Source organism: Phyllobates terribilis, unplaced genomic scaffold, assembly GCF_046119375.1.
Source record: "Phyllobates terribilis strain yellow unplaced genomic scaffold, ASM4611937v1 Scaffold_7__3_contigs__length_470593459, whole genome shotgun sequence".
Lineage (NCBI taxonomy): Eukaryota > Metazoa > Chordata > Amphibia > Anura > Dendrobatidae > Phyllobates > Phyllobates terribilis.
The window spans coordinates 131,571,615-131,628,888 of NW_027362767.1; the positions used below are offsets into that span (position 1 = coordinate 131,571,615).

The following is a 57,274-nucleotide window of genomic DNA, read 5'->3' on the forward strand; positions in this document are numbered from 1 at the left end:
GGACTCACTGGAGGAAGCAGGCGAGGTATCGGGTACCGAGTATAGGAAAGTCTCTGTCCATTCACCACCAGGTGGCACCCCGAAGGGTTCTGAACACAACTGGAGGTCCTCCGCCTGGTCGGAGGGGTGTAGAGACTCGGGAGTAACCTCTGCTTCGGAGTACACTAGGTTGGACTCACTGGAGGAAGCAGGCGAGGTATCGGGTACCGAGTATAGGAAAGTCTCTGTCCATTCACCACCAGGTGGCACCCCGAAGGGTTCTGAACACAACTGGAGGTCCTCCGCCTGGTCGGAGGGGTGTAGAGACTCGGGAGTAACTTCTGCTTCGGAGTACACTAGGTTGGACTCACTGGACGAAGCGAGCGAGGTATCAGGTACAGAGTATAGGAGAGTCTCTGTCCTTTCGTTACCAGGTAGCACCCCGAAGGGTTCAGGAGACAACTGGAGATCCTCCGCCTGGTCGGAGGGGTGTAGAGACTCGGAGGTAACTACCACTTTGGGGTACCCATTGTCAGGCTCACAGGACGAAGCGGACAAAGTATTGAGTACCGGGTGTAGAGAAGTCTCTCTCCATTTGTCATCGAGTGGTATCCCGGAGGATTCAGGAGGCAACAGGGGATCCTCCGCCAGGTAGTAGAGGTGCACAGACTCAGAGGTAACCACAGCTTTGGAGCATTCTTGGACATGCACACCGGTTAAAGAGAGAGAAGCATCTGATGCCGGGTGCAGGAAGTTCTCCTGTGTGGAGTCTGGATGGGCAGAAGTCTCTTCGGGCAGGAGAACTGGTGCACTACCCACGCACATTACCCATTGGGGTTTCTCCGGGATACAGGGAGATGAAGCTTCAGTAGGGACTTCAAGGTTGGGGTCAGGAGGTCTCAGGGAGGACAGACCCTGGCGTGACGGCTTGCCTCTACGTCTAGCACGTCTGGACTGCCTCTTGAGGTTGAGAGAAGTATTCCGGAAAGCGTAGTCACCCTGTGAGGATTCTGGGTGGGCAGTAGTCTCATTGGGCTGGAGGACTATTGCGCTACCCACACACATTACCCATCGGGGCTGCTCCGGGATATTGGGAGGTGAAGCTTCAGCAGGAGCCTCCGGGTTAGGATCATCGAAGACCATTAGAAAGGCCACCAGGAAGGCCATTAGGTCCCGGAGGATCGGATCCTGTGTTTCATATAGGGGGTTGATCCATTCCAAGGCATCACCCGCCAGGTAAGACATCATAAAGGCCACTTTAGCCCAATCGGAAGGAAAGTAGAGAGGGTAGGCCTTAAAGTGTAGCATGCATTGCTCCACAAATGCACGACACTGTCTTGGATCCCCATAGTAACGTGGCGGATCCGCAGGAACGAGAGCTGATAGATCCATCTGGACGGTGCGTAATTTCGCCTGGAACTCAGCTAAGAGAAAAAAAATTTATTTATTTATTTTAATGCATATATTCGCTGGAAAACTTCTCAGAGGGCGAAGGCCGTGGGGCTCAACGGGAACCATGGCCTGAGCATGCTGTTATGCACACGCCCGGGCTAAGCGGCGTGTGCGTGTGATTGTAGTGATTCCACTGGACCGTGCCGGAGAGTGAATGCCTGGAGGGGCGTGACTAAGTATTCACCCGATCCGACCAGGGTCGCACGACGGCATACGACGCCAGTGCACCAAGGAGGAACCGAGCAGAGGGACCAGGTGCTACTCCAGGACAGACCCCGGACACGGCTGTTGACCCACACAGGGGAATACAGGAACAGGGTGGTAGGCTGGCACACAGACTGGTGGGTATAGGCAGGCACGACTGGAATGCAGGCAGGCGGGTATGCAGGCAGGGGGGTAAAGGCAAGCACAGCTAGAGTGCAGACAGGGAGGCACTAGCAGGTAGGAACACAGGCGGGATAGGACCCAGTACACACCGGGACTCAGGAACAATACAGGCAGAGGGTTACAGGCAAGCACAGCTAGAGTGCAGACAAGGCTGAGCAGGGCAGGACAGGACTGCCGGAGCAGCGGGCAGAAGCAGGGCAGGACAGGACTGCCAGAGCAGCGGGCAGAAGCAGGGCAGGACAGGACTCTGTTCACACGGAACAGACAGGAAGGGAAAGACAGAGCCAGACACCCACAGGGTACTTGCAGTGAAGTAGCGAGTGGACCACAAACTCACAAACGGGAGTACAGAGACAACAGGCAGGAGTTAGGTACGAGTTCAGACTCTGCAGAAAAAGGAAGGGAACGGACATAGAGGCAAAACAGGTAAAGGATAGGAGAGAGTTCAGACTGGAACTGAGTGTACGGAGGAGACCGACACTGCAGCGGGATACAGGAGCGGGTCTGGGAATACGGCCCCCAGAGAGGCGGAACGAACAGGCAAGGAGCGTGTTCAGACAGGACAGACCAGAAACAGGAGCGGGTCTAGGAAATCGGCCACTAGAAGGCGGAACGAACAGGCAAGGAGCGTGTTCAGACAGGACAGACAAGAGAACACAGAAAGGACTCAGTTCAGACACGGGAACTAATACCGCAAAGCAGGAGACATACAGGACTTAGTTCAGACACGGGAACTAATACCGCAAAGCAGGAGACATACAGGACACAGTTCAGACACGGGAGCTGATACCGCAAAGCAGGAGACATACAGGACTCAGTTCAGACACGGGAACTGATACAAAAAGCAGGAGACATACAGGACTCAGTTCAGACACGGGAACTGATACAAAAAGCAGGAGACATACAGGACTTAGTTCAGACACGGGAACTAAAACCGAAAAGCAGGAGACATACAGGACTTAGTTCAGACACGGGAACTAATACCGCAAAGCAGGAGACATACAGGACTAAGTTCAGACAGGCCTGGAAATACAGCCTCCAGGAAAGGCAGACAAGGAAACAAAGACGGGACCTGGCACCTTCAGAGTGCAAGCACACACTGAAGGAAAACACTATGCTCAGGCAGGGATAGAAGGGAGCTGCTGAGCTATATACCAAGTGTCAGACAGCAATAGGCTGAGGACGCACAAGGGGTGTGACCCACAGCAGGTACAAAAAGCAGGAAGTGATCGGGCGCCGCCCTTAAGCAGCAGAAACAGACACAAACAGACAGCATGGAGGGAAGCCAGAGAGACATTCTGGACAGGAGATCAAGTGCGCGCTCCTGCACAGTGGGAAATGGACCACTATGCAAGGACGCCGCCAGGTATGTTACAAATGCTTCCCATTCTTCCTACTTTTCGGGATTGTTAACGATTGTGCTTTGAGTATCTCATTTTTAAAAATTTCCCATCCTTCCTGGACATTTTTGTCCTTAAGGACATCCAGCTATTGAGTCACTATGGTGTTTACCATACACTACAGCCAATAGGTGGCTATGGCGTTTAACATACACTACAGCTGATGGGTCGCTATGACGTTTATCGTACACTACAGCCGATGGGTCGCTATGGCCTTTATCGTAAACTACAGCTGATGGGTGGCTATGGCATTTACCATACACTACAGCCAATGGGTCGCTATGGCGTTTACTATACACTACAGCCGATGGGTCTGACGCGCCCCTTGGGCCGTGGGGTACTCGGTAGCCGGGCCGGTCGTTGCTAGGGGAGACCATGACCCAGAGTGGTCAATAAAAGGGATTTTGTAGAAAATGATTATAGTTTTTATGTTTAATGTTCATGACGCCACCTGTGGTATGCGGCTAGATGGAGCAGCCGCTGCGCAGCAGATCCTCTGGAGCTGTTGTTAATGCAGCAGAGTTGGTACAGCTCTCCACAAGTAGAGCTAAGCCCCAGGGCTGTGCTGAGATGTTATAGATGTTGAGGTAACGGTTGTGGTGCAGTGTAGTGCAGGGGATGATGGCGCAGTAGTAATAATTCACAGAGACAGTGGGGTGCAGTCTTCCGGATTTACTCACAGTTCTCACTTTGCTCTTGGTTACAACTGCAGATCATAACTTCCCACGTCGCGCTGCGTTCACCAGGCAGGGGTTCAGCAATCCCTCAGGTATTTCAAGAGTGCCTGACAGGACCCCGTTCTATATGCCCTTCTCAGCTGTCTTCCTGTGCTGGCTCTCTCCCTTCTTGCCCTGCGCCTTGCAAACAGTGTCCCAAGCCGGTATCCTCGGATCTTTCTGGGCAACCTGGAGTTCCCTGGATCCTATGTGGTTACCTTTTTGGCGACTTGAGTGTGGATGTGGCAACTGCACCCTGAAAGTACAGAAGCCTCCGGTTTCTAGTTGAACTTTGTAATTCTCACTAGTTAGGGGCCGGTCCCCTCTGCGGCTCGATCCCTCCACCGCCTGGTAGATTTGGGCGTACGGGTGGCCTCCAGCACTGCCCATACCCCTGGGATCCTTTCATCACTCCTGGAGCCTTCCCTCTGCTCCCGTTCTTTCCTTCTCTCCTTCTCCTGGGCCTCTCTCACTCAGGCCCGCGCTTCCCTGAGCAGAGCTCTTGCAGAGCTCATGCTCCCAACTCTTCCTCTGACTCAATCTCCTCAGACTCAGACTCCCTCTAGAATGTTCCACCCTCTCTTTTATATCGCTTCTTACTGAGCTCCCCTGAACTGCTTCCTCCACCCACACCTCTGGGTGAGATGCAGTACCTCTGTGGCGACTGAACCTGCAGGGGCACCAAAGGTTGCTATTGTGTTAACCGTACACTACAACCGATGGGTCGCTATGGCGTTTATCGTACACTACAGCCGATGGGGCGTTATGGCGTATACCATACACTACAGCCGATGGGTCGCTATGGCGTTTATCATACACTATAGCCGATGGTTCACTATGGGGTTTACCATATACTACAGCTGATGGGTCGCTATGACGTTTACCGTACACTACAGCCGATGGGTCGCTATGGTGTTTACCGTACACTACAGCCGATGGGTCGCTATGGCGTTTATCATACACTACAACCGATGGGTCGCTATTGTGTTTACCGTACACTACAGCCGATGGGTCGCTATGGTGTTTACCGTACACTGCAGCCGATCTGATCTCAGCAGAGTCAGGGCTTGATATGTTACAAGTCACTCAAGCACTGAGAGAAGAGTGTAATACACAGCACTACCCAAGCAGTGCAGTTTACTACGATGAGAGACTAATAAATGTTTTAAAAAAAATGTAAGTGTTATAAACAAAACCAAAGACAACCATCCTCCCCACAAATCAGTTTTTTCAATAAAAAATAATGGTTTAGATATAAAAGTATCTTAAAAACATCACCTATAGGGTATTGCCACGTCCGTAATGACATGTAGTATAACACTATATCCTTTCTTATGTCGCACAGTGAACGCTGCAAAAAAAAAAAAAAAAACACAGTAGAAGAATTGGCATTTTTGTTCATTCCGTCACACAAAAATAGAAAGTGAGTAAAAAGTTCTACATATCTCATAATGGTATCCATAAATACTGCAGCTTGTTATGCACAAAAGCAAGACCCCATACAGCGCTATAAATTAAAGTTATGGCTGAGAACAGGATGCAAAGTAAAAACATATATTAAGTGATTTTTTTTTCTGCAAAAGTAGAAAAATTTAAGATAATTCTATAAATGAGATAGGACTGTAATCGTATTTACTGCACTACAAAACAATGTCATTATTAGTTGTTCTGTAAGGTGCACACCAGACGGAAAAAAATACCATAATTGGATTTTTCTCCTACAGCCTCGCATAGGAAAAAAAGAAGATGATTAAAAGTAGTATTTTTGCATCCAAAGCAGCTTGTTTTGCAAAAAATAAGCCCTCACATAACAGTGTATGAAAAAAAAAATCCCTGAATATAACCGACCACCCTCCACCCTAAAAAAAAAACATTTTTTTAAAAATATTTTAAATATGCATTTTTGTGAGTGTAGAAAAGCACCACAAAAATGACATAAGTTGGCTACTGTGATTATCGTATAGACTAATAGAACAAAATTAATATGTCAAACTGCATAATAAAGCATTTAAAAATTAAGAATAATTCCGGAGTTTCTGCTTCTTTTCCATATTCCACCTTTAAAATAAAAAGTGTAATAAAAAGTGTTAAAAAAGTTGTATATACCAAAAAAATCTAGCACTGAAAACTATATCTTGTCTCGCGAACAATAAGTAAATTGTGAATGGTTTTCAGATTACGGCGACACAAAAACAATTTTTCTTTTACAAACAGTATTTATTTCACACAAGTTATAAAACATAAATAAAACTGTTTAAAACTTGATATCACTATAATTATGCTGTGACCCATAGAATAAAATCAACACCTCATTTGTATAGCACATGAATAGTGGGGGAAAAAAAGAAAAGAATTGCTGGAGGGTGGGGGGGGGGAGGGGATTTATTTATTTAATAAGTTTGGTAACAAATTATTTGTACCCCAAAATGCTGCTACTGACAATTGCAACTAATCCCGCAAAATAACATAAAATAAAATTATATAATTTACAGTTAAATTACTAAATCAACGAAAGATAAAAATACTATGCTTCCAGGGATAATTAATTTATCTAATTGACCTAAAATAGGCACTTCCTTAAAGTGGTTTTCCCTCTAACAAAGTTAATTTTAATCAATACACCTTGGAATAATAATAAGTTCCACAATTGGATGTGTTTAAAAAAAATGTTCCTGTGCTGAGATAATCTTATAAATGTGCCCCTGCTGTGTACTGTGTAATGGCTGTGTATGATCATGCTGAAGCATGGTCTGATCATACCACAGCTCCTGGGCGGGGGGAGTAAAAAATGTCTCTGTACGGTGAGACACAGCCATTACACAGTACACAGCAGGGGCACATTTATAAGATTATCTCAGCACAGGAACATTTTATTTAAACACAATTGTGGAAGTTATTATTATTCCAGGATCTTTTGATAAAAATCAACTTTTTTGGTGGCAAAAAAAAACCTTTAAGGAGTTATTAAAAATATATTGCACGTTCCCTCTAAGTGATATTATGTACAAGTTTGGCACATCACATGGATGCTCCTTTTAAAGCACCACTCCAGTGTTTTTTTTTTTTATTTCAACACTGAAGTGGTGCCGCTAATGTAATTTCCCTGCCCCTAGCAATACACTTACGAGCTACCGTCTTCATCTGTTATCAGCGATACTCCGGTTCCGATCTGCTATCTTGTGATCGCCTGGAAGTCAGAGGTAATGCTCACCTTCTCTCTAAGAGGAGAGTCTCGCGGCCGTATAACTCGGACAAGGATCGCAACAAAATGCTCGGACTGGCCGTCGGCTTTTCAGTCAGGAGCATGACAGCATGGATTTCTATGTAGATGTAGGGAGAGCTGTCAGCCAGTCCATGCGTTGCATTGTGATCCTCATCTGAGTTATATGGCCGCGTGACTCTCCACTTATTGTAGGTCTAAAGAGCCTCGTTCTGGCTCTCATAGACTTACAATGAGTTGTGACCTCCGGCTCACCCGGCAAACACTAGAGCGATCCGGCAGGACACAACCTGCAGAAGACGACCGGAGCAGTGCAGAAAACTAATGAAGACGGAGGCAGTTAAATATGATACTAAGAGCAGGGAACTTACATTAGTAGCACCACTCCAATGCTGCAATAAAGAAATAAACAAAAAATGCTGGAGTGGTGCTTTGACTCCAGTTGGAAAAGCTCTTACATGAATGTGGGTCTCACATATGAGGTTCAACAGCCAAAGCTGATATTACAAGGGAGTCACTTATTTCTGAGGCTATATTATGGCTTATAATTTTGGAAAAATGAAGAGTGGACGAGATTTAGTTGAAGCTGCTCTACGTTTTTGCATACATGTTGTGATGGTATGTGCTACAACAACTGGGTCTAATCAACAGCAGCCACTTTCCTGGCTCTAAATCCTACACTACTGGCTGTAATCACTAATGGAAGCATGAATTCTGTGAAATTATGACAACGTTGAGAAAGACAAGAGGGTGGATAGATCATATAACACTTCAATAAACGGATGATGGCACAGTGGCTCAGTGGATGGCATCAAGGCTTCCACCACTATCCGTGCACAAAACATACAGTACTTTGATTCGATGGTTTCCTCTAAAACACTGTAGGTGGTATTATACTGGACAATGTTTAAAAATCATAAAGACGTAGCTTTGAGTTTAAAAAGTTCTTTTAGTTTGAAAAGTTTCTCAGATTGATGGCCAAAGCTGGTTCTTGGAAGCTCCAGTTTCAATAAAAATGTTAAGGCACTTGACTTCTATAAAATTATTTGAAATGTTGACCTCAACCATAACTTCCAGTAGAGTCAGAGGCCTTTTGATCCAACCAAGTACTTTCAAGATCTCAGTTATACAGATACATTCTTCATGGACTTGTGGAAAGTTTTAATGTTCATGTTCTCATTCACAAAAGTCAACTCCAAGAAATGATCTAGGAATCGAAAGAAGGAAGACGAGAGAAGATCCAGCTGTTCCAGCTCTTTAGAAGATTTCACTTCAACGCTGTAAAATAAAATGAGAGGGAAAAAAAAAAAGTTATAGTCAAAACACAAAAGATATCTACACAGTATACAAAAGGTATCATCACTGAAAAAAAAAATCTAAACGTTGCAGATTACTGGTGGCAACAGCTTGGTTCGTCTTTGAGCTTGGATACCTGTGATACCAATAAAAGTTGAGTGATGAACATTTATACATTGATTCATGAGTATTTTGATTGTATGTATTCAGGTGTGTCCGATCCTTGGATACTCTGTAGTCCAGTTCTCTCCATACTTAACTGTTTTCCATGGCTTCTTTCATTTGTTGATGTTCATTCCCCTGCATTTTTGATGGTATCCAGCCAATGGTCCTTTGATATCCCTTATTTTCTTTTACCACTGACCTTTCATAGTATAATTTCCCTTTCTAGAGAATTTGCCCTCATCACTTGTCCAACAGAGGTCTGTCTGGTGATCTTGCCTTCCAAGGACATCTCTGGGTTTAATGGATCATGAACATCTTTGTTGGCCATCCTAGTTATCTATGGGACTTCTCCAACACCACAACTCAAAGGTATCAATTTTTCTTCTATCTGCTTTCATGAGTGTCCACCTCACAGCCATAAGTCGCAATTCCAGTTATCAGTCTTTGACTGTTAATGAGACGTCCTTGCACTTCCATTTTTGTTCCACGCTCACCATGGATGCATGCCCCAGTGCTTTTCGATGTCGGATCTCTGTTGTCATACCACCAGTGTGATTAATGATGGACCCAAACAAGACTAAGCAGTAGACCATGTCACGCCAGGTGTGGGAAAGACTTAGTGCTACACAAAGGGAAGAGGGAAAGGGAGCCCAGACACTAGGGAAAGGGAGGAGTAGAGACCTCCTAGTACGGTCTAGTGTCACCCTGTCTCAACTATCGTCCCTATATTGGCTCTTCACCAATCGCCGCACGAGTGCCTCACCCTGACTTTCCCTGGCGTATGGCTAAGGCTAGGGATGGGAGGAGATAAGAACTAGTTGATCTCCACTAAACTCTATAGACAACAAGGGTAGACAAACGGGGGGGAATTGCTTAGCTTTAGCCGACTCCAGGCAAATGCGCACACAGCCTCAAGCTCCAGAGAGGACGAAGTACTGCTCTTGCTAAAGCCTCACAAGTAATAATGAATATCGCCGGCACCTCCCTCTCAGAAACACCATGTATTTATACACCCAGGCCAGGGAGCTAATTAGTCAGAGGGAGGTAGCCGCTGGGTCCTAGAGACAGCCAGCCTCTAAGAAGATGTCTGTAATGCCAAACGTAGAGATCTTCTGCAACCAACTGCAGGGCGACTGTCTGTCACATCTGACACACCTGTGACAGACCACTTGTATTTCTCCATTGTTGACCTTTATAGGGTCTATATAAGTTATATGAGTATAACAACATTATAAATCAGTAGTAAATAGATTTTTAAGGCCTCTAGAAAATAAAGTTGACAAATTACCTAAAGGAAATAGTATTTGTACAGACTAGGGTAGATCACTTTGGTAGAAGGTCAGGTTCATTCATAGCCTTCATCATTTAATGAATGGGGTCCCTACGTCATGCAATTTACATTTCTCGTCTTATAGAAAGGTTTTTCTAATTTGTTACAGAATTTAACTTTCCTCCACAAGGAAAAAAATCTCTCTCCCTAGAGTCCTGGAAGTAGCTACTGTATGAATCAATGTTCAACTCTTTAACGGGTCTTCTCGCCACAAAGATAAGGATATAAACAAGGTTAAACAAAAAATGCCACCTATCTACAAACAGCTGTTTTGGAGTTACATTAGAACAGAGCAGGGTACTGACTGCTTGGGTGAAAAGTCTTTCATGGAGAGCTTTCAATCGACCTTACTATGGGAGCAACATAGTCAAGATTGACAGCAAAAGTCAAGAAAGTTTGATTGAGTCAATGACTAACTTCAAAATGGCTTAATATCTTGGTTGTAACTTCCGATCAGATAGAATTAAAAGCCACAATGGACTTAATCGAGCTGACATTTTCCGTATTGGCTTTCGGCAACTTACCTCTTCATCTTCTTCTTTAGTCTTCATACTACATGAAAATAATATCAGAGACATCTTAGAGTGATCAAGTAGTTGTGTAAAACACATATAGATACAAAAAGGAAAATTATACCCATCTTACTAAGTTTTTCCATGTGAGACACTGTTGAATCTGCATTCAGAGTCTAAAATGAGAACCGAAGAACAACAGTTATATTGAATATATAACATGCACTGTAAGTGTCTTGGGCTTGTGTTCATTCAAAACCCAATGATCTGACCATCGATGAGAAATGACGAAGGATAATAACAACCTCCAGGGTTTAGAGACAATTATTATGTTGAAAGTTTATCCAACTCCTGACCATGCACAGTGTAGGATTCACCACTCGGGACTCAGACTGGAAAGTTAAGGTAAGTTAGGTCTCAAGGAAACCATATTGAGGGTATGTTCATGTGTCCTATAGACTCATGTGTTCAGTGTCAAATCTACATTAATACACATCCCATGCACTGATCAACTGGCAGATTGCCTAATGTTGATTACCCCCAATGAAGAAGGCCAGTTCTCTTCTGGACCTGCCCTAGCGCAACCTGGAATTTTGGGGCATATCCGAAACAGAAATCCAAGAGTAAGCCCTGGATTCCTACCATGTAACATATACGTTGTGAACATACCCAAGGGTTTTGTCCAAACCGGATGATCCCTTTATTGAGGAGCATCTTTCGCTTTCCTCACAGGTCATCGTCATTGATATAATAGTTGATCTATCTACATGCTTTCTCTAAACTTGGGGTCTTTTTAGCTTCCAAGTCTAATCTTCTCATGCATCTTGAGAAGATTAGACCAAAGGATTGTCATGCATCTTTAAAATATTATATCTCAAAACTAAAACACTGCTTCATTTAATTGCCACCCAGACCCATCTATGTACTGCATACTTCCAGGTCATCGTCATTGATCTAATATTTCATCTATTGATGTTCGGTCTCTAAATTATGGGTCATTTTAGCTTTTGTTTCTAATCTTCTCAACATGCATGATAAAAAAACGGTACTTCCCAGATGCAACCAATATTTCCACTGGCCAAAAAGGGGACCTTCCATGATGGAGGATCATCCAGTAATGTTTTAGGTCACTCAACCAATATGTGACTTAGATCTTCTGATCTTTACAGAAGAACAATATCCAGTTCTTCAAACATTTGGTTTCCCAGTTTTGGTCTCCATGGACAGTGTTATTGGTCTTCATGATTTTCCCTACTCCCTTCACCTCACTGACACTGTTGACTTACCTGAATCTTGAACAGGAGATGTCAAGGTTTCATTCTCAGCGACACCTGTGAATAACAAAGTATATTACCATAATGAGTATAAAATACTTAATTTATTCAAAAAGTCAGTTCCAGTAAAAAGAAAGACAGTGGGAGCATTCACTGATCTGTTAAGCCAATATCTAAAGCCTACAGGTTGCTGAACAGGTCATAGCTCAAAAACATTGACCCCAAATTATCTGATGCCAGCTATGTACTGCATTGTCTAGCAATGCAATGTTAAGGTGAAGTGGCGCCCCCAGCAGAGCCCCAAGCATAGTGGTATCGGAATATAAAGCCGTGCCACAGGCAGGGGGTACCACGAAACCTCAAGGGAATGGCAAAGGCTCTGAATATTGATCCTCAGGTACTGAAGGATGATGCCCACTGCAGACACAATGGACTACAGTATACGCTCTGGTGATTTTACACCACAAATTACATAGTAATATGGAAGGAGATAGGTGAACTGTCACATAATTCAGGGAACAGTACTCAGCAAAGCGAACGGTTTGCAATACCAACTGGCAGAATTGTGAATGCAGCTCTGGAGTACTAAACAGGCTAGAACTTAGAATCAATACAAGACAGTCGTACTATTAATAGTTGTTAAAAGCGGTTCTAAAAGATGGAGAATATATCTCTGCTCTGGGGTTGTAGGATGGAGCTGCTTAAAGGGACCCGTCTTTAGATCAAAATTGGCCAGCTTTTGCTCTAATTTTATTTTTGCTGTTCCATTGAATATTCTGGGTTTTTCTTTATTTTTCTTTAAATCCACCATTTGTTATCAGAGATATGGGCCATTTTATTTAGTGCGCCCAATATGATAATTTGTATAGTCTTTAACAAAGGGGCGTGGCTCAGGGGATCCTCTGGGGAGGGGCCTTTAGGCCACCCTGCATTATTACCCTGTGAGACATGCTCATTATGGGAAATTACATCGACAATAGCAGTAAATAAGAAGGCCCATTTCTTTGGAAACATATGGCGGATTTTAACAAGGAAAAAAAAAATGGAATAGTCAGAGGAAGAACAGGAACGAAATAACAAAAACCAGTCATTTTGACCCCATCACCTTTATTTCATCCAGACATCTAGAGAGAGACGTACCTTGTCCACTTCTCTTTGAATATATCCAAACCATCACGCTGAATGCTGCCATTATTGCGACACATATAGGCACATGGCTACGCGTCTTCACCTTTTCTATAATGAGAAAATCAGACATATAACAAAATTATAATCTACGGAGGAATAGACAGCTTCAGAAGTTCAATATCAGCGTTGTATTAGTGGCCACAAAGGCACCCACCAAGTCCCCTCCAGGTATATTAGTAAGGGGGGTAGAAGCGCCTCCCCATCGTTATATCCATAAGAAACCCTGCCATAGTTCAATGTTATTAAGCCATTACAAAGAGGCAAGACTTTGAAACGTTCAGCAAATCTTTCTACATAAACTCAAATATGAATAGTGGGGAACTGCTAAGCCGGCATGCTCCCTCCACACAGTCTATACACCGGCATGCTCCCTCCACACAGTCTATACACCGGCATGCTCCCTCCACACAGTCTATACACCGGCATGCTCCCTCCACACAGTCTATACACCGGCATGCTCCCTCCACACAGTCTGTACACCGGCATGCTCCCTCCACACAGTCTATACACCGGCATGCTCCCTCCACACAGTCTATACACCGGCATGCTCCCTCCACACAGTCTATACACCGGCATGCTCCCTCCACACAGTCTATACACCGGCATGCTCCCTCCACACAGTCTGTACACCGGCATGCTCCCTCCACACAGTCTATACACCGGCATGCTCCCTCCACACAGTCTATACACCGGCATGCTCCCTCCACACAGTCTATACACCGGCATGCTCCCCCCACACAGTCTATACACCGGCATGCTCCCTCCACACAGTCTGTACACCGGCATGCACCATCCACACAGTCTGTACACCGGCATGCACCATCCACACAGTCTATACACCGGCATGCTCCCTCCACACAGTCTATACACCGGCATGCTCCCTCCACACAGTCTATATACCGGCATGCTCCCTCCACACAGTCTATACACCGGCATGCTCCCTCCACACAGTCTATACACCGGCATGCTCCCTCCACACAGTCTATATACCGGCATGCTCCCTCCACACAGTCTATACACCGGCATGCTCCCTCCACACAGTCTATACACCGGCATCCTCTCTCCACACAGTCTATACACCAGCATGCAGTCTCCACACAGTCTATACACCGGGATGTGCTAGGTTGCTATAATTGCTGACAGATTCCTTTTAGAGGGGGAATATCTGTTACTCTCTGATATATTGGCAGCCCAGTGGCTGTAAACTATATGGGAGACACTAAAACATTTCCGGGTTTCTGTTGTAAGGACACTGACAATGACAGGGCACTGACTATGACCAATAAGTGAGTGTGTGAGCAGTCCCACTATGCTGGTTAAGGGATCAGACATTGACCTATGTTATAGACGGTTAGGCCTCCAAGCCCTGTCCTTTTGGATGGACACTGATAGGAGATTCATGCTGCCCCAATCATGTGCCACATGCATTATACACCGGCTGTGTTATTGCAGCCACGTATGTTTTACTCTGAAACGCTGCAACATTTTAGAGAAAAGCTACTTAAAAAATCCGGCCATTGACTGTGTGTCTCGAATAACAGGTGGATTACCAGTAACTTCACCTTGAGAATGACCGGTCTCTCCCCAAACACACACAGAGACCTATCGGTCATGAGGAGCGAGCTGGGAGACACCACCCGAACCTCCCTCTATGAAGATCACTTTCTTCTAGAAATGAGCAAATTGCTCAGAGATTAATTCAATTTGCCTTGAATTTCACAAATAAAAAAAATCTAATTCTAAGTCCAACAGGGAAGTTAACAGAACAGGTGCAGTGCCGGCCCGGCCGTATCACAGCTAGGAGACATGGCCCTGTGCGCGGCCGTGTCTGCTAGTGTGACGACACGCAGTGTGCGCCCTGCACTGCTACTTACCACCGGAGAGAAGCTGGACGACTGGAGCCAAGCCGGGGGATAGTGAGTGTGTATGTGTGTGTGAGTGAGTGAGTGTGCAGGCAGATATCATTGTGCAATGTCTGTTTATATGTATTTTTGTGTTTCAAATGTGTTTATGCGTGTATGTATATGTCTGTATATGTTTGTGTGTGTGCGTGACTGCGTGCGGCCTCCCACTGTCTCTGGGGGGTCGCCGTGCGGCCTCCCGCTGTGTATAGATGGCTGCGTGCGGCCTCCTGCGGTGTATATATGGCTACTTGCGGCCCCCTGCTGTGTATAGATGGCTACGTGTGGCCTCCTGCGGTGTATAGATGGCTACTTGCGGCCTCCTCCTGTGTGTAGATGGCTACATGCGGCCTCTCACTGTGTATAGATGGCTACATGCGGCCTCCTGCTGTATATAGATGGCTACGTGCGGCTCCCTGCTGTGTATAGATGGCACCGTGTGGCCTCCCAATGTATATAAATGGCTACGTGCGGCTCCCTGCTGTGTATAGATGGCTATGTGTGGCCTCCTGCAGTGTATAGATGGCTACGTGCGGCCTCCTGCTGTGTATGGATGGCTACGTGCGGCCTCCTGCTGTGTATAGGAGGATTGTGGCAGCTCATATTTTACGTAGGGTCTCATACTGTATATAGGGGGATGTCAGCATACTTAATTGTGCTCAATATTAAGTCATACAATTAATGTAAAAAAAATATAATTAATATATTAATATTGTGCCAAAATAATTTCGTGTGAACTATCACATGGTCTAGCACAGGGGATCATGTGACATGTCACATGATACATCAGGTGTGTGTGTGTGGGGGGGGGGGCACCTTCTAAACTGCCCGGGGCCCTTACTACTCTTAATCCACCCCTGGGGATATATATATATCAGGAAGGGGCCCATGATAAGGGACACGCATACCAGGATGGGGGGATATGTATATACCAGGATGGGGTATATATATAGCAGTAATGGGCCCAGGATAAGGGACATACAGTACAGGCCAAAAGTTTGGACACACCTTCTCATTTAAAGATTTTTCTGTATTTTCACGACTTTGAAAATTGTACATTCACACTGAAGGCATCAAAACTATGAATTAACACATGTGGAATTATATGTGTGAAGGCAAAAGGGCCAACAAGAAAAGGTGAACGGATGAACTCTACATGCCTGGTTCCCACCGTGAAGCATGGAGGAGGAGGTGTGATGGTGTGGGGGTGCTTTTCTGGGGATACTGTTGGGGATTTATTCAAAATTGAAGGCATACTGAACCAGCATGGCTACCACAGCATCTTGCAGCGGCATGCTATTCCATCCGGTTTGCGTTTAGTTGGACCATCATTTATTTTTCATCAGGACAATGACCCAAAACACACCTCCAGGCTGTGTAAGGGCTATTTGACCAAGGAGGAGAGTGATGGGGTGCTACGCCAGATGACCTGGCCTCCACAGTCACCAGACCTGAACCCAATCGAGATGGCTTGGGGTGAGCTGGACCGCAGAGTGATGGCAAAAGGGCCAACAAGTGATAAGCATCTCTGGGAACTCCTTCAAGATTGTTGAAAGACCATTTCCGGTGACTACCTCTTGAAGCTCATCAAGAGAATGCCAAGAGTGTGCAAAGCAGTCATCAAAGCAAAAGGTGGCTACTTTGAAGAACCTAGAATATAAGACATATTTTCAGTTGTTTCACACTTTTTTTTGTTAAGTATATAATTCCACATGTGGTAATTCATAGTTTTGAAGCCTTCAGTGTGAATGTACAATTTTCATAGTCATGAAAATACAGAAAAATCTTTAAATGAGAAGGTGTGTCCAAACTTTTTGTCTGTACTGTATATACTAGGATAGGGGATCTAGATATCAGGAAGGGGCCCAAGATAAGAGACATATACCAGGATGGTGGATATATATACCAGAATCAGGGGGCCAGGTCCAAATCTTGCACTGGGGCCCTTCGGACTCTAGTTACACCACTGTTCAGTAGCATAAATGATATAATTTAGATTGTCTGATACAAGAGTTACACCAGCAAGCTTACTGCGCCGTGTAATGTGAACTGTAACCAGTAAGTATGCTGTGCCTCTATTGTGTGAAGAAAGAGAAGCCATTAGAACTGACTTTTCGGTCATCCGACCCCACCGATATCTCGGTGTATGAAAAATCAGAGACTGATGGAAATACAACTTCAACAACAAAAAAAAACGTTTGGGTTGATATTGACTGATGTCTCATAAATACATTTTATATATTTTTTATAGTGCTTTGTTTTTTTGTTTTTTTTAAATCCTTACCTGAACATTGTTCCACGTGGACAGAGTCGGCTGGGTTATTTACTGTACATACAAATTCAATATCCTTGTGGTCTAGTGGGACGGTTTTCTGGATCGTGCTTCCAGCAACATCTGTACTTTGATCTTGGTATGTGTAATTACAGCTATAGGATAAATCTGAAGAATTCGATGGGACAGAACAATGGAGAGTAATATTACATTGATCTCCGCTTCTTCTTTCTTCAGGTATGATCCGCGCAGGGGGGACGGGCTCTGTAACCAGAAGAAACATTATTATACAGGAAGTGGGGGTCTTTTCCCCTATAGGACATGAGGCAGGATCTTTATTTCTCTACTGGAAGTGACAGCGGTTTTTTCTCTCCATATAAATAAGTGGGGGCAGGAATCTTACTCCGTATAGGAAGTGGGAGCAGGTCTCTGTCTCACTACAGCAGGGATGTCAAACTCAAAACACACAGAGGGCCAAAATAAAAAACTTGGAGAAAGTCGCGGACCAACCAGTATAAAGTATAATGGCCCCACATAGTCCTCCATACAGTATAATGGACCCACATAGTCCTCCATACAGTATAATGGCCCCACATAGCAGTCTATACAGAATAATGGGCCCACATGGTCCTCCATACAGAATAATGGGCCCCACATGGCATTCCATACAGTATAATGGCCCCCACATAGTCCTTCATACAGAATAATGGGCCCCACATAGCCCTCCATACAGAATAATGGGCCCACATGGTCCTCCATACAGAATAATGGGCCCCACATGGCATTCCATACAGTATAATGGGTCCCACATAGTCCTTCATACAGAATAATGGGCCCCACATAGCCCTCCATACAGAATAATGGGCCCACATGGTCCTCCATACAGAATAATGGGCCCCACATGGCATTCCATACAGTATAATGGGTCCCACATAGTCCTTCATACAGAATAATGGAGCCCACATAGTCCTCCATTCAGTATAATTACCCCACATAGTCCTACATACAGAATAATGGGGCCCACATAGTCCTCCATACAGTATAATGGCCCCACATAGTCCTCCATACAGAATAATGGGGCCTACATGGGGGTTATGTATATACCAGGATAGGGTATATATATAGCAGTAAGGGGCCCAGGATAAGGGACATATATACCATGATAGCGGATATATACCAGGAAGGGGCCCAGGATAAGGGACACACATAACAGGATGGGGGGATATGTACAGTACAGACCAAAAGTTTGGACACATCATCTCATTTAAAGATTTTCCTGTATTTTCATGACTATGAAAATTGTACATTCACACTGAAGGCATCAAAACTATGAATTAACACATGTGGAATTATATACTTAACAAAAAAGTGTGAAACAACTGAAAATATGTCTTATATTCTAGGTTCTTCAAAGTAGCCACCTTTTGCTTTGATGACTGCTTTGCACACTCTTGGCATTCTCTTGATGAGCTTCAAGAGGTAATCACCAGAAATGGTCTTCCAACAATCTTGAAGGAGTTCTCAGAGATGCTTAGCACTTGTTGGCCCTTTTGCCTTCACTCTGCGGTCCAGCTCACCCCAAACCATCTCGATTGGGTTCAGGTCTGGTGACTGTGGAGGCCAGGTCATCTGGCGTAGCACCCCATCACTATCCCTCTTGGTCAAATAGCCCTTACACAGCCTGGAGGTGTGTTTGGGGTCATTCTCCTGATGAAAAATAAATGATGGTCCAACTAAACGCAAACCGGATGGAATAGCATGCCGCTGCAAGATGCTGTGGTAGCCATGCTGGTTCAGTATGCCTTCAATTTTGAATAAATCCCCAACAGTATCCCCAGAAAAGCACCCCCACACCATCACACCTCCTCCTCCATGCTTCATGGTGGGAACCAGGCATGTAGAGTCCATCCGTTCACCTTTTCTGCGTCGCACAAAGACACGGTGGCTGGAACCAAAGATTCAAATTTGGACTCATCAGACCAAAGCACAGATTTCCACTGGTCTGATGTCCATTCCTTGTGTTCTTTAGCCCAAACAAGTCTCTTCTGCTTTTTGCCTGTCCTTAGCAGTGGTTTCCTAGCAGCTATTTTACCATGAAGGCCTGCTGCACAAATTCTCCTCTTAATGGTTGTTGTAGAGATGTGTCTGCTGCTAGAACTCTGTGTGGCATTGACCTGGTCTCTAATCTGAGCTGCTGTTAACCTGAGATTTCTGAGGCTGGTGACTCGGATAAACTTATCCTCAGAAGCAGAGGTGACTCTTGGTCTTCCTTTCCTGGGGCGGTCCTCATGTGAGATAGTTTCTTTGTAGCGCTTGATGGTTTTTGCAACTGCACTTGGGGACACTTTCAAAGTTTTCCCAATTTTTCGGACTGACTGACCTTCATTTCTTAAAGTAATGATGGCCACTCGTTTTTCTTTACTTAGCTACTTTTTTTCTTGCCATAATACAAATTCTAACAGTCTATTCAGTAGGACTATCAGCTGTGTATCCATCAGACTTCTGCACAACACAACTGATGGTCCCAACCCCATTTATAAGGCAAGAAATCCCACTTATTAAACCTGACAGGGCACACCTGTGAAGTGAAAACCATTTCCTGTGACTACCTCTTGAAGCTCATCAAGAGAATGCCAAGAGTGTGCAAAGCAGTCATCAAAGCAAAAGGTGGCTACTTTGAAGAACCTAGAATAGAAGACATATTTTCAGTTGTTTCACACTTTTTTGTTAAGTATATAATTCCACATGTGTTAATTCATAGTTTTGATGCCTTCAGTGTGAATGTACAATTTTCAAAGTCATGAAAATACAGAAAATTCTTTAAATGAGAAGGTGTGTCCAAACTTTTTGTCTGTACTGTCTGTACTGTATATACTAGGATAGGGGATCTAGATATCAGGAAGGGGCCCAGAATAAGGGACATATACCAGAATGGTGGATATATATACCAGAATCAGGGGGCCAGGTCCAAATCTTGCACTGGGGCCCTTCGGACTCTAGTTACACCACTGTTCAGTAGCATAAATGATATAATTTAGATTGTCTGATACAAGAGTTACACCAGCAAGCTTACTGCGCCGTGTAATGTGAACTGTAACCAGTAAGTATGCTGTGCCTCTATTGTGTGAAGAAAGAGAAGCCATTAGAACTGACTTTTCGGTCATCCGACCCCACCGATATCTCGGTGTATGAAAAATCAGAGACTGATGGAAATACAACTTCAACAACAAAAAAAAACGTTTGGGTTGATATTGACTGATGTCTCATAAATACATTTTATATATTTTTTATAGTGCTTTGTTTTTTTTTGTTTTTTTTAAATCCTTACCTGAACATTGTTCCACGTGGACAGAGTCGGCTGGGTTACGTACTGTACATACAAATTCAATATCCTTGTGGTCTAGTGGGACGGTTTTCTGGATCGTGCTTCCAGCAACATCTGTACTTTGATCTTGGTATGTGTAATTACAGCTATAGGATAAATCTGAAGAATTCGATGGGACAGAACAATGGAGAGTAATATTACATTGATCTCCGCTTCTTCTTTCTTCAGGTATGATCCGCGCAGGGGGGACGGGCTCTGTAACCAGAAGAAACATTATTATACAGGAAGTGGGGGTCTTTTCCCCTATAGGACATGAGGCAGGATCTTTATTTCTCTACTGGAAGTGACAGCGGTTTTTTCTCTCCATATAAATAAGTGGGGGCAGGAATCTTACTCCGTATAGGAAGTGGGAGCAGGTCTCTGTCTCACTACAGCAGGGATGTCAAACTCAAAACACACAGAGGGCCAAAATGAAAAACTTGGACAAAATCGGGGACCAACCAGTATACAGTATAATGGCCCCACATAGTCCTCCATACAGTATAATGGACCCCACATAGTCCTCCATACAGTATAATGGCCCCACATAGCACTCTATACAGAATAATGGGCCCCACATAGTCCTCCATACAGAATAATGGGCCCACATAGTCCTCCATACAGTATAATGGCCCCCACATAGCCCTCCATACAGTATAATGGCCCCACATAGTCCTCCATACAGTATAATGGACCCCACATAGTCCTCCATACAGTATAATGGCCCCACATAGCACTCTATACAGAATAATGGGCCCACATGGTCCTCCATACAGAATAATGGCCCCACATAGTCCTCCATACAGTATAATGGCCCCACATAGTCCTCCATACAGAATAATGACCCCACATAGTCCTCCATACAGAATAATGGCCCCACATAGTCCACCATACAGAATAATAGCCCCACATAGTCCTCCATACAGTATAATGGGCTCCACATAGCCCTCCATACAGTATAATGGGCTCCACATAGCCCTCCATACAGTATAATGGGCCCCACATAGTGCTCCATACAGAATAATGGCCCCACATATTACTCCATACAGAATAATGTGCTCCACATAGCCCTCCATACAGAATAATGGGCTCCACATAGCCCTCCATACAGTATAATGGGCTCCACATAGTGCTCCATACAGAATAATGGCCCCACATAGTACTCCATACAGAATAATGGGCTCCACATAGCCCTCCATACAGAATAATGGGCCCCACATAGTCCTCCATACAGAATAATGGCCCCACATAGTCCTCCATACAGAATAATGGCCCCACATAGTCCTCCATACAGAATAATGGCCCCACATAGTCCTCCATACAGAATAATGGGCCCCACATAGTCCTCCATACAGAACAATGGGCCCCACATAGTCCTCCATACAGAATAATGGGCCCACACAGTCCTCCATACAGTATAATGGGCCCCACATAGTCCTCCATACAGAATAATGGCCCCACATCGTGCTCCATACAGAATAATGGCCACACATAGTCCTCCATACAGAATAATGGCCCCACACAGTCCTCCATACAGAATAATGGGCCCCACATAGTCCTCCATACAGAATAATGGCCCCACATAGTGCTCCATACAGAATACTGGGCTCCACATAATCCTCCATACAGTATAATGACCCCACATAGTCCTCCATACAGGACAATGGGCCCCACATAGTCCTTCATACAGAATAATGACCCCACATAGTCCTCCATACAGAATAATGGCCCCACATAGTCCTCCATACAGAATAATGGCCCCACATAGTTCTCCATACAGTATAATGCGACAACATAGTCCTCCATACAGAATAATGGCCACACATAGTCCTCCATACAGTATAATGGGCCGCACATAGTCCTCCATACAGAATAATGGCCACACATAGTCCTCCATACTGAATAATGGCCACACATAGCGGTGGTGGATCTGGTGTCGCGGGCCAAATATAATCACCCTGCAGGCCAGATTTGACATGTGTGCTCTACAGGAAGTGATGGCGGGTCTTTGACTTTCTACAAGTCTTTCCCTTATGTTTCTACTCTCCAGTCTGCCAAACTTCACATAAGAAGAATAGAGAGTTGGCATTCAGTTCAGGATAGGTAAGAATTTGGACAATGACAAGTGCAATGCATGCTGGGAAGTGAGGAAAATGGAGTTCCAGCCCCTATATTACTGGTAGCATGTAAGGAAGAGGAACCTTCCCCTGACAAAAAGTGGATGTTAAGTTACAGAGCATGGGGGACAGTTCCTATACATCAGACTTGGGCAAAGTGCGGCCCGCGGGCCACATTCGGCCCTCTGGCTGTTCCAGTCCGGCCCGTGGACCAAGACTGCCAAGGGGCTGATAACAGTGGCCCACGGGCCGCACTATGCCCTTCCCAGCTCACACACATGCCGTCACTGCCCGCCGTCACTGCCCGCCCACTCGCCGTCACCGCTGTCTCAATCCGCGGTCTCAATCCGCTGTGAATGCATTGGTGGAGGAGGGGCCGCTACCTCGCTCTTCCATCAATCAGCATTAGAAACAGCTGACGCGATGGCGTCAGCCTGTGCACTGCGGAGAGTCAGTGCTTCTCAGACAGGAGCGCCAGGGGAACAGGGAGTGAGGTAAGTATATGCTGGACATAGGGGGGGCTTTAATGATGGACACGGGGGGGGCACTCTCATGCTGGACGAAGGGGGGGCTTTAATGCTGGACACAGGGGGGATACTCTCAGGCTGAACACAGGGGGGCTCTCATGCTGGACACAGGGGGGGGCTCTCATGCTGGACACAGAGGGGCTCTCTCATGCTGGACACAGAGGGGCTCTCTCATGCTGGACACAGAGGGGCTCTCTCATGCTGGACACAGAGGGGCTCTCATGCTGGACACAGGAGGGGCTGTCATGCTGGACACAGGGGGGGCTGTCATGCTGGACACAGGGGGGGCTGTCATGCTGGACACTGGGGAGGGCTGTCAGGCTGGACACTGGGGAGGGCTGTCATGCTGGAGACACTGGGGGGCTCTCATGCTGGACAATAAGGAGGGCTGTCATGCTGGACACAGGGGTGCTCTCATACTGGAAACTGGGGGGCTTTAATGCTGGGCACTGGGAGGCTTTAATGCTGGAAACTAGGGAGGGCTGTCATGCTGGACACTGGGGAGGGCTGTCATGCTGGACACTGGGGAGGGCTGTCATGCTGGACACTGGGGAGGCTCTTGGGCTCTCATACTGGACATGAGGGGGCTGTGTGAGGCTCATGCTGGACATGAGGGGGCTGTGTGGGGCTCATGCTGGACACAGTGGGGCTGTGTGGGGATCATGCAGGACACGGGTTGGCTGTGTGGGGCTCATGCTGAACATGGGGGGCTGTCATGCTGGACACTTGGAAGGGCTGTCATGCTGGACATGAGGAGGCTCTCGAGCTCTCATACTGGACATGGGGGGGTGGGTGGTGCACATGCTGGACATGGGAGGGCTGTGTGGGGCTCATGCTGAACATGGGGGGGCTGTGTGGGGCTCATGCTGGCCTTGTGGGGCTGTGTGGGACTCATAATGGACATGGGGGGCTGTGTAGGGCTCATGCTGTATATAGAGAGGCTGTGTGGGGGCTCAAGCTGTATATAGGGGGATGTCAGCACACTTAATTCTGCTCAATATTAAGTTACACAATTCATATTTATGTAATCATTAATAATAATAATTAGAATTAATATGTTAATATTAATATTGAGCAGAATTAATTTCAGCCTATTGGTTCGGCCCTCCCCAACAGTCACAGTCTCTCATGTGGCCCCTCGGGAAAATTAATTGCCCACCCCTGCTATACATATTAGTATGTGCACTAAAAGCACTTTCTGGGGATGAGAGCAGTAAGACCATGCCTTTACACATAGCATGTATATGCCTTTCTACAGGTTTCATGTAAAAGGACAGGTATTCCTTAATAGTGTTAACTAGGAAGGACACCTACCATGAACCAGGAGGTAAAAGGTCTCCTTTACTTCTGTACCATTTGCCAAAGTATAGTCAGCGATGTACTCTCCATTATCACACTCAGTCACATTATGGATATACAAATCCCTTCCATTATCGCCCAAGGTGTATCTACTGTTCAGTCTCTCGATCATCGAGCCATTTTGAATCTTGGCAATCCGCTTTAAATCTTCCGTGGTTTTATGCTTCCAGATAACGTCTGTAGGAGGTCGGTCCAAAGATGCTTGAAGGTGAATGGTGGAATGTGGAATCCCAGGTATGACCTTATGGGGAGGAGCGAGCACTACAACAGAACACATGAAACAGGGACATATTAATTGCAGTGAGCCCCCAATCCCTCCCAATGTCTTGGATCACCCAGCTAAGTAATCCATATGCAATGTTTTCTCATTGTAGTGACTGTGCAGTAGTGCCAAAATAGCAGTGCCAATGACAGCCAGCCAATAAAATCTGCGGCAGATAAGTCCCATGCGGAGGAACCCTGTGTCATGGGTCTGTCAGGTGTAATAGACAGTCGCTCTGAATCTGGCTGTAGAAGGTGACTGCGCTTGGCACTGCAGACACTTTCTTAATCCTTCTTCCTTTAAGACCCAGCAGCAACCTCCCTCCTGCTGCTGATTGACACACCATTGTATGGGAGTTTAAAACCCTCCGTTTGCTCCAGGCAATCGCTGGTGATACTTCTATGTAACTTTGTGCATGCTTGGAGCACTAGCAGTCGGCTAGCATCTTCTCTGGTGCCCTTGGAGGACAGTTGGCGTTACTCCTCTGGTGTCTGCTCAAGCTAAGCTAATCCCCTTTGTTTGTCTACCTTGTTGTCTTTAATTTGTAGTGGGGCCGGACCAGTGCTCACCCCTCCCCCTCCCTATCTAGGGCCAAACTCTAGAGTCATCCAGGGTTTAGGGTCCTGCTCGGCGATAGGTGTGGAACCTATATAGGGACGGTAGAGTAGGCAGGGTGATATTCGATATGTTTAGGGGTCCCCACTCCCACTTTCACTAGTGTTTGGGCTCCCGTCCTCCTCTTCCCTTCGTGTTGCACTTATACTTTCCCACACCTTGCGTGACACCCTGACAGTCCTGATCAATCACATTAAATACCAGCCATACAGCCGCACCAATAACTTAGATTCAGCAGCAAAATTGTACCAGTGCTTGGCTGCCATAACCATATACCACAGTACCACCAGATTAGAGGCCGCCACACATTTGTGCAAGATTGGTCCAGATAAAAAAGACAAATGATAACTGCTCCTTAAAGGGGACCTGTCCCTTGTTGTGAGTCAATAATTTGTTTATTTGGTATAAAATCTGCTTTCTCCTGATTTTTTTTTAAATCAAATATTTTTTATTGTTAAAACTTTTTTTGTAACACAACAGTAAAACAAATAAAACAACCCAACCAAAGAAGGTGTTAAGAACTGCTACAAGCACTAAGGAAAGATAGGAAAACTGTCCCTACAATAGGACTAAGCTGATTCCCTACGATGCAGCAGGGGATCTGTTCCTTGTGAACAGACCCGCCTAAGTCCTCGGCTAGTCTGAACGCAGACCTATAGATATAAGGGAGGGGTCCCTACAAGAACTAAGGACTGAGATATAGCTGGACACCTCCTAGCAGAAATTGTAGCAGAGCAAAGACAAACAAACAAAAAGTACTAGTGGTCAAAAGACCAAGCAAACTACAGAGTAAGGTACAAGGCACCTGGCTAGCTTAAGAGTAAATGTAACACTGAAGTCCAGCAAGGCCAGGAGGGCGGAGCTGGATTATATAGGCAGAAAGTCATGTGACCAACAAAATAGAACCCTCCTGTTAGTTTTTTCTAACAGTACCCCCTCTTCTATGAGGATCCTCCGGATCCTCCAGGCCCAGACCTATCAGGAAACCTGTGAAACGCTCCGACAAGTCTAGGAGCAGAGACATCATCCGCCCTTACCCAGGAGTTATCCTCGGGACCGAAACCTTTCCAAGCGACGAGATACTGCAATCTCCCTCTATGCCATCTAGAATTAAGAATGAGAGAAATTTCATATTCACCGTCTTCCACCACCGGAGGAACAGAGACAGTGGCGTCCCTATCAGAAACATCAGCTTTTTTCAATAAGGAAACATGAAACACCGGATTAATCTTCCAGAAGGTAGGAACCTCCAACCTAACAGCAGACTGGTTAACCACTTGAAGCACCTTAAAAGGCCCTACAAACTTCGGGCCCAATTTCTTAGAAGGAATCCTCAACCGCAGATTCTTAGAGGACAACCAAACCATGTCACCAACCGTAAACAAAACCTCTTGACGTTTCCTGTCAAAGTACCTCTTGGATTTTTTGTTAGCCTCTTGAAGGTTACAATGTACATCAGTCCAAACTCTCTCCAAATCACCGGAAAAATTCTCCTCCTCCGGCACAGCCGATACCAATTTGGAGAACGAACCAAACGACAGATGTCTCCCAGTACAACAAAAAAAAGGAGAACACCCAGCAGAGGAGGATGTATGGTTGCTAAGAGCAAATTCAGCCAGTGGTAGAAACTCAGACCACACCTCTTGATTGTCAGCCACAAAACAACGCAAAAACTGCTCAACATCCTGGTTCTTTCTGTCTGTCCATTAGACTCAGGATGATACCCAGACGAAAATGACAAATGAACTCCCAACCTGTCACAAAAGGGATGCCAAAAACGAGCCACGAACTGAGGTCCCCTATCGGAAAAAATGTCGGTAGGAACGCCATGGAGCCTGACAATTTCCTTAACAAAAGCTTTAGCGAGTGTCTTAGCGCAGGGCAGTTTGATGAAAGGAACCAAGTGACACATCTTGCTAAAACGGTCCACGACCACCCAGATGACAGTGAAACCCTCAGAGGAAGGAAGGTCAGTAATAAAATCCATAGCAAGATGCGTCCAAGGTGCACTAGGAACCTCCAGAGGGCAAAGCAACCCCGCAGCAGGAGCATGTGAAGACTTAGATCTAGCACACACAGTACATTGACGCACCCACTTAATGACTTCCTTCTGCCACCCAGGCCACCAAAAACTGCGACCTACAAGTCTCTTAGTCTCCGAAATTCCTGGATGACCTGCCAACCGAGACTCATGACACTCCACAAACAAATCTCTCCTAAAGTTCCTAGGCACAAACAACCTCCCATGGGGAGTGTTAGATGGGGCATCGTCCTGGGCTTTCAGAATCCCATCTTCCAAAACGGAGTCCAAAGCAGCAATCACAACACCTTCTTGTAAAATGCTCTCCTCCTCCTCGGTACCAACCATGGGAGAAAAACTGCGAGATAAAGCATCAGCTTTTACATTCTTGGTACCCGGGATGTAAGTAACAGAAAAATTAAACCGCGAAAAAAAAAGTGCCCACCTAGCCTGACGGGCATTCAAGCGCTTGGCAGCATCAAGATAGATCAGATTCTTATGATCAGTAAAAACCTGAATGGGAAATTTAGCACCTTCCAAGAGAGGACACCAATGTTCAAATGCGAGTTTAATCGCCAGCAATTCCCGATTACCGACATCGTAATTAAGTTCGGTCTCAGAAATTTTTTTTGAAAAAAAAGCACAGGGATGTACTCCATCCTTGTTTTCCTGAGACAAAACAGCACTGACCCCCACCGAAGAAGCATCAACCTCGACCAAAAAAGGCTTGGTCTCATCAGGCTGCATAAGGATAGGGGCAGAACTGAACCTCTCTTTGAGATACACAAAAGCTTCAATGGCCTCAGTAGTCCACTGGACCCTATTCGCACCCTTCCTGGTGAGATCGGTCAGCGGCTTAACAATTATAGAAAAATTCTTAATGAATTTTCTGTAATAATTGTCGAAACCCCAAAATTTCTGTATCGATTTCAAACCAATAGGCCTAGGCCATTCCTGCACAGCCTGAACCTTCACCGGGTCCATCTCAAAGCCCTCGCTGGAGATAATGTAGCCCAAAAAACTAATTTTCTGCACAGCGAACTCACATTTCTCCAGCTTAGCAAAAAGTGAATTATCACTCAATAACTGCAACACCTCACGTACGCTCTGCCAATGAGACTCCAGATCCGGCGAATAAATCAAAATGTCATCCAAATACACCACCACATTCTTACCAATCAAAGGTCTCAGGATGTCATTAATAAGGTTCTGAAAAAACGCTGGTGCATTGGTAAGACCAAAAGGCATAACCAGATTCTCAAAATGACCCACCGGGGTGTTAAAAGCAGTCTTCCATTCATCACCCTCCTTCGTTCGTAACAAATTGTATGCCCCCCGGAGATCAATCTTAGAGAACCACTTGGCCCTCACTAACTGGTTGAACAAGTCAGGAATTAATGGCAGTGGGTAAGAATTGCGTACTGTAATTTTATTAATTTCGCGAAAGTCCAGACATGGACGTAAACCGCCGTCCTTTTTTTTTTTACAAAAAAAAATCCAACAGCCACAGGTGACTTAGAAGGTCTAATGTGACCGGTGGCCAAGCTTGTCTGTATGTATTCCTCCAAGGCCTTTCTCTCAGGGATAGTAAGATTAAATAAGCGACTCTTGGGAAGAGTAGCTCCAGGGACAAACTCAATAGTACAATCATAGTCCCTATGAAGAGGCAAAACTTGCGACTCCTCCTCAGAAAAAAACCTTCCAAAAATCCTGAATAGGTACAGGTAATTCCCCTCTTTCCACAGCAGCAATGCGACCATTACAACATTTATCATAACACTTAGGACTCCAAGACTTAATTTCATTGGTAGACCAGTCCAGTACAGGACTGTGCAATTTTAACCAAGGTAACCCCAAAACCACTGGAGATGGCAAATTATTTAATACCGCCAAATCCAAATTCTCTTGGTGAATACCATTAATGGTGAGGGGAAATTCAAATACCTTGTGAGTAATACATTTCAAGGGAGAGCCATCAACAGCAACCACAGAAATAGGAGATGACAAAAGTTTGGATTCTAATTTAAATTTTTCCAAAAATCCCTCATCAATCACATTGAGTGTAGAACCACAATCCACAAATACCCGAAATTCAATCAACTCCTCCTGGAATGAGGTGCTTACAAAAAGAAATACTCCTTTTGAATTTAAACAAGCTATACGGGCGTAACTGACCTTTTTTTTTTTCTTTGTTCAAACGAAGCACACAGTTCTTAATAAAGTGGTCAGATTTACCGCCATAAAAACATAATCCCTTAGCAAACCTGCGGTCTTTTTCCTGAGAGTGGGGTGACATCACCCCAATCTCCATCGGTTCTCCACCTTCCGAGCAGACCCTCTGAATACTAGGAGCTGCCATAGCAGTAGATTTCTCTTCATTAATCCTAGCACACAGTCTCCTGTCCACATGTATAGCTAATTGCATTGCCTCCTGCAAGGTTCCAGGTTTTGGGAAGGCAATCAGCAGATCCTTAACCCTTTCACCTAGACCAGCAAGAAACAGACATTTTAATGCAGAGTCATTCCATTCCACTTCAGCCGACCATCTTCTGAAGTATGTACAATAATTTTCCACATCACCTGATCCCTGCTTCAAACGTCTTAATTTAGTTTCAGCAGATGAGACTCGATCAGGATCATCATACAACAACCCCATAGCAGAAAAAAAATCTTCCACAGATCTAAAACACGGATCATTAGGTTGTAGAGAAAAGGCCCATCCCTGTGGTTCTTTGCGCAAAAGTGACATTATAAACCCAATGCACTGTGATTCATTCCCCGAGGATCTGAGTCTTAAACGAAAATATAATAAACAAGCGTTTTTAAAGGAGAAAAAATCTTGCAGTTCACCATAAAAAAAATCTGGCAGTCCTACCTTTGGTTCGCCAAAATGCGCTCCAGGACAGCTACTCACGTGTTGCTGGAGCTCGGCCACCTCCAAAGACAGTCCCTGCAGGCGTTGAGCCAACTCCTGAACCGACATCATGCTGATATCTGGATTTCTTTCCTTAGAGTGTTTTATTTATTTATTTTTTTGGGTGGACTTACTGTTAAGAACTGCTACAAGCACTAAGGAAAGATAGGAAAACTGTCCCTACAATAGGACTAAGCTGATTCCTTACGATGCAGCGGGGGACCTGTTCCTTGTGAACAGACCCGCCTAAGTCCTCGGCTACTCTGAACGCAGACCTATAGATATAAGGGAGGGGTCCCTACAAGAACTAAGGACAAGGCACCTGGCTAGCTTAAGAGTAAATGTAACACTGAAGTCCAGCAAGGCCAGGAGGGCGGAGCTGGATTATATAGGCAGAAAGTCATGTGACCAGCAAAATAGAAAAAAAACTAACAGGAGGGTTCTAACAGAAGGGACACAGTCCCTATTCTATCCCTCCCCCCACAACACATCGCCCTTTCAAACAAAACATTTTGAGTTAAATGTTCCACAGTTCTGGCCACAGCAAATTAACAATCTTCAGTATGAATAGTCACAATTGTATTAAGGGGTATCTAACTCTTGCTTTGGAGCAGTTACATACATGTCTAAAGCAGTCCAATGTAGGATTTTGCACCTGTCAAGTAATCTATACATCAATCATAGCAGACCAAGTCGAAATCTATGCAGTTCTCTGGATGCTAGGCCGGAGCCGTCAATCCATGGAGCCCATATTTTTTCAAATTTAGAGATGGCCTTCCTTTTCAGATATATACTTTTTTCCAGATTTAATAACCAATTGATCTTATTTATAAATTCCGTCACCGTGGGCGCCTGCTCTGATAACCAATGTTGGGCTGTTAGTTTCCTAGCCATGTATAACATGCGTGCCACCACTATTTTGCCAGGTTCCTCAGTGCTCAGATCTTCTATATATCCCAGTATACATACTAATGGTGAGGGATCTGAATCGACTGAGTATGTTCTATCAATGATCGCTATTACATCCCTCCAGAAGTTTTCCAGAGCAGGGCAGGTCCACATCATATGAAGCATGTTAGCCGGGAATGTTTTACATCTAGCACATAGGGAGTCTGGTCGAAGCCCTATATCGTGGAGAAATTGGGGTGTTCTGTATGACTGGTGCAGCACCTGTAAGTGGGAGAATCTATGGGACTCACTCAGAGATAACTGGGGAACTCTTTCCAGTATTTCAGACCACAGCCCCTCTTCAATAGGGCCTATCAAGCCCTCCCATTTTTCTTTTGATCTTATGGGGTGTTTTGCTAATACTAGGTCCAGCAGACCCCTATAAAGCAATGAGATTAGCCCCCCAGAATTATGTGAGCTAGCCATTCTCTGTATTATAGCATTTTGAGGAACTCCATTATTTAGGACAAGACCCTCTGCCTGATATGCATGTCGTAACTGAAGGTACTTATAAAATTCGGTGTTGGGCAGTCCATATTCATTTTTTATCTGTGAAAACTCCTTGAGTGAATCTCCCGCTAAAACATGAGTGAATCTGTCTAGTCCTTTTAGACTCCAATTTTTAAACCCTTCCAATTTATATAGGTTAGGGAACCATGGCGTTTCCCACAGTGATGTAAATTGTGAGATCCCTGGTATCCCCTGTAATTTCCTCACTGCCCACCAAAGTTTGTGTATTAACAGCATAGTTGGGGTTCTACAAGAGGGTGTCTTAAATTTGTGAGCCTCCAATGCTTCATAGAGTCTGAGTGATTTAAAATGTGATTGGAGTAGAAGACGTTGAGCCCCCCCTTCCCCCTCCAGGGTCGTCCCACCCACGAATATGCTGGAGCTGAGCTGGACATGTGAGCGGTCGCAGGACAGAGCAACAGCCTGTAAAAGTCTCCACTGGGCCCTAAATAGTAATAAAACCAGAGATAACATCTCCCTCTAAGCTCTTGTAACCATCGGTGCACAACAGAGGAGTTTTTTTATGGCTGGGAAAGCAGGCAGAAGGCACTGTGAGGTGATTGCAGGAGCAGACAGACAGTCTCAAGATGGCGCCGAGAAACTGAAGCTTTCTCCCGATTTTAACGTAGTTTTTCTTTTGTTCATGTACCCCTCTATTCCAGAGCTATGGCCCCCTCTTCCTTATACGTAAACATAGTTTTGTTTTCAAACTGGATGTGGACCTCAAGAAGACACCCACAAAGAGTTGAAAACCACATCCACTTACACTGACGAGCAAAAGGGTAACAATGTTTTGAACTTTTACCTTTCAGGCTCCATATCTCACCATCCACTACTGCTTTGAACGTGAGACTACCATCACTTTATAGACAATTATCTTGGCTAGCTCATGCATAAATTTGACTTTCAACTACTTAGCATGTGATTAGTTATGCAGATTCTTGTCATCTCACTGCATGGTTACTGTTTTGCTTCTAAAAATCTAAATTTTATTTTGTTAGTATTTTGTAAATCCACCTGTGATGAAACAGCTTCTTATCTTAATCAGCCAGACGTCTAGATTTAAGCCAAGAGAAATACACTATTGTATTTGTGTTGACTTGTGAATGTATATGTGTGTTTCTTTGGCTGGTCAAGGACAGTGACTGCAGGTGAAACAATAATGTTTTTTACTATGCTAATTGCATATTGTACTAAAGCCAGCTAGATGTTGATTTAAAGAGCCCCCTGCTATACCAACTATGTAAATTGATTAAATGCACAAACAATGAGACCTGAGCCCTGTGGAATAATACCCTCCCTAATCCTTGACCTGTGAATGTGTACTTCAAAGGACAATTGTAACTATTTTTAGGGGACATATGCATCTGTAGCAGGCAAACTTTACAAGGAGAATCAAAATATCAGACACGCTCTTCAGGAGAGTAGCTTGTAGCATGGCTCGATCCAGAGAGACACAGATTTGGATTCTACATGATTACGACCTAAAGGTATATGGCCCTGACTGGAAAGATACCGATCTACTGCATGGACCATCAGAGAACCCATGGATACATTTGGGGAGACCAGGTTGGGACAATGAAGTCACCTGGCCCCATGGATATGTTATTTGGGGTTGCCAGGTGGGACCCTCCGGTCGCCTGGAACCCATGGAGACATTCAGAGAAGCCAGATTGGAACCAGCTGGTCTTCTGGCCCCATGGAAACTGTCAGCTTCCTAAACTTGCCGCTACCTTCTCTCTGTGGGGCTCGCCAAAAGCAGGGTGCCACTGGTTGAAGTAGTTGGTGTTAAACACACGCCCGGACTGACTGGAGTGAGGGTGGTTAGTGATCCCACTGGACCATGAACCGAAGAGTGCGTGGAGGGGCATGACTAAGTATAAACTCGGTCTGACCAAGGTCGCATGGTGGCTCAGTCGACTCCGTGAACCAGGGAGGAACCGAGCAGAGGGACCAGGTGTTACTCCAGGTCAGACCCCAGTCACAGCTGTTGACCCACACCGGGGAGTGCCAGAACAGGCAGGTTAGGCTGGCATACAGACAGGTGGGTTACTGGCAGGCACGGCTGGTATGTAGACAGGTGGGTACTGGCAGGCACGGCTGGTATGCAGACAGGTGGGTACTGGCAGGCACGGCTGGTACGCAGACAGGTGGGTACTGGCAGGTAGGAACGCAGGCAGGATAGGGACCAGTACAGACTGGGATACAGGAACAGAGCCGCAGGTGCGGTAGACAAGCAGAGCAGAGCAAAACCCGCAGGTGCAGTAGACAAGCAGAGCAGAGCAAAATCCGCAGGTGCGGTGGACAAGCAGAGCAGAGCAAAACCAGCAGGTTCGGTAGACAAGCAGAGCAGAGCAAAACCTGCAGGTGCGGTAGACAAGCAGAGCAGAGCAAAACCCGCAGGTGCGGTAGCCAAGCAGAGCAAAACCCGCAGATGCGGTAGACAAGCAGAGCAGCGCAAAACCCGCAGGAGCTGTAAACAAGCAGAGCAGAGCAAACCCCACAGGTGCAGTAGACAAGCAGAGCAGAGCAAAACCCACAGGTGCGGTAAACAAGCGGAGCAGAGCAAAACCCGCAGGTGAGGTAGACAAGCAGAGCAGAGCAAAACCCGCAGGTGCTGTAGACAAGCAGAGCAGAGCAAAACCCGCAGGTGCGGTAAACAAGCAGAGCTGAGCAAATACACACAAGGTACTTACAAACAGAAGTACAGAGACAACGAGTTGGAGTTAGGTGCAGGTTCAGACACTGCAGGAAAAGGGAAGATACGGACATAGAGATAAACAAGTAACGGGCTAGGACACTGTTCAGACAGGAACTGAACAGGAATATGATACAGGAACGAGCCTGGGAACTCAGCCCCAAGGGTGGCAGAAAACAGACTAGAGGTCATAGATACAGGTAACGGGCCTGGCTATACAGCCCCCAGGGTGGCGGAACAGACTATAAATCACAGATATAGGTAACAGGCCTGGGTATACAGCCCCAAGGGTGGCGGAAACAGGCAAGATACAGGACAGGACCTGGCAACTCAGTTGCACAGAGCACACTAAAAGAAAGTGTTGCTCAGGCACCTCCTACTGGGTGGAGGGGGTTTAAGTATCCAGTGACTCAGAGCAAAAGGCTGGGGACGCATTAGGACTGTGCACACAGTAACTATAAGAAACAGGCAGTAACTGCGCCACCACCGTAAGCAATCAGACAAGAGACATGCACACAGCAGATACTGGACCAAAGTGAGCAGCCTGGACTGATAGGTAAGATGGCGGCCTTGCATGGTGGGAGGTGGTAAGCCATGCCAGCACACAGCCAGGGATGTTACAGTTGGCCCAGGAAGACCCAAAGTCACAGCTGTTCTATCCCAGGCAGGCCAGCAAAAGGGTGAGCCTGTGTAATTTAGTACCATCTTGGGTATTTACTGTGACTGTTCTATCTGTTTATTGTCCGTTTGGTGGTTCAATAAAGTATTGCCACACTGTTTTACGATCACCCTGTGTTGTCTGAGTAGTATTACGCCCATGGAAGTCCCCGTGTCTTCACACCACCTTTGGCTTTCACAACTGCCTGAATCCTTCTGGGCATGCGCTCTATGAGACTCGAGCACGTCTCAACCTAAATCTGATCCCAGTTCTCTTCTACATGTTCCCAAAGTTGGTGCATACTGGTCGACTCACTTGGGTATGTAAACAGCTTTTTCTTTAACTCTACCCACAAGTGCTCGATTGGGTTGAGGTCTGGGGACAGTGGGGGCCAATCCAGCACCTCCACTTCATTGTTATTGAACCATTTATTCACCAATCTTGACGTATGCTTCGGGCCATTGTCCCACTGGAACACTGTCGTCCTTTTCATACCCATAGTATTCGAGTGTACGAAGTAACACATCTTGTAGGATAGTCACATATAGCTCAGCATTGCAACCACCATTGATCCTTGTCAAGTACCCAACACCTTTGGCTGTGAAACAACCCCATATCATGAGGCTTCCTCCACCAAACTTGACAGTTCCTTAAATTTATTGATCTGTTAGCCCCTTTTTCTCTCATTTCTTCCAGACCCAGTTGCACCCATCATAGCCTCGTCTATTGAATTTCATCTCATTGCTCCAAATCACCAGTTTCCAATCTTCTACTGTCCACTTTTCTGACTTATTTGCAAACTTGAGCCGATGCTTCTTATGACGATATTGAGGTCAAGGCTTCTTCTCCTTTTTTCGAGCCGCCATTCCAGACTTGTGTAACGTGTATTGCACAGTGCTTACATGGACGTCTGTGATCTCACTATTACGAAGCATACGAGCCACCTCCACTGCCGTGCTTGTCGTGTCAGAACTGATAGACTTAGTGATGTGCCAACTTGTTGACTCCGATATTTTGCCTGGGCGTCCACCTCTTGGCTTTTGAATGGATGGACGGAATTTATTTCATATTCTTCCATTTGTCTTGGCCAGGGCCGGCTCCAGGTTTTTCTGGGCCCCGGGCAAAAGAGTCTCAGTGGGCCCCACACATACCACCATTCATGATGCACAGATACCGCAGAGAAATATAGATATAGTACAAGGCCAAAGATTTCACTTCTTACATTACATGAGCGATATCTATTGTAATTATAATGCCCCATGCAGGGGGTAGTGACATCCTGCATGGGGCATTATAAAGAGAGGGGGTGACATCCTGCATGGGGCATTATCACCCCCTTCTCCTTATAATGCTCCATGCAGGATGTCACCCCCCCTCTTTATAATGCGCCATGCAGGATGTCACCCCCCCCTCTTTATAATGCCCCATGCAGGATGTCACCCCTCCCTTCTTTATAATGCCCCATGCAGTATGTCACCCCCCATATTATGCCCCAAGCAGGATGTCACCCCCACCCCCCCATATTATGCCCCATGCCTCCATACATTAAAAAAAAAAAAAAAAATCAAATACTCACCTCACTCCTCCTCACCTGCTGCCGCTGCTCAGGTCCGGACTCCAGCGTCGCCGGCGTCTTCCCGCTCTGCGCTGACTGTGATGGCTCAGGGGAGGACGTGATGGCTCAGGGGAGGGCGTGGTGGAAAGACATCACCGCACCCTCTGACCTCAGACGTCACAGGGAGCACACAGCAGAAAGACAGCGGATCTGCGGAGGCACGGGGAGAGGTAAGTATCCGGCTGCTGGGGCCCTGAGCAAGCAGGGGAGAAGGGCGGGCGCTTGCACCGCTATCCTCCGCCCATAGCCCGGTGGGGTGCCCGACTGCAAGTGGGCCCCCTGCCTGCTCATGGCCCCGGCACTTGCCCGGGTGCTGACGCCGGCCTTGGTCTTGGCACTCACATGATGCGGTTTGGCAATTTTGTTGGTCGAGAGACCGCTATCGATGAGCTGGATGATGCAGTATCTCTTTTCTTGAGAAATCTTTTTCATGGTTGTGTAGCACCGGCATCTCTGCCTCCTGCCCGGCAGAGACGCCGTCCCCCTTACCGCCGCGGTCCTGTTCCGGCGTCTTCCGGCCTCCCTGCAGCTGCTGCGGGTGCACGCAGCTTCCCCGGCTCTGTGCTTAGGGCGCGCGCGCTCCCTCCCTCTTAAAGGGGCCGCGCGCGCCGTCCTAAAAAGTCCCCGGCCAATGGCCGGAGGACTTCCCCTATAACAGGCACCTCCTCCAATATGGAGGTGCCCGTGCAAGGTTGTAGCTTTGTGTGCTAAACTCTGCTTCAGCCCTCAGGTCCCGCTGCTAGCCTTACTACAAGTCCTGCCTGTCCACCAGCTTGACTACCAGTCCTGTCCACCAGCCTGACTACCAGTCCTGTCCGCCAGCCTGACTACCAGTCCTGTCCGCCAGCCTGACTACCAGTCCTGTCCGCCAGCCTGACTACCAGTCCTGTCCGCCAGCCTGACTACCAGTCCAGTCCGCCAGCCTGACTACCAGTCCAGTCCGCCAGTCAGTCTATGGGCCCAACCCGCCTGCTTACCTGGAAGCATCTGCCTGTTAACTGCCGTGCCTACTAGCCAGCCTACCAGGAGGCTCCTGCTTGTTACCTGTGTTACCTGCCGTGCCTACCAGCCAGCCTACCTGGAGGCTCCTGCGTGTTACCTGCCGTGCCTACCTGTCAGCCGACCTGGAGGCTCCTGCTTGTTACCTGCCGTGCCTGGCTGTCCGTTTGCCCGGATCACCCGTCAGTCTGCCTGCTGTGCTCATCTGCTGTACCGGTCAGTCCCTGCCTTCTGACCGGTGGGAGTCACCTGCTCTCATACAAGGTCGGTCCACAGAGTAGCACCTGGTCCCTCTGCTTGGTCCTTCCCTGGTCACGGAGTCGATTAAGCCGCCGTACGACCTTAGTCGGTCCGAGTTGATACCTAGTTACGCCCCTCTGGTCCCTCCTTGCACCACAGCACAGAGGTTCCTACACCCGGATCCGTAGCAGGTTGCTCTTCGTTTCGAACCAGTGACCTTTCACTTGCGAACCAACCTAATAGGTGGCAGCAATAGGCAATAAGTTTTCAAGGCTGCTGGGCATTGGGAGTTTTTCCCTTGCCCGTCTGAAATTACCGGAATAAAATCAAAGTGGAAGGAAAAAATAAAAATTGTACTTTTTCCCCAAAAATGGGACTTTAGCCCCAATGTTTTCATTTTTATAAGAGTAACAGGAGAAAATGCACCATACAATTGTTGTGCAATTTCTCTTGAGTATGCAGATACCCCATATGTGGTGGAAAACTACTGTTTAGGTGCACAGCATGGCTCGGAAGGGAAGGAGCGCAATTTTGATAAAATTGTCTGGAATCGATACTGAACACCATGTCGCGTTTGGAGAGCCCCTGATGTGCCTAAACAGTGAAAAAACACCACAAGTGACCCCCATTTTGGAAACTAGACCCCTCAAGGAATGTATCTAGATGTGTGGTGAGCACCATGAACCCCCAGGAACTTCACAGTCATTTATAACGTTGAGCCGTGAAAATAAAAAAAAAATAAAAAATCACATTTTTTCTCACAAAAATGTTGTGTTAGCCCCACATTTTTTATTTTCACAAGTGTAACTGGAGAAAAGGGACCCCAAAATTTGTTGTGCAATTTCTCCTGAATACGGCAATACCCTATATATGGGGGAGAACTACTGTTAGGGCTCACGGCGGAGTTCAGAAGGGAAGGAGCACTGTGTGACTTTTTGAACGCAAAATTGTCTGGAATTGAGAGCGGACGTCATGTCGCGTTTGGAAAGCCCCTGATGTGCCTAAATGGTGGAAACCCCCACAAGTGACACTATTTTGGAAACTACACCTCTTGAGGAATTCATCTGCTGGTGTGAAGACCATATTGATAACACAGGTGCCTCGCAAAATTTTAAAATATTGGGAGGTGAAAATTAAAATATTAATTTTTTTTCACCAAAAAGTTGATTAAGGCTAAGTGCTCACGATACAGAAATGCTGCAGATTTTTTCTGCATCTCCCTGGCAGGAAAAAGGCATGCGGATTTTACATGCGTTTTTCCTGCTAGGTAGAAGTGGTTGTCAAGCGCTTTTCCAAGCGATTTTAGACTTGGAAAAGTGCTTGACAACTTTGTCACACTATATAAATCCATGCAACCGGCTTGGATTTATATAGTGTGACCAAGTTAATAGTTAAAAAAAGAATAAAAATGGTAAAAAATAAAAAAACAAACATTATACTCACCTTCTGATGGCCCCCGTTCTCCTTCTCGGTGCGTCCGGTCTCTTGTACGGCTAGCGGTGGTGTAAAAAGACCTTCCATGACATCATTTAGCCATGTGACAGGTCACGCAACCATCGACGTCAGCGGTTGCGTGACCTGTCACGTGACTAAATTACGTCATGGAAGGTCCTTTTACACCATCGCGAGCCACCGGGGAGCCAGCGCGCACCATAGAGGAGACCGGGGGACATCAGAAGGTGAGTATAATATATATTTTTTATTTTAAATTCTTTTTTTTTTTAACAGGTACTAATGGTATCCGGGTCTGGAGGAGAGTCTCCTCTTCTCCAGACCCGGGTACCATCCGCACATAGAATCGCTTAATATCCGCATGTGCACATGTAGTCATGCGGATATTAAGCGTTTCAATGCAAGTCAATGGCGGCAATTACGCTGCGTGTCCGAAAAATTAATGGACATGCTGAGGATTTTTCCACAAAGATAATCCGCAACAAAAATTTCCGCAGCATGTGCACAGCACATGTGGATTATGATTGGGGACCATGGGGCACGTATTACCAAGCGTTTTTAAGCGTTTTCGCTGCGGAAATTCGACTGCAAAAACACTTGAAAAACGCATAGTGGGCACGCAGCCTTAGCCTCAAATTTCTCATTTTCACAATTTAAAAGGAGAAAATGGACCCAACAATCGATTTTGCAATTTCTCCTTCCTGAGTACAAAGCTCAGAAGGGAAGGAGCGCCATATTAAGGAGCAGATTTTGCTGGTGAAGTGACCGCGGGCAAGGCCATGCGTTGGTATCCATGATCTGGCCCAGCAAGATCCCCACACACAGACTCTATCTTGATAACCGTATCTTTACTCGTATACATTTTTAACACAGCAGAACACAATAAATGACAACCGTAAATATTCACAGCAATAACGTGTACTTATAAGCTGACCCTCACTGTCCCTACTCCCACGTTACCAGTCCTTTACTCCAGAAGGATGTGTCCCCCGTCGCAGGCCTGTCTGTCTTTGCAGGAAGGCGTCCCAGCCGAAGAAAAAAAAACAGGAACAACAAATTTCGCTGAAAGGAAGGAATACTTCGGCCTCTCGCCAGAGGTCCCGCTTACAGTCTCTCTGATCCGGATAGCAGCTCTTGTGGATTCCCTTGTGTAGTCCACACTCCAGTAGTGGGGAGTGTAACAGCTGAATCCTTCAGCAGTGCGGAAGCTGGGGAAAGCTCTGAGGAAAAGATGTCAGATAACAGCAGCCACGTTGAGAGTATCCTCTAAGGCACACACGAGGACCTGCACACCGTCCTGGTTCTTTTCACAGACTCTCTCAGACTCTCCGCGCGCTTTTTCCTGCTTCTCACTCTGGTCACGTGACTCTCTAGGGCGGGACACAGGAGACTCAGTCTTTTTCTCTGTCATCACACCCTGCGCAGGTGCAACCTCTGGCCACAAGGTGGCAACACCATCCTGCGTTATCATTTCTGTCACAGGCTCTATTTCAATTATCACAGAACAGCCAGAGCCGGCCAGCTCACTACACTGGAATGGTGTGTGGATGCCATGTCACATTGGCAGAGCCCCTAAGGTGCCAGAACAGCAGAAATCCCCCATAAATGATCCCATTTTACAACCTAATCCACTGAATGAATTCATCTAGGGGTACAGTGATCATATTGACACCACAGTTGTTTCATAGGATTTATACCATGGAGCGGTGAAGAAAAAATAATTATATTTTTACCACTAAAATATATTTTTTTAACCCCAGATTTCACATTTTTACATGGGAAAATAGGTAAAAGTGGCCCCTTAATTTTTCTCACAATTTTTGAAATACCCTATATGTGGCTGTACAGTACTGTTTGGCAACATGGCAGGACTGAGGAAGGAAGGTGGGCTATTTGACTATTGGCGCACAGATTTTCCTAGAATAGTTTGCGGACTCCATATACAGAGCCCCTGAGTGCCAGTACAGCAGAATCCCCCCTGAAGTGACCCCATTTTGGAAATCCCACCCCTCTGGTAATTCATCTATGGGTGTATTGACTATTTTAACTCCATGAATGATTTCCAGAAACAAGCAGCAGTAGATGTTTTAGAGCAAAAATTGCAAATCTGCCATTGTAGTGCCGAGTACGTTGTAGTGCCCAGTACATTGTAGTGCCTAATATATTGTGCCCAGAAATTGTTAAGCGAGCTCTACTTAAATGTGTCATTCATTAAATAAACCATATGCTTGAATGCCAAAATGAGAAATGAATACAGTTTAAAAAGGTGGTTCCATGTGGAACATTTTAAAGCAGTCAGTGAGGCATAAGGCTGGCAATGATGGGCAATAGCAGCGGGTATCTGGCCTCATTCCTCTCTTGGTACATACACAACATCTTCTCTGCGAGTTCTTTCTTGTTTCTGTTGCTGGAATGAGTGCAATAAAATGTCGCTCAGTGAGACTTTTGACATCCCCAGATTCCAATGGATGAGCGGGGCTAACATTTGAAAAAAACAAGATTTTCTATGACCTTTTCCTGATAATCAAGGAAAGTATCTGGATTTCTTGCTTTTTTGTATAACACAAAAGAATTATATGTGGCCTCCTGAAAAAAATAAATCACTAACTTTTTATACCAGGTATATGATTTTATTGATACCTGGTATGGCTGTAGAACCTGGTCTGCAAGGTCCACACCCCCCAGGTGTTTGTTGTAGTCAATGACTGATGCAGGTTTTTTTGCTCTGGAGTAGTGGATCCTACTTCTACGGTGGTCCTTGTGACATTTGTGAGGGTCGAGCGTAGAATCAAAATATCCTTCTTATCCCTATACTTGAGGGCAACCAGCTCTCCATTGCGTACGGCCCCTGACTACCCCTTTTGGAACTTTTCATTGACCAATGGTTGTGGAAACCCCGGACGGTTTTTAGAAATGGTCCCACAGGCCCCTATGTTGAGTTCTACCAGACTTTTAAATAGGGGTATGCTAGTGTAATAATTGTCCACATACAGATTGTAGCCTATTTGTAAAAATGGACTTATCTGGTGACAACTGGAAAAATAGTCTGTCCTGTTCTGGGGGATTTCTGGGCAGGTATTGACTATTGTCGTTAAAATGCCAAAGCCTCATGAGAATTTCAAAGGGGTCTTAGAAAGAACGACAGAAAGCATAGGGTTGGCTTGAACAGTGCAATTGGACCAGTAGGACCAGTAGGACCGAGTGCTCTTTTTTTTTTAACAAGTCCCATGGCAAATGTAAGTCCTACAAAAAAAAAAAATGTTTATTTCAGGAAGATTAGTTGGCGTCCATAAATTTGCCCTAGCATAATAGGATCGTGGATTCTGGCTGATAAATTGGGACGCGTATAAATTTGTTTGCAGGACAATATGCTCTAGCAAGCTGTCTGTGTGGTGCCCCTGAGGGTTCGACCGCCACAGGGATGCTGCACTTCTTTAATGGAGTGTGGTGTTCCTCCTCTGAGGTAAGAACAGTGTGATGGTCAGTACCCCACCTCCACATCCAACACCACACTTCTCCCACCAGAGGGGGCTAGAAGGCACTAGGTGCTGCCCCTACTGGTACTCGGGAGACTGGGGAACCAAGAGATAGGGGAACCAATTAGTGGGTGAGGGTGGAGAATTCACATTTTAGTGACACTTTAAATTTCATATTTAATACACAGCCATTTCGGTTCTTGGTTCTTTGGACTGTTCTTTATCGTGACCTCCTTCCCTGAGAGTGGATCCTGTGTGGACCTGCAGAGGATGGAGGCACGACCCTCGTAACCTGGCCTTGGGACGAGGGGCAGGTTGCAGATAATGAATGTCTCAGCTCGGTCAAGGACCATGACCAAGAAGGCCCGGAGCTTAGGAGTGTAGCTCCACAGCAAATGGATCCCAGGGGGATGCAGACGGAGCGGTATACGCCACCTGTCCTCGCCAACCTGATCTATTCAGAGGGATTCCGGCTGCAAGAGGGGTACCGGCCCCCGACACCTGACCTTGCTACTCTACGTCCTGGTCAGGGAAGCCCGGTAGGCCCTGAGGATCCCACCGGGTATCGGAAGGAGCGGAGCTGCCACCCGTACCCTTTTTCTGAGTGAAGTTCAGTGGGAGACCCGGCCTATCTACACACACACAGACAGGAAAGGACCCAGTCTGAAGTCTAGGAACACTCTGGTGAGGGGTCCTGATCGAGCACTGGACTTACTCGGAGGTTGTCGGACCCCCCCCAACCCTGTCTCTGGTGACCGCAGAACTCCGCGAGGAGCAGGGAGACTCCTTCCTATTGCCATCTCCATTGTGAGTAAAAACCCTGGAAGTTAACCCCTATGGCCTCCGGACTCTTTATTCTGCATTACACCGCATTACGCGGCACCAGACCTCCTAGACTACGACTCCCTCCATCCTGTCTCTCTGCCCTGAGGCCCTGCTCCACTTGTGGGGAGTAGTAACAAGTATGGCTGTAATAACACCATGCCTCAGCGGACCGCGGCAGCGCTGGTGGCCTTCACCAGGTCCCACAGGTCGAGATCAGCCACTCAACCCGGATAAGCCCATACCATTCTATTTAGTGCGACGGCCCTGGGCACGGAGCGGGTCCGGGCCACGGCTGCACCCCATCTACCACACAGGACCCGTCTCCGAGTCCCCCATCTCCCAGGGTAGGGCTTTCGAGCGTCACACATCTGTCATAAACAAATTAAAAAAAATTGGTCCAAAGTCTTCCACCTCCACATTTATACCAGGAATGGCATTAAAATCAAGGCTGAATGGAGCAGGCGAATCCGAAGCCTCCCTTCTGGGAAATGCTAGATCATGTGGCAAAGCCCCTTGTACATTGTCCTGCGCCAATTCACTAGTACCAGGGACAGCGCTTGTACTGAGCATTGTTCCCTGATCTGGAGATGTTTCTCCAGTGGTGCTATTTTCCCTCTTGTACTGGTCCATGAGGATGGACCAGAATCACTGCTCATTTCTCAGCTATCACTGTCGCCGCTACTAAAGCCCTCGAAATCCACATCTCCCTCTGACATTGCACTGTCAGAACATAACAGGGCAGACGCCTCCTCTGCGGTATAAGACTGACCCGCCATTTTATTACTTTTTACATATCACTGTACACTCTAAAAAATTAGCTATATTTTAGTAGAAAATACGTTCTTATGAAGTTATGTATATAGTATATGTGTTTATAATATAACAAAATGAACAAATTAATTAACATAACTAATCAAATTAACGCAACTGATTGGTTAAACAATTGATGGAACTACTAATAATTGATTGGTAAAACAATTGTGATCAACCCTAAGCCTAACGATTTATTTTCATTTTCAGAATATAAATATATTAATTACTTATAATCTAACTTATCTAGTCAATTTATACTACACTAAACATCCACCCTACATCACCCTATATACTAACTAATAAATTGATGGAAAACAAAACCAAATAAAGATACCACATATATGACTGAATATTCATTATACAATCAACTGGACCTACTCTAATGAATAAACACTGAAATAATATAAAATGTAATTTTTATTAATATACATTACTTAGGAATAAACAATCCCCCCCCCCTAACACCCTATATACAAACATTCTGGGAAATTATTTATTCCTGAGTAATCTCCTATCAACTTCCCCCAACCCCTTGTTTTTACTTATGTATATTAATAAAAATTAAATTTTATATTTTATATTATTTCAGTGCTTATTCATTATTTATTTGAGTAGGTCTAATAAATTGATGGGACTAACTGGGAGAGGAGGGAATCTATTTCTTTGTCTTTTTACAACATGACAAGGTCTCTCACTGACACCGCTCTTGTCAGCAGCACTTTTCTCTACTAATCGTTCACTGATAGAAGATCAGAGGAGAAGCAGCATTTTATATGAGGCAAACCACCCGGGTTTAGTACAACAAACTGTCCCAGTGATTGCTCTCATTGGCTGGCATGACGGTGATGTCATCAGGATCTGAACCAATCAGGTCTCGATGTGGTCAGGGGTCACAGCCAGCATTCTGCACTGGAATGCCGGTGCTTACATGTATGTGGGGTTCCGGTTCTCTGCAAGACCACCGACCGTACACCAACGTCGGCGCTGCACAAAACCCAGACGGCGGTCATGAAGTGGTTAAAGGGCCGAGACTGACTTTTAGGATGGCTACCACCAGGAGGTGGAGCTAGAGTTTCAGTCTTCTTCCTCTCTGAAGAGGCAACTTACATATCTGGCACGATTCTGCAACCATTGTCATGCATCTGAATAGGCCTATAGCTGCAGCGGGTGTAACTGTTATCCAGATGAATGGATCAGTCCACGGAAGTTTCTGCAAAAAATCTGCCCCATGTGAATGTGTACTCTGCCGCCGAGGCTTAGAGCCGCAGCTGTGCAGGGAGGGCGGAGGAGCACAGACCTGTTCTCGGAAAGTTGTGCACAAGTAGGGTGACAATAATAGAGGCGCAGCGCACATCGCTGGCTACACAGGCGGCACTTACCAATGTCAGGCAGCAGCGCAGCGAGCACCAGTATCTGCACAGCCTTCATATCTTGCTGTATGGAAGAGAGCAGAGAGCCGCGCACTGTTTCCCCATACTATCAAGCACATGGTACTGACGTCCCACAGGGCTGCCTCTCATTGTGACGTCTCTATAATACCATAGAGGGCGACAGCTCTAGAAATTAACCCCTTCCAGCCACCGAAAATGTTAATTTTTGCGTTCCAATATTTTTCCTCCACTTTTCCTGTAACATAGATATTAGTAATATAGTAACATAGTAACGTAGGTTGAATAAAGACCTAGGTCCATCAAGTTCAACCTTTCTCCCCCAATTGTACTCTCTACACTAACACTACAGTAACTGGGACTAGACCTCACAATGTATTATTACCATTTTTATTATTGCTGCACTATTGCTATTACAAATGAACACATTTATAATTTTTTTAGTTCGTTTTATATTTTGTATTACTCTTGTGATTCCAATGATGGTATTACTAAAATCCCTATGCCTAAATCTGCTGATCCAGAAGAAGGAAAAAAAAAACAGGACACGTTCAGCCAATTTGCATCACGGGGAAAAATTCCTTCTTGACCCAGAGAAAAGGCGATCAGTCCTAGAACCCTGGATCAAACCGAATTATGTAATTACTATTACCGTACTAATGTACTACTATAGTTGTAACATTTTGTCTAATTTACCTGCAACCCACAATGTTATGTGTATTGAAGAAATCCTCCAGTCCTTGTATAAAGCTGTTATAGTGTCGGCCATCACTACCTCTTGTGGTCGGCATTCCACAGTCTGACTGCTCTGACTGTAAAGAACCCTTTCCTGTTTAGCTGCTGGAAACACTTTTTCTTCCACCTATAATGAGAGCCCCCTGGTCCATAGTATGGTCTTTGGAAGGAATAAGTCATGTGCTAGTCCTTTGTACTGACCACACATATATTTATACATGTAAATGAGATCTCTTATGAGGCGTCTTTTTTCTGAGCTAAACAAGCTCAACTTTTCCAACCTCTCGTCATATGAGCAGCCTCCATCCTTTGTAATAATCTAGTTCCCCACCTTTGAACTGGCTCTAACTTTTGAATATCCTTTTTAAAATTTGAAGCCCAAAACTGGATCCCATATTCTAGATGTGGCCTCACCAGTGATTTATAGAAGGGTAACAATACGTTGGGATTTTACCTCTCTTTTTATACATCCTAAAATCTTCTTTGCTTTTGCGGCTGCTGCCTGACATTGAGTGCTGCTGCTCAGCTTACTTGTAACCAGAATACCCAAGTCCTTCTCCTGTTTTGTAGTCCTGAGTATACCCCCTGCGGCCCCTACTGCTCCCAGTACAGATCCCTGCGGCCCCCACTGCTCCCAGTACAGATCCCTGCGGTCCCCACTGCTCCCAGTACAGATCCCTGCGGTCCCCACTGCTCCCGATACAGATCCCTGCGGCCCCCACTGCTCCCAGTTCAGATCCCTGCGGCCCCCACTGCTCCCAGTACAGATCCCTGCGGCCCCCACTGCTCCCAGTACAGATCCCTGCAGTCCCCACTGCTCCCAGTACAGATCCCTGCGGCCCCCACTGCTCCCAGTACAGATCCCTGCGGTCCCCACTGCTCCCAGTACAGATCCCTGCGGCCCCCACTGCTCCCAGTACAGATCCCTGCGGTCCCCACTGCTCCCAGTACAGATCCTTGCAGTCCCCACTGCTCTCAGTACAGATCCCTGCGGCCCCCACTGCTCCCAGTACAGATCCCTGCGGCCCCCACTGCTCCCAGTACTGATCCCTGCAGTCCCCACTGCTCCCAGTACAGATCCCTGCGGCACTCCACTGCTGACTGTATCCCGTTTAGAGAATGAACCATTTAGGACGACCCTTTGTTTCCTATCATTTAGCCAATTCCTTACCCATCTGTATATAGTTCCCCCCAGTCTCGGCTTCTGAAGCTTCAGTATAAGGCTGTTATATGGTACAGGATTAAATGCCTTTATAAAGTCCAGATAAATCACATCAGCCGCATTACCAACATCCAGATTTGCACTTACCTCCTCAGTGAACCCCAACATGTTGGTTAGACACGACCTATCTTTCATGAATCCATGCTGATGATCAGTTATTATATTATTCTGTGAGATATAACTCTGCAGATCATCTCTTATAATGCCCTCATATGTCACACACTACTGATGTCAGACTTACCGGACGGTAGTTACCTGGATCCACCGTCTTACCTTTCTTAAATATCAATACCACATCAGCCTCCTCCAATCCTGTGGCACTACCCCTGTTACAAGAGAGTCTAAGAATATGAGATACAGCGGTCAGTCAATTACTGAGCTTAATTGCCTCAGTATCCATGGATGAATGCCATTTGGGCTGGGGGATTTGTCAATGTTTTTGTGTACTTCTTTTTGTGTTAAACTAGTTATATCAGGTGGTGAACTTTGATTTTTGCCCTGCTGAAAGATCCCTGGAACAGATGGTTTGTTGGTGAACATGGATGAAAAAAGCCTGTTTAATATCTCAGCCTTTTCTTTGTCCTCTATAATTATCTTGTTATGATTGTCTTTTAAGGGGTCAATACCTTCTGATTTTCTATTTTTTGACATTGATGGATGTGTAAATTTTTTTGGGATTTATTTTAATGGCCCTGGCAATTTATTGTTCTGTAGATAATTTTGTTAGCTGTAGACAAAGCAACATGAGAGATTTGCATTGTTTGGAATGAGTTGTAGTTTTATAGGACACCATAAGTTTTACCATGTAATAGACTGAGCAGTGGAGACAAACAAAAGCACTATTCCATAATTATTATTTTGGAGGTAAAAAATATTCTCTGCTGCATTTTTTAATGGTGTCAGTTTCCGGGTCATATACCTTATTGATTAACTTATTGACCCTCACTGCTGAAGCGAGGGAAAAAAATGTAATTTCTCCATTGTTTTTGCGCCCCCCATCCCCCAATATTTACTGTGCCCTGTTTACCAATCAGTGAGCTCAGCGACTCTGAGCAGCTTGTGCAGTCTACTCTGGCAGGGCTGCTGAAAGCACTGATTGGCTGCAGTGCTGTCGACGTGATGTCAGCGCTGCAGTCAATAAAAGACACCAGGGGCAGCAACGGAGAGGCAGTGCTGGACCTGGGGAGGGTGAGTAAAGACCAGTTGTTGGTTTCTATCACATGATAGCCGGGGATCTGGGGGATTCTGAAAACGGGGAAACTCTTTTAAACTTCTAATATATCACTTTTTTTTTTTTCAAATGATGACAAAAATCCCAGTATAATGCTTCCCCTAATGAAGCCACCCGGCGTCCTCTCCGCCACGCCATTGTAGCACAGGCTGGATTGGAGTCCTCCCTCTGCAGCCAGTCTTCAATAAGGCTGGGGAGGAGGGGGACGATTTTTAAACTTTTAGCACCTCAAATAGATTTTGTTTTTCTAAATGTTTATTATCATCCCCAGATAAGACTATCTCCAGTCCAAAATATCATTAGAGGGAACGACCTGTCACACTGTCCATGCAGTCAGTCTGTGGACAGTACAGAGAAGGAGAAGCCGAGCAGAATGATATATAGGGTGTGGGAAAGGATTCAGTGTAACTTGTATTGAATGTGTCACAGGTGGTAGTATGGATGAGTCCAGTGGGACGTTCTACTATACTGTCAGTCACTGATAGGACCGCCCACTGGACTCATGTAGACAGAACCCAGGGATTTCAATACATATAATACAAGTTATACTGAAACATTTCCCACAAATATGTATATCACTATGATCAGCTCCTTTCTAGTTCTAGTCTCAACCCTGCAGGTGGCGCTGCGTTATGGTTCACATTTATGAAGTAAAGTGAAGTCTTTATATGAATACCACCGTGCCGGCCTCCCTACAGCATCTGATCACTCACACACTGAATACCACCGTGCCGGCCTCCCTACAGCATCTGATCACTCACACACTGAATACCACCGTGCCGGCCTCCCTACAGCATCTGATCACTCACACACTGAATACCACCGTGCCGGCCTCCCTACAGCATCTGATCACTCACACACTGAATACCACCGTGCCGGCCTCCCTACAGCATCTGATCACTCACACACTGAATACCACCGTGCCGGCCTCCGTACAGCATCTGATCACTCACACACTGAATACCACCGTGCCGGCCTCCCTACAGCATCTGATCACTCACACACTGAATACCACCGTGCTGCCTCCCTACAGCATCTGATCACTCACACACTGAATACCACCGTGCCGGCCTCCCTACAGCATCTGATCACTCACACACTGAATACCACCGTGCCGGCCTCCCTACAGCATCTGATCACTCACACACTGAATACCACCGTGCTGCCTCCCTACAGCATCTGATCACTCACACACTGAATACCACCGTGCCGGCCTCCGTACAGCATCTGATCACTCACACACTGAATACCACCGTGCCGGCCTCCCTACAGCATCTGATCACTCACACACTGAATACCACCGTGCCGGCCTCCGTACAGCATCTGATCACTCACACACTGAATACCACCGTGCTGCCTCCGTACAGCATCTGATCACTCACACACTGAATACCACCGTGCCGGCCTCCGTACAGCATCTGATCACTCACACACTGAATACCACCGTGCTGCCTCCCTACAGCCTCTGATCACTCACACACTGAATACCACCGTGCTGCCTCCCTACAGCATCTGATCGCTCACACACTGAATACCACCGTGCCGGCCTCCCTACAGCATCTGATCACTCACACACTGAATACCACCGTGCCGGCCTCCGTACAGCATCTGATCACTCACACACTGAATACCACCGTGCTGCCTCCGTACAGCATCTGATCACTCACACACTGAATACCACCGTGCCGGCCTCCCTACAGCATCTGATCACTCACACACTGAATACCACCGTGCCGGCCTCCCTACAGCATCTGATCACTCACACACTGAATACCACCGTGCTGCCTCCCTACAGCATCTGATCACTCACACACTGAATACCACCGTGCCGGCCTCCCTACAGCATCTGATCACTCACACACTGAATACCACCGTGCCGGCCTCCCTACAGCATCTGATCACTCACACACTGAATATCACCGTGCCGGCCTCCGTACAGCATCTGATCACTCACACACTGAATACCACCGTGCCGGCCTCCCTACAGCATCTGATCACTCACACACTGAATACCACCGTGCCGGCCTCCCTACAGCATCTGATCACTCACACACTGAATACCACCGTGCCGGCCTCCCTACAGCATCTGATCACTCACACACTGAATACCACCGTGCCGGCCTCCCTACAGCATCTGATCACTCACACACTGAATACCACCGTGCCGGCCTCCCTACAGCATCTGATCACTCACACACTGAATACCACCGTGCCGGCCTCCCTACAGCATCTGATCACTCACACACTGAATACCACCGTGCCGGCCTCCCTACAGCATCTGATCACTCACACACTGAATACCACCGTGCCGGCCTCCGTACAGCATCTGATCACTCACACACTGAATACCACCGTGCCGGCCTCCCTACAGCATCTGATCACTCACACACTGAATACCACCGTGCCGGCCTCCGTACAGCATCTGATCACTCACACACTGAATACCACCGTGCTGCCTCCGTACAGCATCTGATCACTCACACACTGAATACCACCGTGCCGGCCTCCGTACAGCATCTGATCACTCACACACTGAATACCACCGTGCTGCCTCCCTACAGCATCTGATCACTCACACACTGAATACCACCGTGCTGCCTCCCTACAGCATCTGATCGCTCACACACTGAATACCACCGTGCCGGCCTCCCTACAGCATCTGATCACTCACACACTGAATACCACCGTGCCGGCCTCCGTACAGCATCTGATCACTCACACACTGAATACCACCGTGCTGCCTCCGTACAGCATCTGATCACTCACACACTGAATACCACCGTGCCGGCCTCCCTACAGCATCTGATCACTCACACACTGAATACCACCGTGCCGGCCTCCCTACAGCATCTGATCACTCACACACTGAATACCACCGTGCTGCCTCCCTACAGCATCTGATCACTCACACACTGAATACCACCGTGCCGGCCTCCCTACAGCATCTGATCACTCACACACTGAATACCACCGTGCCGGCCTCCCTACAGCATCTGATCACTCACACACTGAATATCACCGTGCCGGCCTCCGTACAGCATCTGATCACTCACACACTGAATACCACCGTGCCGGCCTCCCTACAGCATCTGATCACTCACACACTGAATACCACCGTGCCGGCCTCCCTACAGCATCTGATCACTCACACACTGAATACCACCGTGCCGGCCTCCCTACAGCATCTGATCACTCACACACTGAATACCACCGTGCCGGCCTCCCTACAGCATCTGATCACTCACACACTGAATACCACCGTGCCGGCCTCCCTACAGCATCTGATCACTCACACACTGAATACCACCGTGCCGGCCTCCCTACAGCATCTGATCACTCACACACTGAATACCACCGTGCCGGCCTCCCTACAGCATCTGATCACTCACACACTGAATATCACCGTGCCGGCCTCCCTACAGCATCTGATCACTCACACACTGAATACCACCGTGCCGGCCTCCCTACAGCATCTGATCACTCACACACTGAATACCACCGTGCCGGCCTCCCTACAGCATCTGATCGCTCACACACTGAATACCACCGTGCCGGCCTCCCTACAGCATCTGATCACTCACACACTGAATACCACCGTGCCGACCTCCCTACAGCATCTGATCACTCACACACTGAATACCACCGTGCCGGCCTCCCTACAGCATCTGATCACTCACACACTGAATATCACCGTGCCGGCCTCCCTACAGCATCTGATCACTCACACACTGAATACCACCGTGCCGGCCTCCGTACAGCATCTGATCACTCACACACTGAATACCACCGTGCCGGCCTCCGTACAGCATCTGATCACTCACACACTGAATACCACCGTGCCGGCCTCCCTACAGCATCTGATCACTCACACACTGAATACCACCGTGCTGCCTCCCTACAGCATCTGATCACTCACACACTGAATACCACCGTGCCGGCCTCCGTACAGCATCTGATCACTCACACACTGAATACCACCGTGCCGGCCTCCCTACAGCATCTGATCACTCACACACTGAATACCACCGTGCCGGCCTCCGTACAGCATCTGATCACTCACACACTGAATACCACCGTGCCGGCCTCCGTACAGCATCTGATCACTCACACACTGAATACCACCGTGCCGGCCTCCCTACAGCATCTGATCACTCACACACTGAATACCACCGTGCCGGCCTCCCTACAGCATCTGATTACTCACACACTGAATACAACCGTGCCGGCCTCCGTACAGCATCTGATCACTCACACACTGAATACCACCGTGCCGGCCTCCCTACAGCATCTGATCACTCACACACTGAATACCACCGTGCCGGCCTCCGTACAGCATCTGATCACTCACACACTGAATACCACCGTGCCGGCCTCCCTACAGCATCTGATCACTCACACACTGAATACCACCGTGCCGGCCTCCCTACAGCATCTGATCACTCACACACTGAATACCACCGTGCTGCCTCCCTACAGCATCTGATCATTCGGATACACAACAATTATTAACATATGAAACAAAGGCTAAATTTTAACCCCTTTTACCCCCGAGGGTGGTTTGCTCGTTAATGACCAGGCCAATTTTTACAATTCTGACCACTGTCACTTTATGAAGTAATTACTCTGGAACGCTTCAATGGATCCCCCTGATTCTGAGACTGTTTTTTTCGTGACATATTGTACTTTATGATAGAGATAACATTTCTTCAAAATGACTTGAGTTACTTTGTGAAAAAATCGGAAATTTGGCAAACATTTTACAATTTTCAAACTTTGAATTTTCATGCCCTTAAATCAGAGAGATAAGTCACACAAAATAGTTAATAAATAACATTTCCCACATGTCTACTTTACATCAGCACAATTTTCAAACCAAAATTTTTTTTTCTTTTTAGGAAGTTATAAGGGTTAAAAGTTGACCAGCGATTTCTCATTTTTGCAACAATATTTACAAAACCATTTTTTTTAGGGACCACATCACATTGGAAGTGACTTTGAGGGGCCTTTATGACATAAAATACTCAAAAGTGACACCATTCTAAAAACTGCACCCCTCAAGGTGCTCAAAACCACATTCAAGAAGTTTATCAACCCTTCAGGTGATTCACATGAATTTTGGAATGTGGAAGAAAATAATGAATATTTAACTTTTTTCACAAAAATGTTACTTTAGACCCAATTTTTTTGATTTTCGCAGGGGTAACAGGAAAAAATGGACCACAAAATTTGTTGTGAAATTTCTCCTGAGCACGCAGATACCCCATATGTGGGGAAAAACCACTGGGCAGGGCTCGGAAGGGAAGGAGCGCCAATTGACTTTTTGAATGTAAAATTTCCTTGAATAATTAGCGGATGCCATGTTGCGTTTGGGAAGGCCCTGATGTGCCTAAACAGTGGAAATCCCCCACAAGTGACACCATTTTGGAAACTAGACCCCTCAAGGAACTTATCTAGATGTGTGGTAAGCACTCTGAACCCCCAGGTGCTTCACAGAAGTTTATAACGTAGAGCCTTGAAAATTAAAAAAAATCAAACTTTTTCAACAAAAATTATCTTTTAGCCCCAAATTTCTTATTTTCACAAGAGTACGAGGAGAAAATTTACCCCAAGAACTGTTGTGCAATTTCTTCTGAGTACGCCGATACCCCATATGTGGGGAAAATACAGTGTTTGGGCGCACGGCAGAGTTCAGAAGGGAAGGAGCACTGTGTGACTTTTTGAATGCAAAATTGTCTGGAACCAGAGCGGATGCCATGTCGCGTTTGGAGAGCCCCTGATGTACCTAAATAGTGGAAACCCCCCAGAAGTGACACCATTTTGGAAACTAGACCCCTCAAGGATTTTATCAAGGGGTATAGTGAACATTTTGAACCCAGAGGTACGACACAAAATTTGATAACATTAGGTCATCATATTGAATAAGCTGTCATTAGTCTTGAGCGCAAGTGCTCACTACTTGAGTTTGCATCGGGTGCATGGGTATGCATCATGTGTCGCGGGTGCTCGAGTGACATGCTCGAGTCCCCACCCGCATGTTTCACGGTTGTTAGACACCCAAAAAAAACATGCGGGGATCGCTTTGCATGGTAGGCAATCCCCGTGTTTTTTTTTGCTGTTTAACAGCTGCAAAACATATGGGTCGGAGACTCGAGCATGTCACTCGAGCACCTGCGATACTTGGTGCATACCCGATGCAAACTCAAGTAGCGAGCACTTGCGCTCAGCACTAGTCGCCTAATTTTCATCTTTTTTTTTCTTTACTTTTGAAAAAAATCACAACCCTAACACAACCCCAACCATAACCCTAACCCTAACACAATCCTAACCCTAATGCTAACAGTGACTCTAACCCGAGAGTTTATTTTTTACTCTGTTCCTCATGCGGTATAAGTGATAAGACGACTTTAGTCTTCGGGTCGGTGCGATTAGAGCGATACCAGATTCATATCGGGTTTTTATGTTTGGCAGCTGTCACACACTAAAAGACGCTTTTTTTTGCAAAGACTAGTTTTTGCAATAATTTTTCCATATTTCGGCCGACAGAGTCATGTAAGGGCTTGTTTTTTGTGGGACAAATTGACGTTTTTATTGGTACCATTTTCGGGCAAATGACATTTTTTGATCACTTTCTATTCCAATTCTTGGGAGGCAGAATAAACAAAAACCGGCAAGTCAGGAATTGTTTTTTTCTCTTTATGCCGTTCCGTGTTTGGTAGAATTGATAAGGTAGCTTTATTCTTCGGGTCAGTACGTTTACAGCGATACCATATTTATATATTTTTTTATGTTTTGGCGCTTTTACACAATATGAACTATTTTATAGAGAAAATAATTTTTTTGCATCACTTTATTCTGAGAGCTATAACTTTTTGATTTTTCATCTGATGGAGCTGTATGGCGGCTTGTTTTTTTTTGCGGGACAAAATGACGTTTTCAGTGGTACCATTTTTATTTACATTCGTCTTTTTGATCGCGTTTTATTCCATTTTTTGTTTGGCGGTATGATGATAAAGCACAGTTTTTTGCTTCGTTTATTTTTTTACCGTGTTCACTAAAGGGGTTAACTAGTGGGACAGTTTTATAGGTCAGGTCATTCCGGATGCGGCGATACCAAATATGTGTACTTTTATTGTTTTTTTTTTCCTAATATTTATTTATGGGTACAGTATATTTTTATTTTTGGGGATTATTTTTTTATTATCTTTTTATATTTTTACAATTTTTTTTTTCACTTTCTTTCACTTTTACACTTTGTCCCACTATGGGACTTTCATTTTTTGCAGGCTGATCGCTTGTATAGCATAGGGATGCAGCAGCAGCATCCTTATGCTATGCAGGCTGTCAGCCCTGCATACACAAGTTAGGTAGATCGTGCACTGAGCACAATCTATCTAACTTCTTGGTGCCTGGTGACCTGGATGTCGTCATGACAACATCGGGTCACCATGGCAACGATTGGGACCCTGCACAGACAGCACGGGGTCTCCGATGCAAGGTAAGAGGGGCTGTTTTTCCTTTTCTTGCTCCCGGAATGTTGTGATTGAGTTGGGTTAATATGCCAGGAGCGGTGCGGCACATAGTACCGGGAGTCAGCTGTCAAAATCAGCTGACACCCGGCGGTGATCTCGTCAGCACAGCTTCTGTGCGGGCACGATCGGTGAGGCTTAATAATCCGTACCTGGTCATTAAGGCCCAGGGCGCAGAGACGTATTATTACGCCTCATGTCAAAAAGGGGTTAATAACTGATGTATAAAATCGGGCGCCATACAAATACTGATGTAAAATACTGACCAAATACTGAATGTGTGCACGTGTTCTAAGGGTACGTGCACACAGTCACGAAATGGTGCAGATTGGACGCAGCAGACTTGCTATGTGTGCAGACCGCAGCGTTCTTCATTGAAAGCAAAGCGGATGGGATTTGTAGAATCCTATGTCCACTATGCGTCTCCGTGCATCTGCGGATCACCCGCGGACACGGATATGTGGCGCGTCTTTCCAGACCGTAGCACGTCAATTTCTCTTGTGAAGTCACTATTCTCTGCAAGAGAAATTAGATCAGTGCAATGTATAGGATGCGGTGAATCCGCATGGGTTCAATGATCACACACAGACTCACCTGCGTGCAGCGCTTTAGACTCAGCATAACGTATACAAAGCGCTGCCAATACCGACCGCGTGCACATACCTTAA

General features: G+C 46.1%; 1 protein-coding gene across 2 annotated transcripts; it reads right to left on the reverse strand.

Annotated features, from left to right (window-relative positions):
* Window positions 1-6,794: 6,794 nt before the first annotated feature.
* On the reverse strand, window positions 6,795-46,035 carry LOC141153904 (uncharacterized). Of its 2 annotated transcripts, XM_073639170.1 has the most exons (9): window positions 45,884-46,035; window positions 24,415-24,720; window positions 20,421-20,672; window positions 17,105-17,356; window positions 12,872-12,967; window positions 11,744-11,788; window positions 10,591-10,633; window positions 10,470-10,497; window positions 6,795-8,432 (listed from the first exon to the last, which is right to left on the reverse strand). In XM_073639170.1, exons 1-9 carry the CDS (start codon window positions 45,930-45,932, stop codon window positions 8,427-8,429), a joined length of 1,077 nt encoding a protein of 358 aa, XP_073495271.1. In that variant the 5' UTR covers window positions 45,933-46,035; the 3' UTR covers window positions 6,795-8,426. The 2 variants fall into 2 exon arrangements, with proteins under 2 accessions (XP_073495271.1, XP_073495272.1); XM_073639171.1 differs by lacking the exon at window positions 17,105-17,356.
* Between the last annotated feature and the right edge of the window lie 11,239 nt (window positions 46,036-57,274).

What these genes read in the sequence shown, in the direction of transcription:
- LOC141153904 (XM_073639170.1), bottom strand. Translation starts at nt 45,932, where the DNA reads ATGAAGGCTGTGCAGATACTGGTGCTCGCTGCGCTGCTGCCTGACATT. An exon ending in CCACGTGGAACAATGTTCAG is followed by an intron (nt 17,357 to 20,420) that starts GTAAGGATTTAA and finishes TTCTGGTTACAG; the next exon opens with AGCCCGTCCCCCCTGCGCGG. An exon ending in CCACGTGGAACAATGTTCAG is followed by an intron (nt 12,968 to 17,104) that starts GTAAGGATTTAA and finishes TTCTCATTATAG; the next exon opens with AAAAGGTGAAGACGCGTAGC.